The sequence below is a fragment of the Amblyomma americanum genome, chromosome 1 (genome assembly GCF_052857255.1).
Source record: "Amblyomma americanum isolate KBUSLIRL-KWMA chromosome 1, ASM5285725v1, whole genome shotgun sequence".
NCBI classification, from domain to species: Eukaryota; Metazoa; Arthropoda; class Arachnida; order Ixodida; family Ixodidae; genus Amblyomma; species Amblyomma americanum.
In genome coordinates, this window is record NC_135497.1 from 124,614,986 (window position 1) to 124,687,074 (window position 72,089).

At 45.0% G+C, this 72,089-nt stretch overlaps 1 protein-coding gene across 1 annotated transcript; it reads left to right on the plus strand.

Annotated features, from left to right (window-relative positions):
• Positions 1 to 11,600: 11,600 nt before the first annotated feature.
• Positions 11,601 to 43,422, plus strand: LOC144113613 (protein PALS2-like). The gene is made up of 14 exons (XM_077646778.1): positions 11,601 to 11,957; positions 14,930 to 15,051; positions 16,556 to 16,708; positions 18,252 to 18,404; positions 18,490 to 18,565; positions 19,335 to 19,489; positions 19,576 to 19,707; positions 20,655 to 20,763; positions 23,245 to 23,310; positions 28,852 to 29,013; positions 30,998 to 31,200; positions 36,149 to 36,280; positions 37,065 to 37,136; positions 43,099 to 43,422. The coding sequence occupies exons 2-14, from the start codon at positions 15,019 to 15,021 to the stop codon at positions 43,273 to 43,275; spliced, it is 1,623 nt and encodes a 540-aa protein (XP_077502904.1). The 5' UTR covers positions 11,601 to 11,957; positions 14,930 to 15,018; the 3' UTR covers positions 43,276 to 43,422.
• Positions 43,423 to 72,089: the final 28,667 nt, after the last annotated feature.

Consider the following 72,089-nt stretch of genomic DNA (forward strand, 5'->3'; position numbering starts at 1 on the left):
GCCCGTATAAGGTTGTTCGTCGGCTAGGTGAACTGGATTATGAAGTATCCCTGACGCAATGACTGCATCTTAGCGACGCCGCGTAAGACCAGAAGTTGTCCATGTCGTCTGTCTGAAGCCGTATTATGCGCGCTAAAGGACGCTGCATGTCCATAGTACTCTATTTTCGCAAGATCTGCTTTATCTCTTACTAGTCGCATTATTTGTTTTAATGCATCGGGTCGTTGCTTCTTTGAGAGGGGAGTAATGCTACGAATATTTGCAGTTTTTGTTCGTTCTTCAAAACTGCCGCCACACCACTTTATCGCTTTGTTTGCGACGCAAGACGCGACTAGATTTATCTCGATTGATCGCAGCCGGGCAGAGCTGATTCTACGTTGTTCCAGATTGTTCTAGTAACTTTTCACTCTTTATCTCGAAAGTTCGCTATCAGCTTTAAATTGAGCACGGCCGACAGCGGCGGGCATTCTGTTCGACGATCGCCGAGCACGCTTGTCGCTTCGCCGCAGCCGAGTGATTCAGACCATTGTGGGCGCAAGTCAGCCCAATAAACAGTTTTCTGTTAGAAGACCTTCTGTTCGTCTTCATCGCTCCTTCGACTGCCGTCACCACTACGTGACAATATTGTAACGTGAAGATGTGCACACCAAAAGGGAAAAATATATTTACAGGGAAACAGCTTACAGCCACGCAGCCGAACAACCGGGCACGCGAAGCCCAGCAGCAGAAAACGCACTTCGTCCTCTTCGCGTTCCAAGCGCGAGCGCACCAAGCACGAGCGTTCCAAGCACAAGCAGAACCGTAGCATAACTCCCGGCGGCAAAAGCACCGTCCCGGTGCTAAGTGGATGATGTAGCAGGCGTGTGGTACGGTTTGAGACGGACTACATGAACGACGTCAGTCAAAGGGCTAGTGGACGACGTCGGAGCATGAAGAGGTGTAATCTCGTAGGTCACGTCGGTCACCTGACGGAGAACTCGATAAGGGCCACTGTACTGACGTAGAAGTTTCTCAGAGAGACCGATATGGCGAGAAGGAGACCAAAGGAGGACGAGTGAGCCCGGCGGATAGTGTACTGGGCGATGCCGGCGGTCTTAAACTGACTTCTGGTAGGTCTGAGATGCGGTGAGCCGGTCTCGGGCGATTTCACGGGCCATAGTTGCTCGGGAGATGGCGTCACGTGCATACTCTGTGGTCGAGGCAGTAGAACTCGGTAGTAATGTATCCAATGGCAGCGCAGGATGCCGACCAAACAGAAGGTAGAAAGGAGAATAGCCGGTGGTATCATGCCGCGACGAATTATAAGCAAATGTTACATAAGGCAAGGCAACGTCCCAATCGCGGTGGTCGGGCGAGACATACATGGATAGCATATCGGTGAGAGTCCTGTTGAGGCGCTCGGTAAGCCCGTTCGTCTGGGGATGGTAAGCTGTAGTGAGCTTATGCTGCGTGCCACAGGACCGGAGGATATCGTCAACTACTCGGGACAAAAAGTAGCGGCCGCGGTCCGTCAGCAATTGGTGTGGAGCGCCGTGGTGAAGGATTACGTTCTGCAATAGGAAGTCGGCGACATCGGTTGCGCAACTTGTTGGTAACGCACGCGTGATAGCGTACCGGGTCGCATAGTCGGTCGCGACAGCAATCCAACGGTTGCCGGAGCAGGACGTCGGGAAAGGTCCGAGTTCTTGCCCTTGGTGACGTTGGGCTAGCACGGCGCCAATCCCATAACCGCAGGCGTCTGTGCGAACTTCAGTCGGAGCCGACGGATCAAAATGGGCCAGAATAGGTGGGGAGGTGAGTAAGTCGACTAGCGAAGAAAAGGCCTCCTCTTGGGCAGGGCCCCAGGTAAAAGGGGTGTCTTTCTTTAGAAGGTCGGTCAGGGGGCGAGCGGTGCCGGCAAAATTTTTGATGAAACGGCGGAAGTACGAGCAGAGGCCGACGAACCTGCGCACATCCGTAGACGACTGGGGAATAGGGAAGTCCTTGACGGCTTTAACTTTAACAGGATCCGGGCGGACACCAGAAGCGTCGACTAGATGTCCGAGAATGGTGAGTTGGCGGCGACCGAATTGACATTTCGACGAATTGAGCTGTAGCCCGGCTCGACGGAAGACAGAAAGAATGCTCGCCAGTCTTTCGAGGTGCGTGGTAAACGTGTGCGAAAAAACCACAACATCGTCGAGGTAACATAGACATGTGGACCATTTAAAGCCGCGAAGCAAGGAGTCCATCATTCTTTCGAAGGTAGCTGGCGCATTACAGAGACCGAATGGCATAACTTTAAACTGATATAAGCCGTCCGGTGTGACGAATGCCGTCTTTTCGCGGTCATTGTCATCAACAGAGATTTGCCAATACCCGGACCGAAGGTCAATTGAAGAGAAAAATTTGGCTCCGTGAAGGCAGTCCAAAGCATCGTCTATTCTTGGGAGTGGATAGACGTCTTTTTTGTTATGTTGTTTAGGTGCCGGTAATCAACGCAAAAGCGCCAGCTGCCGTCCTTCTTTTTAACCAGCACAACTGGTGAGGCCCAAGGGCTCGACGAGGGCTCTATGATGTCTTTACTGAGCATCTTGTCCACCTCTTGCTGTATGATGGTGCGTTCTGTACTGGACACTCTGTAGGGTCGTCTGTGAATAGGAGCTGCGTCACCGGTGTTGATGCGATGCGTGACCACAGATGTTCGAGCCAAAGGGCGGTCATCGAAGTCAAAGATGTCGCGAAAAGACGACAGAAGATACCGAAGGTCGTGAGCTTGCCCTGGTAAGAGGTCAGCAGCAATCATTTTTGCATATTCATCAGGTGGTGGGACGTCAGAGTCGCGGCAGTTCGACGAGGGTGGGACGCTTCTCACCGCCGATACGACGCATTCGGCAGCAGGGCACAGCGTGGCGAGCGACATACCTTGTGGGAGCGGCTGAACGTAAGAGGCAAAGTTGAGAACCGGAAGGGACGCTTGATTTGCCGACATGGTGACAACTGTATGCGCAAGGGCAACACTGCGTGTAAAGGGCACATCAGGAACCGGAGTAATGATGTAGTCACCATCGGGAACTGGCGGGACCGAGGAGAAACGGACATAAGTGGCGGCATCGGGGTCCAGGCGGACAAAGTCGGCGGTGCACAGTCGGTGAACAATTGGATCCGGTGGCTCTGAAGGAACAGGTAGAGCGAGTTGAACGATGCTTGTGGCGCAATCTATAAGGGCGGAATGGTCGGTGAGAAAGTCAAGGCCGAGAATGATGTCATGAGGGCAGTGTTCGAGGACAGTGAAGAGCACAGAAGTATGGCGGCCGGCTATTGAAACACGAGCAGTACACATTCCGACGACAATAGACATACCGCCATCTGCAACACGGACCACAGTTGAGGGGGCAGGAGTGAGCACTTTCCTTAGGCGACGGCGAAGACGAGCATTCATGACTGAGACGTGCGCTCCAGTGTCGATCAGAGCGGTAACAGGGACCCCGTCCACGTCGACGTTAAGGATGTTCCGATGAGCATGAAGAGTTAAAGGAGGGTTTTCTGGTCGGGTCGTCAGAGCAGCATCACCCCCAGACGCTGCAGCCATCAGTTTTCCGACCGGGAGCGGGCATATGGGGCCGGCGACGAAGGGCGGCGAGGTAGGGGCGATGGAGATCGACGGCGCTGAGGTGACGACGAACGGTTGGTAAGCGGGGTCTGAGCGTTGTGGCCAGAAGAGGTCGTTTCCGAGGGCGAGGGAGAGCGGCGGGAATATGCAGAACCCGGCGGGTAGCGGCTGTAGGTCGAGGACGGACGGCTTCGGCAGTGTCGAGATATGTGGCCAACTCGGGAGCAGTTAAAGCAGATGGGCCTGTCATCAGGTGTTCTCCATTCATCTGGATTGCGGCTGCGTCGAGGGTAGTATGCACGTTCAGAACCGAGCTCCGGGGACATGCGGCGAGCATATGGGGCACTAACTGAGCAAACAGGTTGAATCCCAAGATTGGCAAATTCTTTGCGAACGACAGCCTGTATAAGGGATACTGCTGGAGTACTGTCTGTTGCGGGTGGATGAAACGCAACGGGGAACATTGCCTCTACTTCTTGGCGCACAAGTCGTGTCAGGCTCTCAGATGTCGGCAGACGGCTCGGTGGAGTCGAGTCTACACAGGACGACGTCGCAGTCGTATTCGGCAACCGCGTGAACTGCGGAGAAATTCGGCGGCTCTTCGCTTGTTCGAACCGGCGGCATTCCTTGATGATTGCGTCAACCGTTCCGCAGTCCTTGTATACAAGAAGGTTAAAGGCGTCATCTGCGATGCCTTTGAGCACGTGACCTACTTTGTCGCACTCTGACATAGTGGCGTCGACTTTCATGCAGAGAGCTAATATGTCCTGAATGTATGATACATAGGACTCTGTGGACGTTTGTGCACGGCATGCGAGCTCCTTCTTCGCAGCGAGCTGACGCCCGAATGGCTTACCAAACAGGTCACAAAGCTTGCGCTTGCAGAGATCCCAGCTGGTGAGTTCATCCTCGTGGGTCTCGAACCATACCCTGGCAGTGCCCGTCAGGTAGAAGATGACGTTGGCCAACTTTAGGGTCGGGTCCCACCTGTTGTGTGTGCTCACGCGCTCGTACATTGCGAGCCAGTCCTCCACGTCGACGCCGTCCGTTCCGTTGAAGGTCCCAGGATCTCTCGGATGGGCAATGATGAACGCCGGGTTGGCGGACGCCGACGGAGCGGCCCCTTCGCTGGTCATGGTTGAAGAGCCGGCGAGCTGACGACCGCTGCGAAGTTCCGTGCTTGCTGTGGCTGCACCCAGCACCTCCACCAGTAATGTAACGTGAAGATGTGCACACCAAAAGGGAAAAATATATTTACAGGGAAACAGCTTACAGCCACGCAGCCGAACAACCGGGCACGCGAAGCCCAGCAGCAGAAAACGCACTTCGTCCTCTTCGCGTTCCAAGCGCGAGCGCACCAAGCACGAGCGTTCCAAGCACAAGCACAACCGTAGCAATATGAAAGCACTGTCGGCCACAAAAGTTTACCGGGATGTGGGTGTGCGAGAAAAAAAAATCCAAGCAGCTACGCGCGCCAATCGCCCAAATGTCTGCAGGTGTGCGGGAACGAGCTTGCTCCGTCAGTTCGCTACATTACCAGGCAGCTGGATCGCGAGGCTGCGCAACATTGTTATTTTTAAGAGCGTGAGCTCTTACTCTTCACGTATCGAGATTTCGTAGGGTCTGCTACCACCCTTGATCACAGCGCCATCTGTGGCAGCAACTACTCATCGCGTTTCGAGATTTCATGAGGTCTCCTACCACCCTGAGATCAAAGCGCCATCTTTAGCTGCAACTAGAAAACAGCGCACCTCGCATTGAGACTTGTAGCGACATCTACAACATTGTAGAAACAACCACCTGCAGCGTGCCAATATGACTTCACGGTCCAATATGGTGGATAGAGGTCGAACTATGGGAGTATGACGTCAGGGGCCGAAATGGCGGCATAGTTTCGGCATATAGTTTCTTACTATTAACTACAGGGAAAGCTGGCGGCACTGCACCTGAACCTCCATGGGCGCGCAAAGCATCATGGGGCGATGAGGTACTTGGTGCGGGACCGTAGTTTTTTTTTTTCAGGAACACGGAGGGGCGTTACGGAGATGTCCCATTCCGTATCCACAGCGCACTCCACGCGCAGACTTCGGCGTGAAAGTAGTGCGCGAAAGCCATAGTAGCGAAAACGCAACAGCACACGATGCCAATAAAAGGTTTTTCTTTTCCGAAATGCTGTGGAAAAACCTTTTAAAATGTTGACGCGACATTTTTTTTTCAAAAATATATCTATTTTTAAAAGTGCGCCTGTTAAGCACGAAATATTGGCTTTTGTGGTCTGCAATGCTTGGCCAATAGGAGAGCAAGCCATCGCTTATTTTGAGCAAAATTTGCATTTACATGCTTTTCTGCTCGTTTGTTGCGATTTATAGACAGGATATTGAATGATAGGACAATCTTGATTATCGAACAATGTGTGTTTTTTTCCTTATTTTTGTCCAAAAGTTGTAGTTCTGCAGTCGGTAGCTCTCCGCCTTATGATGCTTAGAGCGCCCCTGGTGGTACAGGTGGTATCGAGGAAGCTCCTTGCAAACTCGCATAGGCGGGGCGCCAGCTTTCCCTCTAGTTAATAGTAAGAAACTCTACTTGTTTCGGTTTCTCTAATCCAAGATGGCGGCCATTAAAATTGGTTGTGCCCTCTTATTGTGAACTTTTTCTTATGTGAACTTTTTCTTCTTGCGTGGCCATGTTTTTCTGACGAGAGTGAGAAACTCTTGGCCAACGAGAGGAAAATGGACGTTCCGTTTGACGACGCCTCTCGCATCGTGTACCTTGAGGGCTCCCGAACTAAGCGGCGGTCGAAAGAATTCTTGGAAGTTTTTAGAGGACACTGGCCTTATGGAAAAGTGATAGAGACACAATCATTCAAATCTGTGATTCAGACGGAGCAACTGCTGACAGGCCACTGTAAGGCTAATCCCACTCGTAAATTAACACCACCGCCTCCTGCATAACATCGAGCTTAGATTTTGTTAAGTTTTCTTGCATTTTCGCCTGCATCCATAAGCATAAAAACAGAAGCCGGGTTTCGCGTTTCTTTGTTTTGTTATGGTTCGCGATGAATCCGAGCGATTAAAAAAGAAAATAAAAAAGGGGGGCGACTGCTCTCGTGGTAACATCAATGATCAGCGCTGGCTGTCAGCGTTCGGTGGTTTTGCATTTGCTTTTGCGTTGCGCTGTAGCTTGTTTTGTGAATGCGTAATGTGCTACTAAGGCGGTTCTGCAACCACCCTCGGCTCGCTGCCGTTCCCTCGCCCTTGTCTCTCGCTTACGCGCCGCGCCAGAAGGATTAGCTTCCACACGCCGTTGTGGCGCTTCATCCATAGCACTGTTGTGAAGAAGGAAGCGCAAAAAAAAAAAAACGGACGAGGTACGGAGTAGGGGACACAAAAACACGTTCATGAGCGCTCGTGAACGTGTTTTTTGTGTCCCCTGCTCCGGCCCTCGTCCTTTTTTTTGCGCTTCCTTCTTCACAACATGCATCACCAACTAGACCGGCAGCTTACTCTCCATAGCATTGGTGTTAGCGCGACGCACCTATGACGTCGACAGTCCGGGACTGTCTGCTACGCCAGCACGCAGGTATTTTTTTCTGTTTAACGGCGCCCTGTGCGTGTGGCGGTGCCCTATATTTGAGCTACTGCGCATGCGTCGCTCGACGCTCCGGCGCCTACCCTGTAGCATAAGTCTTCCTTTCCCCCTCCTCCTCCTTTACCTCCTCTCCTGATTTTCTTTCTTTTAGTACGAAAACATTATTAGCCTCCTACCTGTCCAAATCGGTCTGTTTGCGTGAAGCCTCTGAGAGAGTCGCGAATGGAAACGAAAAGCACCCCCCCCCCCCCCCCCCCCGGGTTACTGGGCAACTCATTCGCGCTTTGAGCTACATGGCGGGGGTGACAGCCCCAAAATGGATTGGTATAATGGATGAACTTGCAAACTTGAAACATATTTAATGAACGCTCTACCCAATGGGGGAGGACGCATTTTATTTTTCAAAAAAAAGTGGTGGTGGTGACAGAGAAATGTGCGCTGCATGCGCCGGCGTTAACAACGTTGTGGCAGAAACGCGGCACTTGAGCAATAGGCCGCCGGCGTTCATTGGGTTCATTAGCTGTGGCGTTGACATCTTTGTAGACTCAGTAGATTTTGAGGAAAGAAAAGGCCCATAACTGGCTCCCTGGGTCAGTGGACCCCTCGCTTTCAGGTGTACGTGGCGGTGGTGTCCACCTGCAAAAACCCATGCTTTGCACAATATTTCGGGCTCAGAAATGCTAAACCTCCAGCACGGAGCAAGACTATATAGGAGGTCAAACTCCCGTCAGCGCGAGCGAGCGCAGGCGACCAGATAAAAGTCACAATTGTATGCGCCGACGGGGTCGCACGGAGTGGCGGCGGCATGCGGCGCCTCGCAGAAGCCGCAGCGAAAAAAAAAAATGCAGCGCCCGGGCAGGCGGCTCCGGCGGCGCGCGCTCAAAGCAGACGACAAGCAGACGACACGGGTGTTTGCTTCAGCGGGCACGCCGTGACGTTGTGTTTCAGTAGTTTCTTTCCAGGCCGCCAGCATGTTAGTGGCGCCGCGGGCTTGTGACCTTTTCTGGTCGCCGCAGACAGCGGAGTTTCCACTCCTATATAGTCTTCCTCCGTGACCGCCAGCCAATTTTTTTTTACTTTAGGTCGAGCCCATGCTGCCTCGACTGAAATACGTTTCATGTTGTTGTTCTTCCACCAACACCTGTTCCTCCTTCCGGGGCACGAGGACACATGAAGGTGACGATGCGTTCAGCGTTCGATGTGAATTCGGGCGAACCTATCTATAACAGGCAGCGCTGTGTCAAAAGATAGGCATCGTTACGCGCCGGTTTGAGTACACGAAGCGGATAGATAGACTGAATGGAGATTGGCATGTCGTGCAGATCACTACCAGCGGTCTCGTTCGCAGCCATATCGACAACAGCACAAGGGAGCCTGTATGCCGTAGGAGCCCGGCGACGACGCAGTAAATCGTTGTTTGTTGGGCACCCGGACCGCTCGCAAAAATTCCGCTCGTCCATCATACAGGCAACAAGCGCCGTACGCTGGGCCGCGCGCTGCTGCCGTGGACCACTTGCCACAGTCCGTGACCGGCGAACGGTCCTTGCGAAGGCCAGCTCTCTTTCTCTCCCTCTTTTTGGGCTGCCTTGAACTTTTCGGTTCTCTTTCTTCTTCCCCTCCCTCCTTTATCCCTTCCTTTACGGCGCGGTTCGGGTGTCCACCGAGATATCTGAGACGGTTACTCTGCCATTTCCTTTCCTCAAAAACCAAACAAAACAAATAAGCCGACGGCGTTCACAGAGTTCGTTGGGGTGGACAGCATTGCAAAGGCCGTTCATTTTCACGAAAGGAAAGGTGCACAACCGGCTCCGTGAGTCAGTGGAGACCTCAATAGAGAGTTTTAGTTTCACGTACGTAGAGGCTTCACGTACGTAGAGCTCTTACGGGTGACCAGTGCGCATGCGCAGAACGCAAAGGGTATGAGCGAGTCTCACGTACGTACGTGAGATTCGGATTTTTACGTTGCGGTCTTAGCGTTGCTTGCGTGCGTAGCGTTGACAAACATGGCGGCACCCTGCCCGCCGTTTCACGGCGATAACAGCTTCGTCGCTAATCCCTCGAGGCGATATGGTGTTCTAAACTGCTGTATTCGCCTTCGATTTGCCCATTCTTACCCTCGCACAAGGTTTAAAGCGACAAATAGCTTTTGTTTTTCAGACAGAAGGGCGATTTTTCAGCTGCTAAGCCTGACGAAGTAGCGTTGGTCGTCGTCATAGTAACGGTCTCGCTATGAATGGCTTCGCTTAATGACTTGTCTTGGATGATTTTGGCTACAACCAGTGTCTGTGTTTTTTAGTAGATGGCGCTAGGCGTAATGCGCGGCGTGTTTCGCGTACGTGTAACTATAAGGGTTTCAACCCACCTGCGTGCAGGCTACGTAGACTTCTCACGTTTGCGTGCGTGAAGCCTCTACGTACGTGAAACTAAAACTCTCTAATCTCGCTTTCATGTACATGGCGTTGGTGTCCAACTGCAAAAGCTTGCTTTGATTGCGTTCCGCACACTGGATAGGCAGCGTGCCCTCCCTGCCACCCTAGGGGGTGAAATGCAGTTAATGGTGGATCGCGAGAGATTGATCACCCAATGAACGCGGCGGCCTAGCTATTGCTGCAGTGCCGCATCTCAGCCACAACGCTGTCAGCGCTAATGCATTCAGGCCACATCTCTCTCTATCTCTAACCACCGCCACATGTATCAAAGCACGAATGAGGCGTCCGCATGTCCAGGAAGCCAGTTATGCGCCCTCCCTTTGCTCAAGGCCACCGCCGTCTAGAGCATTGTCAATGCCAACGCCAATGAACACAGTGAACGCCAACATTTTTCGCTTTGTATATCCTGGATTAGTTGAGCTAATCCAGATAATTTTTTCAGGAACGGAACGGTGTTTGTGCCCCGCCGCGGTGGCTCAGTGGTTAGGGCGCTCGACTACTGATCCGGAGTTCCCGGGTTCGAACCCGACCGCGGCGGCTGCGTTTTTATGGAGGAAAAACGCTAAGGCGCCCGTGTGCTGTGCGATGTCAGTGCACGTTAAAGATCCCCAGGTGGTCGAAATTATTCCGGAGCCCTCCACTACGGCACCTCTCTCTTCCTTTCTTCTTTCACTCCCTCCCTTATCCCTTCCCTTACGGCGCGGTTCAGGTGTCCAACGATATATGAGACAGATACTGCGCCATTTCCTTTCCCCCAAAAAACCAATTATTATTATTTCAGTAGCTGCAGCCTAGCGCGTGGCACGCGTTCCTTAGCGCTCTCTGCCCTCGCCTCGCAGCTTTGGCTGTGCTTCGGTGCGGACAGCGCACGCATTTTCCAACGTTGTATGCAGATCTCCTAAAAGCTAGTTTTAAAATCCCATGCTCCCAGGTGGATAGCCGTGACACTATGCGTAACTAGCAAAATTATTGGGAAGATATAGCGAACAGTACGAACTAGCTTTTAACCATACCTGCTGCATCAATGCACGTCGGGGGCCATAGCATGTTAGTGTAACTGCCACTGATACAACTGAATTTCTTATAACATTCTGCGGATGCCATCGTAGCATAACCCGTTTCTGAATTTGGTGGCAATGTGACGTAACTCCAATAATGAAGGAATAAAAAAAGAACCGTCTAGCACACTCTCAGGCTGCGGACAGCCGCACGAAATGCTTTGGATGAAATGGCGAGGACCGCCGCTCACTGCATATCCCGATGGAAGCTAATGGCCGGCCGCATTTGTTTACACTGAAAGCGTTTACTGATTTGTGGACACTTTGTTGTCTACTCTATGGTATAGCCCAGTTCCCGTTTTATTTACGTTTTCACCTATTTCGATAAAGCGCCTGACTCTTATCAGTTGCTTTCATTCTGCTCTATGAGTGGTGGCGCAAAAAAGTTGGTAAGATTCAGGCTGAAGCCCCGTTCTCCGCAGAGCAGTAGGAAGCGAGCCGGAGAGTAAATGGACGCCGGCTGCTTGGCTATCGTAAGGAAAAAGTTGCCGGCGAAAATATTCGCTCCGCTGTTGAGTGCGTCGATGTGGGCAGGGCTTGGCGAGGCGTTACGCGTTTTATCAGCCCCGTGTCGTTCACTAATGAATCACGGGTGCAATGCTGCTGCGCGACACTTCCGCGGTGGAGGCGGCGATCTGAAGGGGACAGTATATACCGTGCTGGGTACCTCGGCCGCTTTCGCGACAATAACGACGTCGACTCTCCCCAGGCTTCCGGCAGTGCACGCGTGGCCATCGTCGAATTCAAAGAGAAAACTTTTCTTACATCCTCCGCCGAAAACCGGCGCCTGGATGTGCGCCCTCTACCGGTCGTGCACTGCAACTTTGTGTGCGCCGCGGCGCCGCTCGGCAAAAGCTCCGTCGTCGAGCTGGGAGCAATGGAACAGCAGCAGCAATACAGCAACGACCAATGTTCTTCTGTTTCTTGGTGCAGATGCTATCTTGGAGCGGACTTAGTCATGACTCGAGCGACCGGCAGCACGTTCCCTACCTGACATCGACTGAGCGCCCCGTATCGCATCTTCGGCTGCCTGTACAGTTCAAGCCCGGCTCGCTACGAATGAGCGAATGTTGCCCGACGCCACCGGAAGAAGCCATCGCCTTCAAGTGGTCTGCACCTTTGGCCGCGCAAGCCCCATCGTCACAGTCATCAAGTGTATCGCGCCAAGTTTTAATATAACCTCCTTGATCGCGCCCATTTAAGCACTGGCAATCACCGAGCGCCTTCAGTGGGCATGGAACAGCAGCAGCAATGCAGCAACGACCAATGTTCTTCTGTTTCTTGGTGCAGGTCAGTTCATGTCCTTCTTTGCACTGTAAACGCACAAGTAATGTCAACCTGCTGCTTGTGCCATGCCCAAGCGTATTCATGTGCATTGTCTGCGAATGTGTATATGTGCTGAAATTATTGCTCCTAGGTGGCGACATTGAACAGAACCCAGGGCCCCCTAAAAAAGATTCTAGCCAGTCCAATGATGACGTAGTCACTCTGTTAAAATCTTTAAACGAAAAAATTGACAAGAACCATAGCGAAATACTCTCCCAGCTCAATGAAGTTCGGCAAACACAAACAAAGCTTGAGCGTCAGATGGCCAGAATGAACGATAGGCTTGTTGCCGTCGAAGAAAAAGTAGCTGCCTCGCAAGCCTCCAGCGCCTTTGACATTACCCAGGAAGTGTCTGAGGCTGTACAGAATGAAGCAGAGGCGTTTCATAAACGACTCGACGACCTCGAAGGCAGGTCACGACGCCATAATCTATTTTTTCACGGCCTCCCTGACACGCAAAACGAAACATGGGATGAATCTGAAAAGCTCGTGCGTGAAAAGCTTCTTTCTGAAATGGACCTTGAGCTACCCAGCGAGGCCATAGCACGCGCGCATCGGCTGGGTAAATTTTCGAATGACAAATGCCGTCCTGTCATAGTCAAGTTTACGAATTTTAAGATCCGAGAAGCCGTGTTTACTGACCGAAGCAAAATGAAAAATGCTGGGATAAAGGTTACGGAAGATTTCTGCTTATCAACTCGCAACGCACGTAAACTTTTTGACTTTGGACAAGCAAGTGGAGAGAAGTGCGCTATTCGTCAGAACAAATTGTTCATAAAGAATAAGTGTTACATCTACATTTCGGCATCAGATAGCATCTGTGAATATCATATCAATAACCAAGCATCCCCACTCAGCCCTGATAGTAGTGCCTTGCCTGCCGATCTTTCTACCGCGTAGCTACCTGCTCGTGGTCATGAGCTTCCAAATGACATATGTGTTTTGTTCTCTAATATTCGTAGTGTTGTTAACAAGCGTGATGATCGACACGTGCGATGCAGACATTCTGGTCCTCACCGAAACCTGGCTGAATTCAAAGATTTGTAATGAAATACTAAACTGCGAAAAGGATTTCATTACTTATCGATGTGACCGTGGAGACAGAATAGGAGGCGGTGTTCTGATAGCGGTCGCTGATCATCTGCATTCTTCACACGTGTCACTTGTTTCTTCACTAGAAATTGTATGCGCCTCTATACGCATTAATCATCGAGACGTAATCTTCTGCGCATGCTATCGCCCTCCAAATGCTCCATCGTCTTTCTGTAGTGAACTTCATGATGTGCTCAATCGCATTTTAGTTAGGTTTCCTTCTTCGCCAATCTTTTTACTTGGCGATTTCAACATGCCAAAAATAATTTGGTCTGGCGCGTTCCCTTCCACTCTGGATTCGTCACCTGACTCGATTGGCTTCATAAATCTGTGCACTGACTTCAATTTTTCTCAGCTCATTACCCAGCCAACCCGTATCACCACTACTAGCGCTAACATTCTTGATCTTGTTCTAACTACGCTTCCTGAGCTAGTTCATTCATTGGCATTTCTACCAGGCCTCAGTGACCACTCCTTCATCCAGTTTGACCTTAAAGATACTAGCACACGTGTGCGACCGAATCCCAAATATATCAGAGTTTATACAATGGCAAATTTTCCGTCGATTAACGCTGAACTCGAAATCTTCTTAGGAGAGTGCATGCCAAACTTTTATAACCGTACTGTGGAAATGAACTGGCGCCTTTTTAAAGAAAAAGTTCATTTTCTCGTCCAAAAACACATACTTTTACGCGTCATATCAGGCAAGCAACGTTCCCCATGGTTCACTGCCGCATTAAAACGCCTTTTAAGTAAAAAAAACGAGTTTATCGTAGAGCGAAAACCACCGGTTGCCCTGATCACTGGGATGTGTATCGTGCCATAACATCTGAGTATCGAAAAGCCTTAAGAAGCGCCAAGCAGGCTTTCTTCCAGAGTACGCTTCCGTTTTTGTTGATTGATAATGCCAAAAAATTTTGGAACATCATTTCTGGTCCCAAGCATAAAGCAGTAGCTCTGAACGATAGAAGCGGCGCAGCCATTCCTTCATCAGAATGCCCTCAAGTGCTAAACGACGCCTTCTCAAATACTTTTTTACAGCAATCATCTGTTTCTCTGCCCTCTTTTCAGCCTGTGCAGAATCCATTAATGGACCCGATTGTGTTTGACAGTCTTGGTATAGAAAGTCTAATTAATAATCTCAAAATTTCTTCGTCTTCGGGAATCGACGACATAAATTCTAAATTTTTAAAGAATACAAGTGTTTATTCTTCCATTTACTTGTGTGCACTGTTTTCGCAATCTTTGAATTCAGGAAAGCTACCCGGGGACTGTAAGGTGGTACCAATATTCAAGTCTGGTGATGCTCATTGTGCTCTTAATTACAGACCCATATCATTAACGAGTGTCCCGTGTAAACTGTTTGAACATGTCATTTATTCTAATCTGGTTAAATCGGATCATCTGCATTTTGCCTTCTGACGAAATAAATGTTTTGCAATCCAATCCTAGGCTGGATATATATTCATTTTATGAATATAGCAATCTGTTATGTGGTGGTGGTCAGGTGCAAAAGTGCATATGGCATGTGAATGTAGTGCACATTATGGCAGCTAGATACATTAAAGGCAATCTATGGCGCTTCCATTATTTAAAATGTATGCGACTTAAGCATTCAATGAATTAAGAAAAATTTAGGATGACAACCACAAATGAAAAAGAAATGATCTAAGCTTCATATCTTCTTCATTTTTGGTGTAAAATCTGTCTTTTGCTATAATTATCACATAGTTTTGTGATAATTGCCTTGGTAACCATTTGTAACCACTGCTGAAAACTTAACAAATTTTCCTGTTCTCGAGTTGCTAAAGCAGTCATTCAGTCTTTTTTACTTTATTCTTCAGCTGCCTTTCAGCATGTCAGGGAAAACATCGAGGACCTCAATGGACGTGTGGGTGTTCGGGACACTGACCTCATTTTTCTCAAAGGTCTCATGGAATCGCCTGTCATGAGCTGCTTAGTGCAGGTATGGCACTTTCATAAATTTTTGTCACATCTTGTCGTTTATCATCATAAGGGCATTCAACATTTTATTACTACTTTCGAGCTTTTGTTTAACTTGGAATAGTGATCAGCGAAATTCGAGGAAGTTGAAAAAAGCTACGTTCTGCAACTTCATAGGCTGGCATTGTGCATGTTAATAGCAACGTCCCTTGCAGCTGGGCATCTATGCATGTTGTACAAGGCATTGGAGTCACTGCCCTCTCTCTGTCAGAAAGCTAAAAGAGTGTAATTGGCATGGCATTTATTATCATGGTCATATTGTCTACATCATCGCTGTGGTTGTTATTAGTGAGCAATTTTGGTACATTGTGCTAATTCATTTATTTTTACTGATCTTTGCTAAGTCCAGTTAGTTGCATAGAATGGAGGCATTCTGAATGCATTTCAGCATTGTAATAAGGTTTTTGATGCGGCACAAATTACATTGTTTCCATCCTGTGCTTGCTAGCTCAACGTGCTGTCATCATTGTACTCAAGCAGGAAAGTTGCTTGGACCAGTTTTTTAAGATCCATAATATCAAGTGTTTGCAGCACAAAAGTATGAAGGCAAAAGACGTGTGTGTTCCTCTTGCTTTTTTCTTTCATTTTATGCTGTGAAGACTTTATATTGCGCACTTGAGTATTTTTTTATGTAGTGCTGTGCTAATCATGTGTTACTGTTCTGGAGTTGTGCAGAAGAATAAGACATCAGTGAACAGCAGGTAGAAAAATATTTTGCATTCATTTTCTTTTCTGCTATTTTTTACCCTTTTGCTGATATGTTGCCTTCTGTGTTTGAGATGAGGTTGAAGTTACTTGTTGAAATCATTTACATGATGTTACATTCATAGATATGGAGAGTCTTTCACCAGACAGTAGTCATGAGAAAATTAATTTTAGAGTGGGGCCAGTGCCTCAGAAATAGCATCAATGTAATTTCTGAGGCACTGTTAAGAGTTTCTGATTCGGAAAAGGTCTAGAAATGTCAGAAACACATTGGCGTACTGGTATTCGCAGTTTGGCATAAGAGCCAGTACCATGGTATATTTATTTTTGCATAGTTTTTCAGTGTAATGAGAACTGGTCGACTTTTAATATTAAAAAGTTTATGGAGGAGGTCGATGTCAACAAAATGTGCACTGATCAATGTGATACCTTGTATGCTGACTGAGGATATGTATAGCATTTGAAGTGCTAATGGTATTCAGGTGAGTGGTTAGCCAAAATGAGTTGAGGAGGTAACCCCAGCGTGTTATTTAAAATGAAAGTTCCAGCTGTAACCTTACATGAAGAAGTTCCTGGTGTATCACGGTACAAAAACAAAGCACAATTACTTGGCATCGTTTTGATCTTTAGCATCAATATTTGGTTATTAGGTGTTACGGTGACATCCATTATGAGCCGTAAATAAAGTTGGTCGGTTCTGTTGCTGTGAAATACATGTAAAGTTGATAAATTCAGTTAAATTTTCTTTCTTTGTCTACCAGGTCCAAGATCATCTTGAAGAGAAAACTACCACTTTCAAGCCTGTCTCCACAAACAATGTAGAACTTTTGAGGGATGTCTGCCAGGCTTGCCGTAGAGTCAGTGGTCGTGACGCCCAAGAGCTCGCCAACATTCTTAGTGGTCCTCACTTCTCAGTATGGCTCTTTCTTGAAATTATTCTTTAGTGTCTGGCCTTATTGACAACAGTGAAAAATATATATTGCATGTCTTACCCCTGGTGTAGTTTCACACTCTTTTGTCAAGCCTAGTGGGCTGTGTGTTTGAGGTTGGTGTTGTCCTCTGTGGCCTGGCATTGCATTTGGATAGCTGTTGTGAAACTGCACATGGGCGTTTCTTAACTTTTGTTGCAATAGTGTAAATAGACCAACTGAATTGATTCATGGCAGTTGTTCATGGCCAAGGTAAGCAAGAAGTGAATCTTTGTTTCTTTTGATAAGCAGGTTTTCTAATGAAGCTTAAAAAGATTTTTGAAAGGGTCTTGTTTTTTTTTTTCTTCTATAAAAATTAAGTGTAAAACTGGCTTTAAAGGCTGGTGCTAGCACAAAGTCACAGACTACAACGGCAGTCAATAGACTTTTCACCTGCACCCGCAAGCTTAACCAGAAACGTGAGCCACCAGTAATGTGGCCGAGCGCAGTGTTCTAAATGAGGCCAGTGTTGGGGAAAAACTTGCGAAAGTTCCGCCATTTCTTCCACGCTTGTATGCTACATGTAGTGTTGTGCCTGCTTTTGAGTGTGAGCTCTGCCACTTTTGCAGCGATGCTGAATATGTGTGAGAAGTCTTCCTTGCGGAAATTTTTTATATTTGCTTTTTTTTTATTTGAAAAATGGAGAACCTTAGAGAATATTGGAACAATGCAGTCTCCATGACTGCTTAGCCCTTCATATTTGATAAACTGCACTTTGTTACCTTTGGAGTGCACAGGAACTAATTTGGGGCTCTTACTTGTCTGTCCAATATGAAAAATGTTTGGTATGTTCAGTTATTGCTAGGGGCTATAATTGAATCTGCTGTATCACCATGAATAGTTATAACCTGTTGGTTGGGTACCCTTGTATTTATTATGAATTTTAATTCATTAGACGGTCACTTCGGGTGCATCTTGGGGTGTTTGGCATTGTTTTTTGAGTATGCCCATGAGTGATAAAAATGTATTGCCTCCTCAGCTTCAAACTTCAGTAGTGACCCAGTTGGTGTTATCTGTTGACGTTCTTTGTTTATTACTCATTTTTGTCATTCAGTAATGCCCTAAGTGAAAGAGATGTAATTAATATAACAGATTTGTCACTTCAGGGATAAAATTTTGTTCAAAGCAGAGAAGGGGGTTTTTACCTTTGCTTATAGGTTCACATAATAAATCTACCTGCAAGGTTTCTTTTGTTTCACATCTTTTAAATAACAGAGTGTTGACAATTCTCTGCAATAAGTGTTGCATTAGCCGTAGAATTTGTAAAAAAAGCTACTGGAAAATCGTGCCATATGTGTCTTCAAGGTTTATTGAGATCAAAATTGTCAAACACTTTACCTTGCTTATAAATTTACCATTCTTAATATATGCACCAAGAAAAACAGTGAAAGCTAGAGGGATAAAAATTACTACCAAATGAGCATTTGGAGTTAGACTGCAGTGAGTTCTTGTATTTTGTTTTTGATGGTTCTCCTTTTGTTCATGGTAGGCCTTGCTCAACGCCCATGATGCTGTAGCTACAAAGAGCTATGAACCTGCTAAACCACTAGCACTTGAGAAGGAGGCACCAGCAATGGCACCTGAGACCCTGAATGACACTATCAGGATGGTGGGAATCAGAAAGAATGATGATGAACCCTTGGTGAGTGGCTGTTTCATTTCCAGCTTGCTGCTTTTGTGATTCTGCACACATGTGGTATAGAGGTGCTTTTGCTTAATGTTTTCAGGGGATAACGGTACGAGTTGAGGATGACAATTTGATGATAGCTCGCATCCTTGCTGGTGGAATCATTGATAGGCAAGGTGAGTTTGAGTGCAAGCTTTCTTTTTCACTAGATGCTAGGATTTGAAGTAGATTTCTTGACTGACTGATTGTGATGCTTATGGCAGTATCAGACTTCCCGACCTTCCTTGTGCAATATGGTTTCATGTGATTTGAGGATTCTTTTCTACTTGTTACTAGCTCTAATCTTTTCCTTTTGTGGAACAATAATGAATACCAGAATGGTAGTATTTGCTGTCTGTTAGTCCCTAAAGAACTAAAGTAATATCATAGCTACTTTTCTGATTTGGATATGTGTTTTATGCCTTTTAGTGGTATTCATGATAATGTATTTTGCCTTTTTAAGTTCTTGTGACTTTTTTTTTTTCAAGGGGTTACTTATGTTGAAATAATAAATAAATTGGTTTTTGAGGAAAGGAAAGGTATAGGAATGGTCTCATGTCTTACTGGACATCTGAACCCTGCTGTGAGGAAAGAGATGAACAAGCTTACCAAAAAAATTTGCCGTCACTGCATTTTCTGTTTTCAATTTTAATATAGGTTGAGGTGTGAAGGTCAAAGCATGCTTAACTGTAAAGTGTGGTAAAGGCATGCTAAGTATAAACCTCATGTCATGACATACACTGAATGTTCAACAGAGGAAGGCATGTCTGTACTAGTTATTTCATTTAGAACATTCAGTTTGTGTTTCCTCATGGTTACTTTTAAAAGGAACTTTCAGAACATGTACATTTTGTTGTGTTAAAGGGAATGCAACTTAGTATTGTGGACACCTTGCTTATATTTCAGGGTTGTTACATGTTGGTGATACAATCTTGGAGGTCAATGGAGTGCCAGTTCACACGCCTGAGCAGCTGCAGCTGCAGCTGCAACTGAAAAAGGCCCAAGGCAGTGTTGCATTCAAAATCCTCCCCTCATATCACGACAACCTGCCAACATTTCAGGTATGTGTCTGTGACATCAACTGACATATTACAAATGTGAGGCTTTTTTTTGTGTGTGTGTGCTTGAATGGTACTTTATTTTGCAGTGTTTTGTGAAAGCACTGTACACATATGAGCCATCTAAAGATACCCTTCTACCATGTAAAGAAATTGGGTTGCCATTCAAGCAGGGTGACATCCTGCAAGTGCTCAATCAGGAGGATCCAAACTGGTGGCAGGTAGGTACAAAATTATAGTCTGAAGTATTCATGCACCTCTCTTTCAGCACATCTACTGGTCACAAGTGAGCCAGCAATCAATTTTTTTGCTTGGTTTAATCTTCCTTTTTTTTTATTGCGTAATCAATGATGAATCGGGCAAAATAAAAAAGGCTGCTTCCTGGCAAACAGTTTTTTTACCCTTTGCTATACACGCAGAGCTGTAATCTGCCCACAAGAGTGCTGAAACTGCTGCTGCTTTGATTGCCTCCAGAGTTTTTTGAGCATTTATGCTTCACAATGCGACGACTCTGCTAGACACCAGCATGCCAGTGATGCATGTCTCGTCAGATGTCAGGCATCAGGTGGTGATACGTACGAGCTCATTTAAATCTGCAGTTTCTTTTATTCTTGCTAGATTGTTGTAGTTTGCTAAAATTCCACATAATATTTCAGAAAAGCAGCAGCACTACAGAAGTGAGTGCTTTATAGGGAACGTGCTGAAGTGAGCATTTTGGTTTATTCACAACACTCACAACTCATATGTGCACAACAGTTTTTTTTTTTGGCCACAATGACTCTAGAATAGGTGACATGTCTGAACTACTGAGGCTAAGCTTTCACTTTTTTTTTTTGTCTCTGCAGTGCATCATGAATCAGTTCATTAGCTGGGCTCTAAAGTCTTAATAAACAAAGTGCACATGTCAAAGATCAGGCAGACTGGCATGAGGTTTCGTGGTGCCAGATTAAGCGGATCTTAATTGCATTTGAATTGATAAGTGTCATCAGGTTGAATCTACTACTTTATTAAAGTATCTCTGTTAAAACAATTATGCTATCAGCTTGTTGGCTTAGATTTGAATTGTATTTTCATTATTTTTGTAGTTGTTTTTATTGTGACTAATTTTAATATATTTGTTTGATTACAAAGCCTGAAGGTTTTCATGTGTCATTCTTTGCTTACACAGGCAAGAAGAGTATCTGCTTCAGGTCCGGCAGGCCTTATCCCATCTCAGGAACTTGAGGAACGAAGACGAGCTTTTGTGCGGCCAGAGTATGACTATGCAACAAAGACAAGTATGCATTAATTGCTGCTTTTCATGAGACAGATATGTCACAGGTGTTGAGGACTGCAATGAAAGTATTTTTGCATTTTAATTTCACATGTGCATAGTACCTGTTTTAAGTAGTATTGTCAACTTGTTGCTCGCACGAGCCTGTTCGCAGTCAAGATTTTGCATTTAGATTTAAATTCATTTTGCTGGACTGCATACTGTTGTCATGCAGTACTTTATTTTGACATGAGCAGGCTTTAACCATTATAGGCAGGTACTAGTGTGTTTTGCATAACTGCAATGTTTCCCAGTTTCCCTCCTGTAATGTAAGGATTTTTGTGATTTTAAATAGGTGTAGAATTAACACTCAAGTTCCCCAAACTAGAGGGGAATCCATTATTGTTGTGTAGCTAAAGCTGCATGACAATGAAAGCTTCATTGCTAGGTTTCAGCCAGCTGCCAGTGTTTTACAATGGTGTGTCACCACTGCACTTCAGTGGTTTGGAGCTCTGCCGTTTCTGGTTGACAGCTATTGGATCTCAAGTGTGCAGACCACCTTACAACTAGTTCGAGCTTGGCTGACAGGTGCTCTGAGCAAGCATGATGGCAAAGTTTGTTTCACGCTTTTTCTTTATAAAAGGAGTGTGCAGTGTTAAACTTGCCTCAACTGTGGCCACATTGGTTTGGTTTTTATATCATTTTATGTTTGCATTTACCTTTCTGTTGGGTCAAGCATCGCAAACAAATGGTGAAATGAAAATATTTGTCTAAATGTGCTTGAAGCAATACATGGCGAAACTTTGTAGTATTTTATTGTTTTGGAAAGCTAAGGATACTGCATTGCACAGTTTATTTGTGGTACAAATGTTTTGTTCACTACAATCTAAGCACCTGAAGGTTGTAAATTCAATGGGGATGTATGCACAGATTTGAAGGATGTTTTGAAATGTTAAATTTAATCGCTATAACATGGGCAGTGCTTTAGTCAGAGGCAAAACTCGGCATTGCGCGTCCCTCATAGCCCGAGTCGCTTTGGGACGTTAAATCCCCATAAACCAAACCAAAGCTCGGCATTGCAGTATTATGTAGTTAAAAACATGTGCTTGCAGCATGAGCAGTCATTGACGCCATTCCTCTTTAGATTGATTCATGTTGTTGCTTGAGCTGCTGCTCTCAGTGACCGCTGTTTCATCACAGTGGTTTGTGATTCATTGTCCTAAATGCCATCGTGGAAGGGGTGCTCATACTTGAGCACTAGCAACTTTATGGTTGCTATGGAAAACGTTGAGAAAATTTGGACAGACTCTATAGTGAGAGTTAGAGAACAAAAGTTTTTTCTTGGGGGGGGGGGGTACCAGATGCCATATGATGTTTGTACTGAATTTAAACAGCAGTGTTTATGTGTGGTACTGAGGGCCCGTCCATTTATGCAATGAACAAGACTTGTGTCGGCATCTGCATATATCATTGGTGAGGTTTTGGGCAGTTTTATAATATTTGTTTTGTATTTTTGCTTTTTTGTTCTCACTTGTGACTTGTGCGGGGATGAGGTAGAGAAATGTAGTAAACATAAAAAGTTAAAAAAGATACTAATAAATTCAAGATACATTTGCAGGGAATATTTTGACAGTGATGAGTTATACCATTTGTAAAAACATGAATGTTGTATGAAATAGGTTGCAGTTAACTTTCCTTGCTCCTAGTTATGCTTTTCTTTTGCAAGTTTCCTACTTTCATTTCAGCATGAAATTGCTAATTTCCTGTAGACAGAACTTATTCTGGTAGATAATTTCTGGTGGAGTACATTCTCATCATATACTTACAGCTGTTAATATTGAAATTATAGAATTCTAGTGCATCGTACCGCTATTAAATGTTTGCATTATTTACTTTGGTTTCAGTGTGTTGGCTTGCTGTGTATGATGTGTGTGTGGGATATGAGGAAAAGGAGGTGCTGCTCCTTGGCGATCTAAATATGAAATTTGGAACATCCTAAGGAGCTGCTGCAGATATTTTTTGTCATTTTTTTATTTTTACAGTGTACAAATGTTATGAACATCAAAGCAGTGAAAAACTAAAAATGTATGAGTTTTGTGCAGCAAACAGCTCAATTTTGATGTTGGTCATTACAAATCAAACTTTTGGGGCATGATACTGTAAGCGTATGCCTTGCGGTTTCTTGTTAATGTACACTGTGTCTTTGAAAGCACTCTACCACAGGCCTTGATTAGTTTTGTTTTCAGTGCATTTTATACACACTCATGTCACCAGCAGACTTGCAGTATTATTTAAGCTTATTTCTTGTCTCTATGTGATAGTGCAACATATTTTGGGCCATTTCCTACAGAAGTGTTGGTTTATAACATGTTAGTTGTGTGACCAGTAGTAGTCTGTGAAGTAAAGCTTGCTTAATTTTATCGTTGTTCTAATGCAAAAATAGTTTCTGTAGCCAGGTAGTAAATGTGTGCTTGACATAATATTATCTGTATCCATCTCTTTCCAGAAATGTGTGGTACAAAGGTTACTAAAAAGAAGAGAAAAACAATGTATGAGAGCAAGGCATCAGCAGGTATGTTTGCATTTCTGCTTGTGTTTGTTTTTAATTTATACTCACAGGCACGAGAGTTGAGTTAGATGTGCACAGCGGAACCTTAATATGATTCAGTCACACCGCCCCTCGAAAAGGCCACCAAAATGGCGATTTAGAGTCAAGATTTTTGTTTTTTGGCAATGCAGGTATTTTTTTGTGGTTGAAAGCAACACCTTTTGGCTTACAGGATGTAAATGGCCCTATGTGTATAAATGCATGGGAGAATAATTTGGGTGTGTTCTTTTTGTTTTTTTTTTTGCCGGTACAAATATAACGATAATCGGTTATAACGATCAGATTTTCTAGTTTTGTCAGTATTGTTTACTCACGTACTCATCATAACAGTCGGCTCAGCTGGCTGATGTGCTGGAACCATTATAGTGAAAGTGCCACATTCCTATTGCTCATATATATATGCTTTGAGATACTGCGCAACAAGAATGCACTGTGAATTTCTGGAGCACTTGCAAGTGCCTGTGAACACATAGCTGTTGTCTGGTGGTACACTCATTGTAGCCTGACTATTACCATCTGCCATTTCCATCTGCAAGCAATGCTAACATATCTCATTCACTGCGCTGTTGTCTGACTATGCTCACTCTTAAGCCAAGAAACTGTGAGTTATGGGTTCAGTCAGAATTCGCTGTCATCGTCGACTCGGAGAAGCTCATTACTGACCCCACTGAGTAGTTTCTAAGCATCCCAACAAGCTCAGAAAGCATGCATCTAGAATATGCCTGTATGTGCCTGTATGTGTATGTAAAGTATTTGCTTGCCTGACCATGCCGCAGTTGTCAGCCGCTTCCTTGTTCTGACTTTTACCTGTGATCGTAAATGCATAGACAGTGAAACATATCTGGCATTGATTTTTTTGTTTTCCTCCATGGCTGTTGGTGCAGAACTGCTTTGCATAGTAAGGGAAAAAACAGTCGTGGCCAAAGCAAACAGAAAAAAAATTCTCACCTTATTTATATTGTCATATCGAGGTTAGTTTTCTGCATAAAAAAAAATTGAGAATTGAAAGTTAAAAATTGGTTTCTTGGGGAAAGGAAATGGCGCAGTATCTGTCTCACACATCACATCGGAGGACACCTGAATGGGCCCCATAAGGGAAGAGATAAAGGAGGGACTGAGAAAAGAAAGGAAGAAAGAGGTGCTGTAGTGGAGGGCTCCAGAATAATGTGCCATGGTGGAGGGCTCCACAATAATTTCGACCACCTGGGGATCTTTGCACACGGGTTCCCCTCCATCGAAATGCAGCCTCTGCTGTCGAGTTCGAACCCCGGATACTCTGGATCAACAGCTGAGCGCCCTAACTACTGAGCCACCATGTGGGGTCTGTATAAAAGCGGCTGATTTAGGTTTATGCACAGTGTGCACATGTGGGGTAAGCCAAGTGGTCTCCCTTTTCTCTATCTGCTACTCTCTTCACACCAAGTTGCAGAAAAAATTAAGGTGCAGTTGTGATGTCCTGGCGTTGTTAGTTGTTTTGAAGGCTCACGGAATGTCTGTACTCGTTTCATGCATTTCCTCTACACGAATGCCCAGGAGGGCTCTGTAGGAACCTGTATAAATAAATAAATAGTTTTTTTTAGTGAGCATGTCATTTGTACTGAAAAAGAGCTTCGCTAATACAAGCACAGCACGTAGCAGTCGTGCAGGATGGCAGAATCAGAGGAAAATGTGTTATATTTGAAAAATGAGAACACGAGTTGTATTGATTATCAACTGAAGGGTCATTTACCATTTACAGATTTTTATTTTAAATTAAAACTGTAAGAGATATGTCAGTGCAGTCTATGCAGGCAAATTGTACAACTAGGTGAACATTATGTACCTGATGTGGATTGATAATTACAAGACTAATTTACTAAAATTAGTTAATAAACTTTTATTTTTTATAATCAGGGGCAAGGTTATATTGCGAAATTGAAGGCTGTCAACATCAGAGGTGAGCCCTGTTTTCAAATTTTCTTAATCGGCAGTGTGGTCCGAAACTTGAACATCAAAAATACACATTTGAAAGCTTGTTGAGTTGGCTTTCCCAAATTGCATAGTTACAAAATGGCGTCACTTCGTGTGGTATCGTCGCTGAAATCAAGTTAACTTCTACAGTATCAAATACACAAACGCATCAAATGGGATCGAAGTAAACATGCATTGATGGAAGGACAACTCAACGATATTGCATGTGCATATTTTTGACATTCGACATTTCTAACCACATTGCCAATTAAGAAAATTTAAAAACAAGACTCACCTTAGATGCTGGCTGTCTCCAGCTTTGTAGTATAACCTTGCCTCCTGAAATCAAATAAAAACAACTAATTATAGTTAATTAGTCATCTATTTATTGATCTATATCAAGTATACCAGGTGTCCCAGCTAACTTGAGTCAAGGGTTAAGAAATAAATTATTAGAGACAGGCGAGTGAGACCATCTGCATATTGGTGACATCCATCTTGAGCACCACAGGCAATTTTTGTTTTGCTTATAATTAATAGTTGGTTTAATTATTTAATTTAAAAAATATTGACTTTAGACAACAAATTGCATTTGAAGAGTTGTAGAGCGCGTTCAAAAACCCTCATTTTATCATTTACGCTAAGAAAACCCTCAATGGTGTCTTTTTTTTCCCAGCTCCAAAGAAAGCCCGCGAAATACAAAAATAAACCACGTGACTAACACATTCGCATGCCATGATCGTGCTGCTCTCAAGCGTGGTTTGAGCAATTGAAATCACGTGCAGCTTTGACTCGGCGGCCCTGCAGCAGCGGCAGGCCGATATGTTAGCGGCGGCAACTCGCACCGTCATGTGTGCCAACTGGCTAACGCAGACGAGAAACCACCGCGAACATATCGGCCTGTCGCTGCTGAGGGGCCGCCGGGTCAGAGTTGCAGGTGATTTCGTTTGCTCAAACCACACTTGAGAGCAGCATGATCGTGAACGCACGAATGCGTTAGTCATGTGGTTTATTTTTGTATTTCGTGGGCTTTCTTTGGAGTTGGGAAAAAAAGACATGCGTGTGGGGGTTTCCTTATCGTAAGTGATGGAGTGAGGGTTTCTGAACGTGCTGTACAACTCTTCAAATGCAGTTTGTTATCTAAAGTCAATATTTTTAAATTAGATAATTAAACTTAGTTAAACTATTAATTAATTGTGGGAAAATTTGCCTGTGGTGCGCAAGATGGCTGTTGCCAATATGCAACTGGTTTCGCTCGCCTGGCTCTATTAATTTATTTTTTAACCCTTGGCTGAAGTTAGCTGGGACACCCGGTATAATGTCCTCCTTGCTGTACAATCCACTTGCACAAACAGCACTGACGTATCTCACACAGTCTTAAAAATAAAAATCTGCAAATGTTAAAAGAAATCAGTGAGCCAGAGTACCCGTGGTCGAACCCAGCTGCAGTGGCTGTGTTTTTGATGGAGGCAAAACGCAAAAGGCACCTGTGTGCTGTGCGATGTTTAAAGATCCACCTAAATTATTCGGGAGCCCTCCACTACAGCACTTCTTTCTCTCTTCCTTCTTTCACTCCCACCTTCCTTCCTTCCCTTACAGTGGGGTTCAGGTGTCCACAGAGATGTGAGACAATTGCTACGCCATTTTCCTTTCCTCAGAAATCAATTTTTCAAAATATCACCCTCTATATATTCACAAGGGGCAGGGGTGGAAAGCGAAAGCATGTTAGAACATGTGCAGACTGGAAGAAAGCAAAGTTCCAGCAGCGTACAAGGCATGAAGGTCAACAACGTTGATGGTGGTGTAAGCAAGGTACTTTTAGTGCGCAAGCACTGAGTACTAAGCAGCGTACAAGGCATGAAGGTCAACAACGCTGATGGTGGTGTAGGCAAGGTACTTTTAGTGCGCAAGCACTAAGTACTAAGCACTCACCGATTTCGCTGATCTTTGTTTGAAACCTTCTTGACCTGAAATAAAATGAACTAAAATAAAACAGTTTATGGCCACGAGTGGCTTTCGAATCTGCAGCAATGCAAACAGATCAGCAACTCTGGCCACTGCATTAGAGCACTACGCCATAGCCGCTGCTGAACATCCCGCACGTTTAAACTGCTAGTCTCTCACGCCATGCTTTGGATGTCATCTTCTTCATCAACTTCCATCCATGCCCAATGGATCCAGAACACACTGCTATCGCATTGCCCTCTTTAGGTGCATTAAGCGGCCCCATAATTTTTTAGCCACTCACTGATTTCGCCAAATCTTTGTCTGAAGCCTGCTTGACATTGAAAACCATGCCTCGAACCAAAACTGACACTGAAGTGAAAACCAAGCGCTAGTGCACCTAATTTGCATTTGGCCCAACCATGCTAAATCATCTATTATTTTTTTCATCTGCCAGCCACCACCAAATTCTGACTGAACATTGCTTTCTGTTCTTTGGCTGTGGGGTAAGCCTCAAGGATCAATTGCGCGCATTGGTTTTGGTGATTGTGTAAGAATCTCAGCTTCATGAAACATGGGATGGCATGAGTAGCTGCAGTAAAACTTTGCGAAGTGTGCATATTTTTGTCATCTTTAGTGGCGCTGAATGCTAATAATTCGACCTTAACGTACAGTCACGAGTAAAAAAAGATCAGCACAATGACATCACCACAGCGGTGAAAATCAGTGTGTGGACGGCGCGGCACTGTGCTTTGCTGACACACCTGGCACTTTTGTTACCGGCATGTTCGTAACTGCAGTGCCGAGTGTTGCTATCCACTGCTTTGGGGGCACGTCACTAGTTGTAATATTTCGTGACTATACCTTCCTGGCTGACCCTCTGCAAGATGAGAGCCACATTTTGAGAACTGGTGAAAAATTTTCCTGTGATATTACTTGTATTGCATCTTTTGCTGGCATCATCTTTGCACAGTCAGCTTGCATAGCAATTGTAGGACATGTGCTTGCTAGCTTCCGAGACTTTTAAAAGACATCAATACCATATCAGGTTCCTACTTTCATCACTCTGAAAAATATGGTGCGTGTTGGGATGAAATCACCAGGGATACTGATTTTTAACTCCTGAGAGCAATTGTGAGAGGGCTGAAATGTACTGCATGTGGGACCTATTTGTGTGGCAAGTATTAGACCCCTTTTGCATGATCCTTTGGGTAATTCAAATTCTGGTGAACAAAATTCTCTGGCTGCAGCAAGTTTCAATTAATGCAAGCTGCCAGCAGATCTACATATTTCTGGGTTTACAATGCTGTGTCGTCAGTATTGTGCACAGCATACTACACTGCAGACAGCATCCCTTCAATTACAACTTGTCAATGCTTCTTAACGTACCACTTCACCTTTACAAGGTGCTGTGTTTGCTGCAATGACATGTTGCATCATGGCATTAGGCTGTCTTCGAAGTCTCAAGTCTCACAGGTATTAGAGGAATATGTTAAAAAATTACTTAGTTCACACTTAAGATATTGATTTCTACTTCTAACTACAGCTATAGTCTCTAACTCTTGTGTGATGTCCTTGTGTTTATTTCTTTCTGCTCTTTTGCCCATTTAGAGTTTGAAAAAGCTGAGCTGCTGTTGTATGAAGAGGTTGCCCGGATGCCGCCTTTTGAGCGGAAGACAGTAGTTCTCGTTGGAGCACGGGGTGTTGGCAGACGTTCACTGAAGAACAAGCTTATTAGCTACGATCCAGCACGCTTTGGGACACCACTTCCTCGTAAGTTGCTTTCTGTTTATGTGCTCTGCTATGTCAGGGCACAGGAACACTTGAGGACAGCTGCATCAAAATTTTGTTTTCAGTGAAATTCTTTTCTGTGGCTATTTCTGGCTATAAAGGTGCATTTATTACTGAGAAAATTAGATTGAAAATATTCCCGCCATTCAATTTAAACTCACGACGCCCTACACGGAAAAGGACTCCCTGATCACTATATTGAATTACACGATAGAGTAGCCTATACCTCATCTCACAAGCTGTTTGCATCACTGTGAAAGGTAGAGTGCTCTCATCCAGTCAGGGCCAAGGAAGACAACAAATAGTTCCTCGGATATTTGAGTAGTGTTGGGACTATTTCTCAAACAGTTATTTCAGTAATTGAAAAGACAGTTCAGAATGGTGTTTTGAAAGTGCAGCAAGTATTTCATTCCCTGCATAAATTAGCAGAGAAAGTCCACACGAACGCAGCATTGCGGAGGCCTGCTGCGAAGTGGTCTGCCACCATTCGTGAACGTGGCATCCGCTGTGTCGGTGCTCTGGTGCTCTTTCCTTCCTAGGGATGGAGCCACCAGTTGCGGGGTTAGGGGCACGGAGGAACACGTTTTGCAGCACACGCTGTTCTGATTGACTCAGATCACCGCAGCTTTCACGGTGCTGTAAACGGCTTGTGAGATGGAGTATAGCGTCTGGAATTTGGGGAAAAAAAGGCTGTTTGCCTGGGAAAGAAGCCGCTGGTGGTGACACCTCTATTTCGTTTCTTGGTCTTTTCTAATTTATAAAAGATTTGTTTTCTGGACGAGTGGTCTCTGTGACTAGCATTTGATAATGCATCAGTACTGGCTGACTTCTATTTCTACTCATCTACTCAGTGTCCCTTTAAAGAAAGAACCCTAAGTGGTCTAAATTAATCAAGAGTGCTCCACTACAGTGTCCCTCACAGCCCATGTGTCACTTCGGGATGTTAAACCCCACAGTTTGTAATTTACAATTTGTTTACGAGTACAGCCACTTTTATGTTCTGCGGTTGGAGATTTTGAAACAAATGGATTCAAAGATTTTTACAGGTAAGAAGGCTGCATGTTATCCATGTTCCACTAGTGCCTGGCAGAATGTTGGATGTGAAACTGCATGAACTTTTTTTTGTGTGTGTACAGTATGCAGCTGTAAAGGAGCTTAACAGGCTGTAGAAGCTGTGGCTAGAACGTGTCTTTCATCAAGTAGTTGTAATGCATTCAGGCTTGTGTTCATAGGAAACGTACCACCCTTACATGGGCAATAGCATTATTTTTCAGTAAGTTGTTATTGTTGTTATGTTACAGTGTGTCGTATTAAATCATTGTGTCTTTATTTAAATAAAATGAAAGGAGCTTGTTAAGCTCATTGTAAATTGGGAGGGGGAGCAAGAGTCTAAGGGTAAAAAGAATTGTTATTCCACGTAATGCCTCTGATGGGTTGGTATGTGGAACTATCGACTAGCTGAATGAATTACAAGGATACATATGAAGCAAGCAGAACTAAATAAGGATATGAGAAGGCACACGTAAGATAGGATGCAATGAACCAACTAGCCAAACCAAAATTTTGACCTAAATTAAAAAGAATTAACGAAGGTATCTACACACATTATATGTCTATCTTCATAACAGCAGGCAGTTTCTAAGGCTCTTTATGGCCATGAGAAACATGTTCAATTCAGTTTTGAAGTGAAACAGTAGTAACAATAGCTAGTAATTTTGTTAAGAGCTTTTATTAAGCATTTTTGTTTTTTACATGGTCACTAGCAGTGCCTGAAATGGTTGTGCTAATGTTAACTACCTTCCACTGTCAAGTATAATTCAGTATCGAGTGTGATTGTGATGATACATGGTTTTTATGTTTCACATACAAGGTACTCTATGTAAACTTGGCTACCCACTCACTTTCATGGCAGTTTGACTTTTTTTACCAGGTTTTAACAAAACTGTTTTGTTATGTGGCGATGCAGATACATCTCGCCCAATCCGGGAGACAGAAACGGATGGCAAAGTGTACTACTTTGTGTCACGTGAGGTAATGGAGGCAGACATAGCTGACAACAAGTACCTTGAGTGGGGTGAGCATAGTGGTCATCTGTATGGCACCAAACTGGACACCCTGCGTGCAGTCATTCGCTCCGGAAAGATGTGCGTGGTGGACTGCAGCCCCCAGGTATGCCCCTTATGCTGCACTTGAGAGTAACTTAAGGTTGTATTTACTGTTGTGCTGTCATACATAGTTTCTATGTCTCCAAGGCCTTTGACACTTTTGCTGGACTACCTTTTGAATTGGAGCATAATATGCCGATTATGACTAAGCTGAAGTAATCTGGCTATTCATGAAGCATTAGAACAATTTTTTAGCCCGCAGCTTACAGGTATCCAAGGAAGGGGCATGTGGAAAGTACCTTTAGTTCAAATATATGGCTTGTATTTCTTCGACCTGCTTTGCAGATGTTTTAATGCTTTCTTTGTTCTCTGCAGTATGTAAAGATTACTGTGAGACTTCTTGTGGCACCTTCTGATAGACGAAGATGTTTTGCTACTGCTGAGGCCACTATATTCATTCCAAATGGGCTCATGATGCTCTTGTAATTTGCAGAAATTGAATATTGGCCACTTACCTTGTATCACACTTGCACATAGCTAGCAACAATGGCTTTGAAGTGCATTTAATGAAACTGTGGTATGTGCACTACAGTGATTTTACCTTTTGAATTGATTGCTCACTATGGCCCCTCATTTGTCAGGGCCTTCATGTGTATACAGCAGCCTATACTTGTGTAGCGACATTAACTAAATCAATGCGTACAGCACTTCACTGCGTATTGTGGAGTGCATTGTGGATGCAAATGCTGGCGAGCATTTCCACAAATCGCGTGAAGGTACACATAAACAGAATACAGTGAAAGCTCGTTAATTCACAACTCGTTAATTCGAAATTTTGGATAATTCGAAATAGTCATCGTGGTCCGGTCCGCAGTGCATAGAAATCTATGCGCATAACAGCTCGTTAATTCACTCAAAAATTGATGCCGCCACCCATAATTCGAACTGCGCGCCGCCAAGCGCCGCTGTTGAAAACCATCGTTGGAAGCTTTCACGGCAGAACGATAGATGGCACAACCATCGGGGCGCCGCTAGGGTGCTAGAACAAGTACTAACCAGTCTTTCCTGCCGCGACTGCTTCAAGGAACGACGTTTTAGTGTTTTAGCCCTCGTTTTGCACGCCGCTTGCTATGAGCTTGTGTCCGCGAGGTGTGTTCGCGTGGGAAATACTGCGCCAAGACGGTGAAGGAGAAAGTGGCAATTTTACTTGAGGTGGACGAACGGAAGGCCAGCAAAGTGGAAATCGCGAAGAAGCACGGGATTCCACCAAGCACGTTGTCGACCTACGTCCGAAATAGGAAGGCCATCGAGGATGCCTACGAAGCCGAAGATTTCGCCAGCAACAGAAAAAGGCTCCGATTAGCCAAGTATCCGGAAATTGAGACCGCTGTGATCACGTGGGTGAAGGAAATGAGAAGCGCAGACATTCCACTGAGCGGCTCAATTATCATGGCGAAGGCGGTCGATTTCGCCCTGCGCATGAATGGAAGATTTTGTCGCCTCCGAAGGATGGTTTCACCGCTTTCGAGACAGACATAATCTTGTCTTCCGGGTGTTGTCCGGAGAAGCCAAAGAAGTGAACGCAGAAACTTGTGCCACGTGGCGAAGTGGTGCTCTGCAGCAGTACTTAGAAAGCTACTCGGCACAAGATATATTCAATGCTGATAAGACGGCTTTGTTTTATAAGCTCCAGCCCGACAGAACAGTAACATTTAAAGGGGACTCCCTGCGTCGCATTCGCGTGCTAGAAGACCGAGTGACTACGGTAGCCCTCAGAGAGAAGAAGCAGAAGATGATAACAGATTGTTTTGCTAAATAAATGTTTTTCGTGCCCTCCGGGCATCAAACACGTCCATTTTTGCTCACTTTCATTAGTTCGAATTTTGGTTAGATCGAACTGGCCTGGCGGCCCCGTGGAATTTGAATTAACGAGCTTTTACTGTACAGTCAAGCCCACTTATAATAGCATCCACAGATATAACGAACGCTTGCTTATTACGAAGGAGTGCAGTGCTACCGTCAAAATATGCATTAGGGCTATGGCAATTCGTCTCAGATACAACGAACAACTCTGGTGACACCACTGAGCTACAGCAAATGAGGAGACACCATAAACTTGCCCCGAAGTTGAAAAACTGGCTCTTCCAGCGAGTGGGGAACACCGGAGGGCACCTCTAAGCTCCCATGACACGCTACAAAAAGAACATGTCGATCCAAAAAAGGCCCAAAAAAAATGACTGAAGAGGCGGCATTGAAACTCATGCACAGGTCGATCATTGCCTGCACGTGCGACAACGGGGCAAAACATCCTAAGTGGAAGCAAAAGGGTGATGGGTGCAAGACGGTGGCAGTGTCAAAACTGAAGCTACTGTGCATTGTCGTGGATCAGCTAACTGCAGTGATCTGAGAAATTTTAATGCCTTGCTGGCCATGCTGGTGACGTGGTATGCATCGCCTGCCAAGTCAGCTCCACCTTTTGTTCTGCTACTACATGCACACAGTGCCAGACAACAGACAGTGCAGCTGGTTCTGTAGGCATGTGCTCTGTGTTCTACTTTTGCAGGTGCAAGGGCCCAGAAACGATAGCTGACATTGTAGAAAACTCTTTTGATCAGATGCACGTAGACTTGTGGCAATGCGTCATTGATGCAAAGCTGGTTGGATGTTGCCTCCGATGACAACGTTCACTTGAACGACATTGCAGAGCCATACTATGAGGAAGCCCTTGTGCACAAAGTGTGAGAGCATTCTCCTACCGCTAGAAATCTGATAAAGGTGTTCAACCTGCAATCAGCTGCCTAGCACACTTCAGCCACGATCAGTTGTACCTAGGGCCTTTGGTTTTCAGGTTTTATTTTTTCCGTAATTTGGGGGGTAAACATCAGGCAATATTTTTCGAGCTCAAATATTGGGGAAAATCGGGTTATTCAGGAAAAATTTTCGTAGTTCGCGGTTTTTGGCGTCTTTTTTCCGTCATAGGAAAGTTTAATAGAACGGTTTGTTTTTCTGCTAGGCATAAAATGCCCTATATTTTGCTTATTATTTCATAAATAAGGAATTCACAGGCTCCACTAAAAAATTGTTCACGAATTAAAGTTTTTTCTTAATCTATTACAAATATTTCATTGCGTACATTATCAATATCCTACGAAGCACTGCCGCATCTGAGCAAGACCAGTCTGCCTTTATGCGTACAGTGTGAGAACAGTATCACAACGATAATTTTAAACACACAAGGTCAAAGGGATTAGGGTGCCGATATTTTTGGTAAAGCTTCATACAGTGACTCCGATAAGTTGCCTTTTCGGCAGCCATGCTTTTTGCCTCTCACTTCTAAATCGCCCTTTTTGGAACTTATCCTATAATTCATCCACTTCATAAAAATGAGCGTTAAAAGAAGTTTATAAGATTCCTAGTTGACCGTAGGCACCCCTCAGGAGTAAACACTAGATATCCACACATTTTATTGTGGTCTCTTGAGCTCTGTGAACTGGAAAACCAACATCATCTTGAAGGCTCATTTTTGGGGAGAAATTTGGTTTACCCCAATTTTTAAGAAATAATTTCGGGATGCAAGAATTGGGTAAAATTGGGTTTTACCCAAAGACTAAGGGCCCTAGTTAGGGTCTGTTATCTTGAAATAGATGCACTTGATATAGTTTTAAAGTAATAAATGCTATTTTTGATGAACTTAGTATCTTTAGCTGTAATATGCAGAGTCCTCTTACTGCGAACACCGGATACAATGAACATAGTCCATATTTCTGTCGGGTTCGTTATAAGTGGGATTGACTCTAGTAGGTGAAAAACATTGAACAACGTGATGAACAAAATCGAGTACATTGTTGTACGAATTGGATCTTTTGGAAAGAAGGTATAGAGGTGACTGAATGGGGCGGTGCCTCCAGTCTGCACTAGGCTTTGGAATGAAATAGTTGCAATCCAAATCAGTCCAGGAGCTGGGTCCTGTGCAAATCAGTCGGGAAATTTTGAACTGGTGGTCGCTTCGGAATGAGATGTGTGGTGGTGGCAAGAATCATTTTTGACATCGCCACACCACACATGCCTGCACAAGATGGGTACTTTGTGAATTAGGCACAGATAGATCTTTCAACAAAGGAAAAAAATCAAGCAAGTTGAGGTTTGTCCTGCAGGGAAAGGTGAATCTAAGTCGGAACTCTTTTTCTTACTCCCCATTCATGCCATGCTGGGTGCACACCCGCACCCGTTGCATGGAGGCTGCACATCACGATTCCTGATTAGCGTAGCACGGTGCTAAAGCGTGATTATCAAAGCAGCAGAGCTAGACATCCCAGTAATGTATAAGCAGTGGTTTTCATAAGTTGGTTTACGTACGTTATATACACTATTGCAGAGGACTTCAGCCGGTGCGCGATAATGCTGTGACACTAAAAGAAACAAGTGACCAAGGCAAACAACAATGCAGCAGTACCTTGGAATGGGCTGCCTTACTACTCTATTTACTCGCATAATTTGTGCACCCCCAACTTTTTATCTGGATTTTTGGAAAAAAAAAAAAACTTTTACTCCCTAATTTTGTGCTGTCTGCTGTGCCACACCGCCAGCATGTACATGGGTGCGCGTGGAACTCTGAAATACAGTGCTCCTCTTAGATTAGGTGCAAGTGCAGGACATAAAAATTTCATGAATAAAAAAGTAAGAAATGGTGCCATCAACAGACATGTGCAAGTATGTCATTTTATGGTTGTCCATGAACTAGACTAAGGAGTAGCTGCAGTGTGCCCCCCAGGAGCTGGTAAAAACTGCCATACAAGTAGGCCAAGTGCATTTCTGTTCAGCAGGAATATGTTGGGAAGGTTGATGCTGCAACCATGCTCTAAGTGAGGAGTGTCAGCAGCAGGAATAGAGTGCTAGTCATTTAGTAGTGCGCCTTATGTGTGCTATGACCCATCTTTTGTCATTTAAAAAAAAAGTAGCTCAGCTGCACCACGAGTCGTTAGGAACTCATAGTTGGCAATGTCTTCTTCCAGTATCTGAAAATCCTGAACACACCAGAGTTCATGCCTTACGTGGTCTTCATTGCTGCACCTCAGCTGGAGCACTTCCGACAGATGCATGAATATGGGCGTCATCATGGATATGGAAGCAGCCGCAATCTCACGGTAGGATGTGTATCGCATAATGATAGTGCTAATGTGGGAAACTATTTAAAACTAAAGAGTAAATTGCATACACCCTAACACCTACTCGAGAGGTTTGCCTGTCCTGTTAAATGAGCCACATTCAGGGCTGCTGGTTTGCCTGGCCTGTTAAATGAGCCACATACAGGGCTGCTTGTCTACACCAGCAGCCCTGAATGTGGCTCATTTAACAGGCCAGGCAAACCTCTCGAGTAGGTGTTAGAGTGTATGCAATTTACTCCCAAGTAGACCAGCAGCCCTGAATCCAAGTTTGGTTACGAATTCATTCAAGTTCATATATGTTTAAAGTTAAATATATGTGCTTATATATACAAAGGGTGTGTACATTTAGATGAATTTCTCTTACTGTAAGCTACAGTGCTGCTGTTATCTTGGGCCAACGCCTTTTTGTTTTTGCAAGCAGCAAAGTTTGGTCCAAGTGATGCAGAAGACCATGGATTAGTTATCTTTTAATTTATGCCGTTTATTCCTTGGTATGATTTCTTTCTTTGCTGCAATATTAAAAAGCTTTCTTGTGATTTATTCACCATGGTTAAACTTCTCATTTAATTACTGTCATGTAGTTAATATTAGTCAGCTGGGACCAAGCAGTGCAGCTTAAGAGTGATTAAATTTAACCATATAGTAAGGCAGTTTTTATGCTTCATCTTTCTTGCTCCTTCACAGTTTAATTCTTTGCTCTTGACTATTGCTGCTCTTTGCTTGGAGTGAAACTTGGATTATTTTTTTTTCTTCATAAATTTAGTTTGATAGAGCCATGAGTCGACATGGTTCACGACGGGCAAGGACTCTTGAAAGCTTGGCATCTCTTCAGGAGGTAACGTACTGTTTTATATATATAATTTTCTTTAGTCTAAGTAGATTTATGCTTCAACATTGCCATAAGCTATACCACTTAGAATTGTGGTTATCAATGAAGTTTGCTGTCATGAGGCAACAGTTAGGCTGTGAGAGCCGTTGTAGTGCAGAGTTAGAGCTAACTTTGAAGGGTATAGAACCAAAATACAGTATGGAAAATTAGGGATTGGCTCTTGCTTTGGCTGTTTTTGCTACAATTTATCAATGACGTTTGTGATGGCGAGCACAATGCAAATCTATTTTTATATACCAGGTGTTTCTGCAAAGCCTGCCACTAATTTTTTAAAATAGTCTGAAAGACAGCTTTTGCATCATAGTAATGCCAGTGGTGGCAGATGTTAAGGGGGCTGGTCAATCATGTGAATTGTAAGCTGGTTAACTAAATTCTAATAGATAAATTTTTAACTATGTATTACACTTAGGCACCTGGTTGCAATGAGAGATTTGTAGTTCGCTGTAGTAATGGTCATATCAGTTTTTAGAATTTAAAAAATGTGATTCAAAAGCAGCACGGCTGTGGAGCGTACACAGGGAGGCCTACCAGTACATATCATCAGTGACATCGTGGAAAAAACAACGCAGAAAGACAATGGACGTAGAAAGAGCAGACACCACAAGCGCTGACTCTGAACTGATTGTATACTCACAGAACAACAAAAGAGAAGATATGGATGAGGTGCATTTAGATACCATATTTACTTGCATAATCTGCGTACTCTGTTTTCCTAGAATTAAGGCTTCAAAATGGGGGTGTGTAAATTATGCGGAGATTTCGCGAACACGTCCTAAAAACTTTAAAAAGGTTATAACGCAGAATTTATATGGCATACTGCCACGTTTAAGTCGACTCTGCAACTCGCGCCCCACGCTGGTCAAAAAAAAGTTGACTCCAAACATAACTCGACGCATAACCCCCTGCGCTCGGCCCGTTCCACGTTATGTAGTTCCTTGCAGGATGGCATGACGGCACGTGTGCAGCTCAAAGCAAGAAACCCGGAACGATACAATTGCAAAGTCAGCAGTCCGAGGCAAATGGAGACAAAAGGCGATAAAACGGCGCCCTCATATGCGGCCCAGCTGAGTAGTGGCAAACAGAATAGCCAATGGTTTGGTAGTTATGGATTATGATGCAACTCACGCTTCGTAGGTTACCAGAAGTTTACACTCGCAGCCTATCGTACAGGAAATTGACCACTGGTGTGAACGAGCCAGGTAAACGGTGCACAGCTTACTTTTTCTTACTAGAAGCAATTTACAAATAGATTACCGACTGTTTTTGACGCCACGCACTCGCTTTTCGCAACTGCGCGTGTGACACAGCCGCACCTATGTTCCCAAGCCTGCTGGTGTGCTTGCGTAGCAGGGAGTGAAAATATATGGGTAAAAGTATTTGTTTTTTTTTCTTCAAAGATCCGGGTAATAAGTTGGGGGTGTGCAAATTATGCGAGTAAGTACGGTACAACTCCATTTCATGCAGGACAACTAATGGGTCACTAACACATGTGTGCTTGTTCTTTACAGATATGGTAGGCCTCTAACACCTTCCTTGTTAGTTGATTATGATGCCAAAAAAAAATTGTGGTTTGGTAAAAAAAAGGTTCACACCCACGACATTCACTACAATGCTTCACTACTTTGAAGAAGGCAGTTTCTTCAGAGATAGGTTATGCTCCTGCAGTCATACATTTAAGCAGCGGCCAATTTGTCCAATGTACGTACTACCACAGGAGAGCGGAATTTTATAGACCACCGCTTTTTCACAAGTGGCGTGCTGGTTTGCAAGGTTTACTGCACATCCCCTAGCCCTGCCATGCCCTTCACTACCAGAGTGTGTTCCGACCATAGCGCAGATTCTGCCACGTTTTTTGGGGGCCAAAAATAGCACAATGATACTGTACTTATTACCGTCAATTTTTTATTTGAGTGAAATGTTAAACACATGGAAGAACCGTTACTTTTTTCTTTTTCTTTCCCACTTCAGCAACCGTGGGTGATAACCTCTTGGTATCTTTAACTTTCATAAGCACCTTATTGAAGCGAGGGACAAGACATCCTCAGGAAACCCAGCCAGCCTTAATCTGCCAACTTGTTCACAGAAATTGTCATTCATTGAATTAGTACCTGACTTGTGCAAAGATGATCCCAGGCAAGCCGCAGCAGTGCCACATTTCACAATTTTATAATTTCCTGGCTGAAAATTTAAAAGCGGCTTCACTGACCTTGGGGAATACTTCCAGCACACATGATCCTGCTGAAAACGGAGTTTAATGTCTAGGAATACCAAATGGTCATCAGTGGGCCTGTCGAAGGTGAACGCACGTAGAAATGCTCACATCAGAAAGTCGCTGTACTATTTGTACATAAATGGTTTTATGCTGAAAGAAGAGATTAGAATCAAATTATTTGAAGTGGGATTTCCTAAGTTCTCATGTTTCTAAAAATTGCCAAAAACGCACTGAATTGAAATTTTCAAAAATATATTTTTTTGGCCTAGTCTGTGATCTTGTCATGAGAAAAAAAAAACATGTCACATTGCTGTAAATTGCACCTGTTAGAATGTTTAGAGGAAACGAGATTGGCATCTTCAATTATATTGTGGTAAACTACGACGTTGGGTGTTATTTGCAAACATGGAGGAAGAAAACCTCAGGAGAGGCCCACGCTATTTGAGCTGCATGTGAAAGGGGGTGCTGGAAGTCATGCACTTTCACAAGGACTACTGGGAGTCATTGGCCATCGGCATAGCAGTAGTAACATTGGGCCCAGCTGCATTGTCTGCTGTGCATGCGCGAGCACGCTGAGATGGCAGCCAAGAAGGGGGGGGGGGGGGGGGGGCAGAGCAGAGCAGGAGGGAGCCTTCACGTGCGGCTTCAAAAACTTAGGCATAACCACCTCTCCCGAGTTCTTTCCGTCCTCCATGTTTGAAAATTATTTTTTATAGGTGACTGCACAGCATAGAATAAGTTTTAACATGCCAGTTTTGATTATGCTTATGTGCTCTAACAGGTGTAGTTTACAGCATTGTGAGGTCTGTTTTTAAGTTGCAAAGCTATAGAGCCGTAAATGTGAAATTTTAAAAAGTTTTCTTCAAGTTTTGTAACCTTTGGCAACGTATGAGTAAAAATTTAGGCTTAGATTGAAATTATGCTTCCGTTAGTGGCTAGGTACTGAAATAGATATTACAAGTAGTCTTTCTCATTCAATGCGCCGTATTTCATTCAAATTAATTCAGCAGCTGCCTGTGGGAGCAGTTTGGTGGCCCTGATGTCTATGCATAAGAGAACTACCGTATTTACTCGCATAATTTGTGCACTTTTTTTTTTGTCTTTGAATAAGGCTTCAAACAGGGAGTGTGCACATTATGCAAAAATTTTGTGAACACGTCCTAAAAAACTAGAAAGGTATAGCACACAATATATACTGTATTTTGCCGCCTATTCGTCGACACTATAACTCCCCCCTCACTGGCCAAAAAAAAAGTTGAATTCAAATATAAGACACAAAGCTGCACCTGCTCCACCTACCTTATGTAGTTCCCTGCGGGACGGCATGACAGTGCGTGTGCAGCACAGTGCAATAAATTCACAACAATACTATCACAAAGCCAGCAGTCAAAGGCAAGTGGAGATAACAGGCGATAAAACAGCGCCCTCTCATGCAGCCCGGCTGAGTAGTGGCAAACTGAAAAGCAAACGGTTCGGTAGTTTCGGATTCTGGCGCATGCGCACCTGTTCATCCGGGAAAGTGACCGCCGGGTAAGCGTTGCCGAGCCGGGTAAACGGTGTGCAGTTTGTCCCCTCGCCACTTGTACCTTTCGCAGCTGCACATGGCAAAGCGGCCACACCATTCTTCCCAAGCCTGCCTTGTGCGCACCTGCGTCATCTCGTGCATGCTGGGGGTCTGTCACAGCGGAAAACATGGGGAGCATAAAATGTGCGGGTAAAAGTTTTAGCGCGAAAGCGCTACTTCACTAGCAAAGCTGAAAAACCCGAGATGTGTGTGAAGCATCAACCTTTGACGGAGCACCAGTGGTGGAGGTCTTGCTTGCGCAGCTGCACTGTCAACGCATGGAACCATCACCCCCTCCCCACGCGCGGCTGCCAATAATGGCTGACGATAAGACCTTGCATGTGGTTGCCTTTGAGGCGATGTTGTCTCAAGTGCTTTCGCATGTCCTACTCGGCTTTAACTGCGTTAAAACCCTACCATTTTTTTTTTTTATAAATCCAGGCAATAAATTAGGGCGTGCAAAATGCTTGCGGGCGCAAATTATGCAAGTTAATACGGTACTGTTGGGCTCAAATTCAGGCTTGTTACTAAATGCCTGCTCAAGACCAGTCACTATGATCGCTGGTCAGGTTTATGAAGTTTTCATGGCTGTTACGCTATAGCTAATTCAGTGCCCTGAAATTGTGCATCGCTGATTGTAATTGCTTTGGATAGTCTGTAGGAAGGTCATTTGAGTTTATAATTTCAAGCATAGCACTTGGCCATAGTGCTGCTATTACTCTATTAATCTTTCGAGTATATTCTGCTTGCAGCTTATAGATTATGATGTGTTTATTTCACAGTACTAAGCAGAGGAAATTTTTTGGGGCTTCAAGTAGTGCTTCCCTGTCATGGTTGTGTATATTGCAGAAGAGAAGAAATCAAGAATTTTTCTCATAGCGAGCAATATGGTTATTATGCCTCTTCACGTAGTGTGCAAGGTTTACAGATTAAATGCAGCGGTGCTACGCAGAGATGTGTGTTTTTTTGGTCACCATACCGTTATCTCGAAAACAAGTTTTGTTTGCCTTTGGTCCCACTGATAATTTAAAGGATCGCGTATGTCCTGCAGCTTCTAGTGCACTCCAGCCAGGTTGTGTCCAGCTAGGTTGGGTACAGCCAGGTTGTGCGATCTGATTCAGAGAATTTGCGATCTGATTCAGTGCAAAAAGTGTGTATTTGAGCCTATAAAAAGAAGCTTTTGCTGGTACTTTGAAGTGCAATAAAATTAATCTTACTGAATTAGCAAGCTCTTTTTCTGTGCAAGTTCTGTTTATATTTTTTTTATGCCTTCTGCTTTTTGTTTTGAAAGTTGACTGTTTATGGTTGCATGTTACAATTTTTTCTATTTGCAGAGAAAGGGAAAAGTATGTATTCACTGTAGTGTAGAAAGTAGTAGTAGTTTCAGTTTTTTTATTGCATTTATTTCTGTTTTCATTCTTATGTTTTGATGCATGCATTTTTTTTCTCGACAGCAAAAGGGCCGAGTATGTATCATAGCTGTAGACATGCGTAGATATCCTAGTGGGTGCTTTATGTTGGAAAAATTTCCTTTTATTTATAACGTCATTCATGTATTGCAGTGTAGCTGACAGTGCAGTTATTTGGTCTGATTCTTGTGTTGTATTTCTTAACTTCTGTGGAGCCATACCATTCGTGTGGCTGGACATTTGTGCACGTTGTAATGCTTAAAAACATTTGTCTGCCGAAATTAGTTCACTGTGGAGGCATTTGCTTCCTTACAGCCGAAGCTATTGAACCAGAACATGAAAAATCCTTGAGAATTCTTGAAAGAACGTTCTTGTTACAATTGACTTATTAGGGAGAGGGAGAATTGGGAGATGTTGATCTGTGAGGATTGACTGCAGGTGACAAATTATTTTAATTATGAATTTAAATAACTTAATAATACTCCAAGTTGCTAGGCTAAGAATTGATAACAATCCTTGTCGTTTAGTTTAACGTTGCTGTTTAATAAAGACTGCTTTTAATGTCACTGCAAAGTGTAAAAAAGAATAGTTTTCTAAATTTTTGCAGTCACATGTGCGTCTTTAATAGAAGCTGCTATTGCCAGAGGGCATGATAATCACTGAGCTGCGATTATAAGCCATGAATACCATTGTAGCCAGAGTTAAGCCTGCCTTTTTGTACAGGATGAAGATCTCAAGAGGACCATTGAGGAAAGTGCCCAGCTTCAGAGAGCTTATGAACGCTATTTCGACACAATCCTTGTAAACAACAACTTTGAAAAGACCTTTGAACAGCTCAAGGATGTGGTTGATTCACTATCAACAGAACCTCAGTGGGTGCCCATTTCATGGGTGTACTGAAATATTTTTTGCGAGCGTGCTGGCAAGCGACGCCCTCTGAAAACATTATGGCTGAAGCCAAGGGTGTCTTTTAGTTGGCCTGTGCCAACAAATTTTGTCAAAAGCAAAGACAAGGTCTGGAAGTAGTAGGTTTTAAGAACATTCTTTTAGATAACAGGCTGATCCTAATCAGGTACATGCTTAAATACTGCAATTTTCCTGCAGTTTGTGTTCAGAAAAAAAATTGAGATTGTGTGTTGCTTTTACTGCTTAGTTGTGGTTGTGTACTTTGCAGATGCCATAACTCAATACGAATGAGTCTCATTTTGTAACTACGCCCCCCCCCCCCCTTTTTTTTCCTCCTTTTTTTTTTCATGCTACTTGTGTTGGCACGCAAAGAGTGCCTTCCACAGCCATTCTAATTCCGTCCTCTTACTTGATATCTTGCCTTTGAAAGGCTGTACTGGCTGTGACAAGTATGAAAGGAGGTTTTAAGTACTGCATTCAGGCATTTAAGTTGATGACCTTTTGTTGGCCAAATGAAGAATCTCAAAGATAGCTGCCTGAGCAGCATTGTTTTACATCAGATGCTGTTTCGTGTGTTGTGCATTCCATTTTGAAGCTGTTTGTTGATTTTGCCTTTTGATTACACACAGATGTGTGCACTCCTCACATGAAGGGTAGTTGGTAGACTTGTGTTATGTGTGGAGTGAACACAGGTCTCTTGCCACTGTGTATAACCGGTGATGCCACCTGCAATACATAAACATACATATCACTCATAGTACATCATATCAATTGCATCCGGTTCCATGCAGAGCACGATGATGTTTGACTGTTGCACTTTTTATCTGTATAATGTCCCAGTGAGATGACCTAGATACAGTGCGTTGAACCATTGTCTGTGTTGTGTTTGCTAGTGAAAGCACATCTGATTTCTTTACCTGTGCTCTTCTTGCTCTGTTGTTAAAATAAGCAATGGTTTTAAATCTGCGAACATCATTAGTGCTTACTAATGACTGTTCAAATGGCGTGTTATTTGTTAAAATATGTGGGACTTTGTTAGAAGAGGTAATAAATGATCTGATATTATCCTTCATTTTTATGCAAGATATAGGACTTGTGGTGATAACGAGCGAAGATTATCAGAGTAACTCAACTAGATTTGATGTGAAGCAACAAGTTTGGAATACGCATGCCTTTGTCATGGCACACATGTCACAGTAATTGTCTTTTCACTGATGCTGGGGCCACAATTACTGAAGCCAGTGCATAAGGTATGGATTTTTGACTGAGGCAGGCCCAGTGCAGTGCTGTACAACTTGTATGGTCTAATTTACGTAAATGTGGATAGATTTTAAAGGGCAACTCAAAACGTTTCTTGAACGTCTTGAGTTGGTAGGCGCATCACATTCCTTAAGGTCCCCTCTCTCCGTCACAACAAACCATGTTTAAAAACATGAAGTGGAACAGTTTTAAAACAGCTAAAATGAAAAATTGAAACCCAAACTCAATCCATGGCCAGGGATGATGCTCCACGTGAAGCAGTGATGATGCCATAAACATTACTAGAAAAACACTTGTACGCATGTTGTATGGCTGAAATAGTGGCTGGTGACTGAATCCTTTCATAACATGCCTGAGACGACCTAATATGAGCTTTGCAAAACTTTGTTAGTGAAGCAGGGAGCGGGTATTGACATGTGGCACATGTTTGTGACGTTGGAAATTCAGTGTTGCTCATAGAAATCGTCTGAACTGAGGCCACGGAAATGCAAACTTCAAAATCAATTTGTACCAGAATGAAATGTCACATGGCTACCAAACTTGGTGGGAAATCAAAAAATTAGGACAAGAAAAGAATTTGCAGTATAAGGTTCATTAAATTATGGTAGTCTCAAAAAACCTCGCACACGCATGCACACACGCACACAGACATATCACCACGCACCTTTTGTGAAGAGACAAGAAGGCTCTTGTCGCATTAGATCAAATTTTGGTGAGTTACTCTTATGATGTATATGTTTCAGTGCCACAAGTCCACTAGAGTACATTTGACAGAAAAATGAAATTGGGGAGATCATTTGCAGTAGTATTGTACTATAGCCCAGAGGCTTGACCTGCCGCGAAACCTGCCGCGGCAGCGGATTGATCTGCCGCGCAAGAGACCAATGATGAACGCCCGAATTAGTCACGTGGGGAGCGTCAGTGCCGCCACCTCTTAGCTCCTATCAAAGTTGCCTTCCACAGGCTGCAGCGAAGCCACGCGTGTTCCTCCACTAGCAGGGACCTCGACCGGTCTGGCATGAAAGGAGGTTTGTGCGGCCGCGCTTTCCTGCGCACTCCTCGCCACCTGTGCCGCCAGCGGCTTGCCGCACGTTTTTTCCGCCAATGTGTTCGTACCTTAAGACAGCAGATGTGATGGTTTTGGGAAACAGTTGAACCTGTAGCTAGCTTATGTTACTTGTTGACTCAAGCTTCATTTGCAGAACAGAAGTGAAATGATGCTTTTAAGCATGTGGGTAAATAATGTACATGCTTGCTTTATATATGAATGCACGAATAATGAATTGGGTTTGCTCGGTCGCTTGTATGAATGGTGTGCTGCTGAGCTAAGAAGTCCTTTCTGTGCAACTTTGAGCAGTGAGTTAAAGCTCGGCTGAGTGAAATGCGTGGCTTTGGCGCAGGATTATGTTACAGAGGAGAAATTGGTAGAAAGATTATATGCTTAATATCATGGAGTACCTGTGGTTTGGCTTGTCTTAACAATGTGAGTGGTTTTGCTTTTCTGGCAAGAATGATTCAGATGAGACAATGAACGTGATTGGGAGGTCTCGCTTAAGTATAATCTGTACTTGTGTGGTTTTACGAGAGGTACCTTGCAGAATTTTGCATGGGATGTTGCCTGTGAGCAAAGATCAAATACATTCCAGGTTTTGGTGACATGCAACTGTCAGTCTATTTTTATATTCATAGATAAATGCATTTTAACTCTGTAGTGATAACATGTGCAACAGCAACACTTTTGTGTCATTTGACAAGTGCTCAGGTATTAAAATGATTCATGATAGAGGTGCTAGTAATAACCAAGAGTGATATGCTTTGGCATATTCATATTTTTATGAGTAATAAGTTTACTTTATGCAGAGGTCTGTGAATTTTGACACATATTTTGGATATTCATATACTGCTGATTTATATGCAGCCTTGAACAGTCAAGTTTATAAAACCAGAAGCATCTGCCTTGCTTTAGGAAATGTTGCTCATTTGTGTAATTTGTACTTTGTACTTCATGACATCACAGATATGTTTGACTTTACTTTTCTTGTAATAGCATAGTGCATTTTGCATCATCAACTGCTACCAATTGTGTGCCATGCAGAATTTTGATGTAAATTGTGATTACAGGCAGTGCACAGCTCTTAGGAATTTCACCACGATCTTCAAGGTGCTTTCATTTCAAGAAGGAAACGTGCTTTTCCATGCAGTAGGAAATGTGTGCTTTCATTTCTGTCATTAGCATTGAGGGAAAAATATATAATCAATGTGATGCTTATTTAGTGTTTAGGCTTGCAAGTTTGTCATACTAATAGTCTTTACATGTTTTTACTTTGTAGTGGATTGGAAACGGTTGCTGTTCATGTCAGGCGACATGCTCTGCATATGAAAGGTTCACATCTGTTCAAAAATTGGATTCAGTAATAATTGGTAATGTGTTGAATAAATATTGTGCTGCCGGATTTGTTCAACCAAAAAACTTCCAATTTTAGGCAACACTACTGAAGGGAACATTGCAATGCAAGTTATTTTTGCTCTTATGACATTATTGTACGCTGACATATTTTTAGGTATGCACTGTAAAAGTGCAGGTGTAGCTACACTGCATGATTTAAATTTAAGTGCCAGTTATGAACAGATGGGGTGGGGTGGGTGGGAAGTCGGGATTTTTTGATGCCTCGGATGATAAATAGCATTCACACTTCCCTTAATGGTTGCAGCACACAGTTTTGTCCCCTTTAGCTCTTAGTGCTGTGGCTCTTAATGCTGGCTGTCTGTGTTAAATTTGAGGAGCTTCACAGCCATTTTTTTTTTTCTGTGAATAGGGGGCAAAGAAAAATAGCCAAATGACTGTTTGATATCCAGCATGGCTATTGTGAATCATTTATTGCTTTTCATTCAACCTGAGCCTAAATCCCGGTCTGCTGTGGAAGTGTGCACAGCTACACACAATGATAACTGTTTTAAAAGCGAACTTCCAAGCTTAAACTGTCTATACTAATGAAGACTGCGTGCTGTGATGCGCGAATTGTGTGCATTGTTGATCATAGTGTGTTCGTAGTGAGATTTTGCTTCTGGTTACAAAGCTGTATTTCTGCCTTTTTACTAAGTGGTGAAACCTGTTCCCAAGAGTAGTGCACTTTTCAATGGCCTGTGTAATTTTTGTCATTTAGAAATATGGAAGCAACACTTGTGTGTCTTGGACCTCAATTTGGAGCCATTGCATTAGAAACAGATCTCACACTGTTCGAAGACACTGTTGCATTACAGATGAAACAGACTGGCATCATGTTTTCATGGCACTATACAGCCATTTTCTTTTACACCTGTGCTTGAATTTCCATTTGTTAGTTTGTGTGTGCTTCTGTATCTGGCATCTTGCCAACTGAGATTTTTATAGACCTGTTACCTGGTTGCCATTCTGGCATCATCCGTCCAGAGGTGTGCCTTTGACAGCTGCAGAATAAAGTTGGTGTTCTGTTCATTACAGGACACTTCCTAATTTTGCGCATTCCATTGTCTCTGTATCTAGCATGGTGGGCACTGAGTACTACTTGCAGCATGCCACAGTGGCTCTGCAGTATTCAGTTATCACATGCATATACGCCATATTTGCATTGCAAAATGTGTAGTGGTTTTAAGGCATTTTATTTTCAGGACTGGTGCAGATTGGGGGATACCTTTTTGTGCTTTTTGTCTGGTAACACACTTGCAAAAAGCCACACATGTTCTCAGAATTGAATTTCAGTTCAGTGCACTTGATAAGTCATACAGGTCTGGAAGCTTATCATTAGGCACTGTTCTGTTATTTTACACGTCATTTTCTCTGACCACATGTGCCATAAAGCTGACCCTACTTTGAGAGCTTCCCTGGCCATTCATCCTGGGATTTTTCTTTTTTTTTTCTAGAATAAGCTGTCAACACTGAAAAAATTTACTTGTGTCAGGCCATTGTACACTTTTGCATGTTTAGTTATATTTAGTCGTGCTGTGAATGGTGCACTAAGCCATGCCATCACACAGAATGTGCGTTTATTGTGAGACTTGTATAGTTTCAGGTTTCATGCACCTCTAAGCATGTGCTGTGTCGCCACACTAAAGATAATCGACTGGCTGCATTAGGCTGAATGCTGCTTCAAGGTGAGGAATAGTGGTGTTGGTAAATTGTATTCGGTGATTAGCCCCGTTATAGATTCTTCTGGGTCAGTGAAAAAGGGTAGCACAGTAGAATAAAGATGGGATTCACACCAGCACTACCACTAAGTAAGTGTTCACAATTCCACCCCACAGTCCTTGTTTTGTCATGCTACCCTTCACGGTTCTAAAGCACCAACTCATTTTTCAGTTGGACACTTTTATGTTAAACTGATCTTTGTTTTACCTTAAGGGTAAACAAAATGTCTGCACTTTGTAAGAGTTATTGGTCAAAATAATTAGTTTCCTTCATTTCCAATAGTATATACAAAGTGTCCCATGAATTGGAGGCTGCCAAGGGTTTTAAAAAAATATTACAGATTGTGGAAATTAAACACAAGCAGTATTATTGGGGGTTGTTGAGGGCTAACAGCAGCATTTTTCAACGCTGCCTAATGTCGAGCGCCAAAAGAAACCAGGTATGTTGTGGCATTTGCAAGGAAATGTTCTTTGCGCTCTGGTCGAAGTGCCCAATGTGTGGGCTGTGCAACTGGCAGCACTGCCCTGGTGGCTGCCGACATGGCGCGCTCAAGTTTGCCCAGCCACACTGGCTACTGCGGGGCTCCCACACCTTTCTTTCATTTTGGGGTTTCACGCATTTCCTTCAAAAACAAAATAGATCCGGAATAATCCTGCATTTGTAGAAATATAGAGTACGCGGCACTATTTTGCAGTGTCTTGTACTGGCCTGCAACTTACTAATCAGCAGTTTGCACATTTCTCCAGTGGTTTGAAAAATAATCCTTACTAATAAGTTGGTGTGAAATGAAAAAATGCTTCTGCTTGCTTTAGATCGCTGCCCGCTGTATTATCCCAGCTGTATTTCCTTAGTGTGTGCTGGCTTTATTTATTTTTATCCTTTAGTATACGTTGCCTAACTAACTAGGTTCCGTGCATAAAACTGACTTATTTGCCGAATGGATGGTGTGGGAGCTTGGTTATGGTTGTGCAGGGAGTTGGATTACAGGCCACCTGCTGAGGTTGCAGTCCATAATTTGATTACGAGTTTACGCTGCATAAGCGCAGGCATTCAGAAAAATTACAGAGCTCAAGAAAAATAAAATCCATTATTGAAAACTGCGCACACGCGTTGTATCGACTGCCGAATTTCGGGCGATCAATTCAGCAGGCCGATCGGTATAATTTCTTGGATCGTTCAGGGAGCTGGGCATGTGAGAGCTTTGTCCTCCAGTACTGGGCTGCTGCCGCCTGCCTACACGCGGGTCCATTAGTTTTGGAATTACTTATTCAATAGAGCGGAGGACTCGTGCACGCGAGCAACCCTGCCACGGCACCTCGCTCTTTAGTGAGACCTCGCTGCCTGCTACCTATCCCCCTTCATTTGCTATTCCTATTCTTTTCTCCTTCGCACTCTTTGTTGACCACACACTGTAAGAGATTTTGGACATGGCATGCCGTTTTTTTTTCCCTTGTTCACTGAAATTCTTCAGTAGACTTTCTTGATTCACGACCTAGTTCTTTCACATTTCCTTTCGTGGTTTCTGCGCAGTTTCTTGAAGGTCGACTCGCATCGACTCACGCGCTGTGCGTGTCGTTTTCGCTCGATTCTCTTCGATGCCCCATCGCGCCGTAACGCCGCTCCCCGCTCTATTTCCAGGGACTCCAGTGATTCCAAAGGTTTTTTTTTTTTTTCAAAACGTACGCTGTGGTAAAGGTAGGGATTAGCGATTGTTAAGGTGGTGGTACAGTACCGCGGACCATTGGCGCAGCACAAGTGTTCTTCCTTCAGCCTCGTGTCGCTGCAGGTTTAGGTTGTTCGGTATAAACAGGCTGCACTTACTGCGCACAAGCATCTGCGGCGTTGTATTGCCAAAAGACCGTTTACAATATTCCAGCGTGACGCGGCATATACGTGCGGTACCTTGTTTTGGTAAAGTGCGTTTTCTGATGTCAGCGTGTTATACTAAATATATAGCATTCAACACAACCGGAGTGTTCAGTGCCGAGAGCAGATTTCACGCTTGAAGTGGCAATACGTCGAAACGTTTCCGCAGGTGTGTCCGAGCGGCATCGGAAAACTGGGTATTTTCATTAATTTATTTTAATTTTTATATTTCGTTTGTTTTTAATTTATTTCAATTATTTATTTTATTTTATATTTTTTTACTGGGTATTTTTATTTTAGTTTGGTAATATACAAAAAATTGCTTGTTTACTAAATGGACGCTTTCTTCGCCATAGTATGTCCGACGGATGACATCAGAAAACAGTTGGGGCATGTTAAGTTGCAAAATGTGGTGGCTAACATCTTAAATATTAGGCGTCCTGCTGTTAATCAGAATTTTGGAGCTTGCTGTTAGTAATAGCCATAAGGCGCTGCGGCGCAAGGAATTTTTGGCCTCCCGACGCGTAAAACCGAAACCGGTGATTCGAAGCGCGCATTGCCAACACGGCGGCGTATGTCACTTTCTCTGCGACACAGAGCACGTGACACGCACGCGATCAGATGACCTATGCGTGTGGGGTGCGGCAGCGCGCGCGCGGCGCGATACGCCGAACACCGCAGACGGAAGCTTTCGTTGTTACGAAGGCGGCAGATATCCGTTTTTGAGTTTTCTTTTGAAGACGGGGCAAGGTGTCATTTCTGCCCATTCGGGGGTCATGCTTTTATACCCGAAAGGCGACATGCTTTTATACCCGAACCGTTCATTCAGCGGAGATGGTACGAAAATAGCAGGTCGCGGGTTTTGATCGCGGCCGTGCACCGCGAACGAATTTTGAGGGAAGCGAAACGCGAAAACGTTCATGTGCTAATATTTCTGTGCACTTTAGGGTCATTCCATGCCAAACTATCTCCCGATTTATTCCAGAAAATTTACGGCTTTTTATCGCTCTGTCGAAAGTAATTTCCCTCTATAGTTTTGCGGAAATTTTTCCTGTCATGCGGCAGCCCTTTGAACTTTCCAGACGAATGCAAGACTAGAACTCATTAAAAAAATGTACAAGAAATTTTTCTTTTGCGGTTCAAGTTTTTGCGAACAATGCAGAAGCATTGTACTTTAGTATCAGTCAGCAATAAACAGCCAGCAGAAAACCTTGATGTGTTTTCAGTTCATTAATATAGCCCCAAAAGCATCATTTTTATCATTTTTTTTCCTCAAGAACGTAGGCGACATTCATGAACAATATAAACCGCTTTATCAGATTTCTTGGACATATACATGCATTACTCTGTTAAAATGTTTGTACTCGAATAGAACAGAATAAATCTCACGAAAAAAAATTGGAAGTTGCAAATGATGCGATTTGTCGCGTTTTCACCTTAAATTTCACACTGAGTGGTCCAGGTAAAAATACAGACTGTGGTCCCTTTGATAGCTGATGTTATCGTAATTTCGCTCAGCGTTATTTACCGAAGTGTTTGTTGTTTTTGTTTTAGGCGAGAAACGAATATTTGAAGTTCAATGCCCCCAGCAATTGTCCCATATTGCCACTACGCCACATGGCACACTCGTCAGTTCCTAAGAGGCACAGGCCGGCTGTTTTGTGCTCCAGAAAAAAAGTTCGTTCCTTACTGTGCATGTGAAGATTCGAGTTCAATGTCGGTACGGGTGAAATGCGTTTCCGAAGACAATGCAAAGAATTATGGAAAAATCGTCTGCTAGGTAGTTACGATTTCAATTTTTTTTCCACTGCTTGAGTTGGGAAGAGACTGTTTTTTTTTTCAAAATATTAGCAACTCTTAGATTTTGCACCCTGATGATAGAGCATTTCATTAGCTTTCATAAAATATATTACACTTGTGTGTTCGCGATTTCAGAGATGCTTTTTAAATCCTTTTTGTGGTCTCGTCTAGCGGAAAAGTGGAAGTTTTTAGAGGTTTTATTCGCATTTTTCTCACTTCACTTTCTTTGCAATTTTTAGGTTTGGCGGCCTTCTAACGGAGCACGTTATTAGCGTTCAGCAAATATATTACACTTGGCTATTTGCGACTTCGGAAATGCTTTTGGATCTTTTTTCGTGATCGTGTCGAACGGAAAGGTGCGAGTTTTCAGATGTGCTTCATCCGCATTTTTCTCAAAATAGCATTTCTGGAAGTTCGTGTACTCTTTTCTCAGGAACTATTAGGCGTAAGCAAATAAAAATTTTCCCAGATTTTAACCAATGCCTTTTACAATACTAGTACCAGAATCGAAAGAATCGAAGCCCGCGAAATACCAAAAAATCACGTGACAAGCGCATCCGAGCGCCACGACTGTGGTGCTCTCAATCCTGGCTTGAGTGAATGAAATCAGCTGCTGGCATGGCGCGACGACACCATTGCTCCGGCAGACCGATATGTCGACGGTGGTTGCACCGTCACGGCCCCATTGCTCCGGCAGGCCGATATGTCGACGGTGCAATGCTCCGGCAGGCCGATATGTCGACGGTGCAACCACCGTCGACATATCGGCCTGCCGGAGCAATGGGGTCGTGACGGTGCAACCACCGTCGACATATCGGTCTGCCGGAGCAATGGTGTCGTCGCGCCATGCCAGCAGCTGATTTCATTCACTCAAGCCAGGATTGAGAGCACCACAATCGTGGCGCTCGGATGCGCTTGTCACGTGATTTTTTGGTATTTCGCGGGCTTTCTTTTGAGCTCAGAAAAAAGGTACACGTGAGGCTTTCGTTATCGCAAATAAATGGAATGGGGGTTTTCTGAAGGTGCTAACTTTGCTATTCACATCTGCCGTCTAAAGTCAATATTTACGCATTTAGAAAAATGATCTTAATTGCTAATTAATTATTTGCAATACAAAAAATTGCCTATGATGCGCAAGCCGGTTGGTAGGTGTATGTAAGTGGTTTCCCTGACCTAAAATATCTTCTTTTTTAACTCTTGGCTAAAGTTGGCCTAGACACCCTGTATACTTCAGTATCCAAACGTGTAACCTTCATGCACGTTTGTCAGCCTCAGAGATCCGTGCTGTGTTTCGGCTATTTTGCCATCGCGTTTGTACCTTGTGCTTGCGAGATTGGCCTGTGGAGGCGATACGGCGATAGCTGTATGTTAGTTCTTGCCCTTTCCTACCTTACGAGAGCTTTGTTTTCAGCAAGAGTGGTCTTTTTGTGTTCAGGAGCTGGCATTCTATTGACGCAAGCCAACTTCAATTTCTCCTTCGCTGCGGCGGCGAATAGGCTGTTTCCTCCGTTGCGTGAGTGGTTCGCCGGTACACTGGTACGTTGTTGTCAGGGTATTGCTGCAAAAATATATCTTAGGAGCCCTGCTATACGTGGATGTCCGCATGATGTCACTGCTTGTCAGCAATGCAGAGAGTATGGGGACAGGAAGTTTGCACAATGTGCAGTGGAGCGCTTACAGCACCATACGACAGAGCAGTTGTCGTCAGCTACTATTTCTAAAGACGACTTGCGTGGACCTATGTAAATACGAGGCGCTGTTTGTAAACAGCCATCGCTGCGCGCACGCAACCAAGGGAAGCGCGAGGTGTTTTATGCATGAATGTCCGTGTAATGGAAGGCCTTATTGCGGCGTGCGTGTATGAGGATTTGTTATTTCCGTAGAGAGAAAGGGGAAGGGGATGATATATTGATTCTTTTTGTAATTCTTTTTGTATTTCGTTATTGGCTCATGCATTCGCTGTGACTGGAAGCAAGCACTCGGACGGGTGGATGGTAAGAACCTAATATAGTCGTACGAAAAGATTGTACCAGAGTGACCTTATCAATTACGTGCCTTGCATCCACTGCTTATGAACAAATAGAGAGCGCAAGGCGTGGTTGTTCCGAGATAAATAGTGCGCGGGGAAGGCGATCATATTGTTCTCGCTTTCCACAGTAGACGTGATTAAAAATATGTATTCATATCTAAAGTATCACGTTGTCATTGAAATTTATGAGCACGAAAAAACGCGAAGCAGAGGAAGTTTTAGCAGTTAAAACTTATGCGACAATGGGAATGTCTCTGCCTTATTTTCTGCGCAAGCCGCATGGCAGTAGCTCAGTACGTCTTGCTTACCAGAAGTGCTAGAGGCAAAAAATAAAAATAAAATACGCTTCTAGTTTTGTCATTCACCCATTGTACAAGTCTCCAATGACGATGTTATTTATTTTAAATTTCTTCCAAAGTGCGCGTCCAAGTCCATGGCTCCGCAATCACGCCTGCCGTTTTTACGTGCCAGGCGGCGATTTCGTCTTCATCTCTGTTGAGTCGTTTTGCACCGTCGTCGCGAGTAACGGAGGACTGGCTCACAGGAGGTCGCCAACATTAACAAAAAAGCGCGAGGTTGTGACGTTTGAAAACAAGCAAGATTCTACCTATAGGCTGCTCCCAGAAGTAGTGGTAGCTCCGCTACTTTGGATATAGAGGTGGCGTGTTTGCGCGTTTATATAACAAACCTAGTTGCGTCTTTCTGCCTCTGTAACTTACGGCTAGAAGTTTACTTTTCTGGGCGCCACATCCCATGGCAAGTGCACGCAGCAATTGCTGAACAGAGAGGAAAAGTTCGCGGGTTCTGTTCCGGCAATCAAACGTGCGGGCCAGCGGAAAAAAAATAAAAATCAGGCGTGACTCACGGCGCATCGGTTTATCGCATCAACTGAGTAAACATGACGCAGTAAAGAGGAGTAAGCGTATTGGAGCCAAAACTGCGCGGGCCAAGCGCGAGTTGTGCCCCTGAAGCGGCCCTCTGATAATGGCAGCAATGTGGCTGTCATACGCTGCGTACTTTGACCATCGAAGAAGATTGGTCGGTATGATTTGGGAGTGTCAGCATTAACCGGCCGTTTCGCTACTTTCGTGCACATCTTTAGCTGTCGACTCGTATGTTGTTTCAAAAAGTGGGCTTTAAATTTATTATTTCATGAAATGAAAGACTCGCAATAAATTTCCGGACGATCATCCAACGACCGTTTGTTCGGCGCATGATATTCTTCATATTTGCTGGGGCGACTTTATTACTTCACTACGACCGAACTAGTGGCATTGAGGAAATTTTATTAGTTGCAACTTAACTATAGCACAACATGCCTCAGCAGCAAACTGCCTTATTTTATATTTGGGATAAGAGCTGGACTGCGTCTGCTCTGCTATAGGCGAACAACTGCTGTTGCGTATTATGGGAGCCCGACGAAATATGTCGGCTCCGGACGATCGAGGAGGGAGTGAGCAAGCGAAAGCAGAGCGGAGCGGAGGCCAGACGCGCTGCGCCAGATGCCGAGTCACTTGACGCCAGGCGCGCATACCACTGCTCGTGTAAACAGCACGTGAGGAGCGCCGGTGCCTGCTGCGATCAGAGCGTGGGAACAGGAACGCCCGAACGACGACACGGCACACCGTGAGTGCGCGGCAGATTAGGATTTCGAGCAGTGCCATTGCTTTATTGTGCAGTGAGGTGGCGTTCAAATCAATTTTTTTCCTGCCTAAAACAAGGACCACCGCAATAACAATCGCTGATGGAAACTGAAATGATATTACTGTGAAATTAGGTGCAATTTGCGCCTCGTTTCGCCTCAGTGGCACCTCAGCGCCACCTCAGTGGCACCTCAGCATAGATTTTCGGGCTGAGTATGCGGCAAAACGCGCTTTGTTGCAAATTCAGAATTTTTTCTGAAATTTCTTTTGGTCTATTCGAGTTGGAACATTATAAAAGAATATTGCATCAACCTTACAGCCGAAGAAGCGGTTTATGTTGCGCACAAATGTCGCCTACTTTTTGAAAAAAAAATCTAAAAATGGTAATTTTTGTGCTAAAATAATGAACAAAACGTACCTAAAAAATTTTCTTCTGGCAGTTTATTGCTAGCTGATACTGAGGTACAATGTTTATACATCGTTCGGGAAAATTTTGAGCTGTGAAAGAAAAATAACTATTTTGTTAATTTTTTAATGTTACCTAGTTTTGCCTTTATCCGTAAAATTCAAAGGGCTGTCACGTGACCGAAATTTTTTTCCGCAAAAATATTCACTTTCGACAGTGCAATAAAGAGCCATAAATTTTCTGGAAGAAATCGGTGAGGGTAGAGCACGAACTCTGGCCCGTCTGGCGTGGAATGACCCTTTAAAGAAATTTAAGGGACGAAATTATACCGGTGACCAAGAGTGTTGTCTTGGCATGTAAAAACCAATCAGCCGTAATAAAGTACGCGCCTGCTCTAGTTTCAACCATCGTATTGACTTCCTCGCAGTTAAATGCGATGAAGCAGACCTGACGCTATAGCTGCCAGCGACTTCTTGAGTAAGAAATAAACCCTTGCTGACCCTTGCCAGCACCGCGTGCGTAACCTCGTCCTGTTGTCAAGAGCACATCACGTGATCACGCACTTGTGAATAAACTGTGCTTATGTATAGAGGGAGAAAAGGTAGCGGTGTTCTTGCTGCTGCAAACGAAAGCCAGTTGTCCGCATTTTTGAGTGTTGCAGGCAAATTTCTTCATTGCAAGACTCAATGTGCGAAAGCATATGAAGATTTTTTTTTTTCCAAATGAGCCAGATCCACCTATACGAAAACCGAGAAAGGGACGAGATTTGGTTATCTGCACAAACAGTAGCGCTAACCAAGATGTTATATGGTATGGTTTACATGTTACAGAAGCTCTACACAACGATGTATTGAAATATATGCAAATAATATAGTCAATATGAGCATGTAAACTTTGGATTTGACTCTTTGCAATGTGGAACTCTGCGCTTGACACAGTGTTGTCCAGAAGACGTTTTATACGGCCGTTTACAAGCGCTGTTTATGAAAACAGTGCCTAAAAATTATTATGATGCGAATACAGCAGAGAAACAGTTAAAACATTCATTGTGTGCAATCAGGGGCAGTGCTTTGCTTCAACAGAAGCAAGCAAATACGAACAGCAGGCTTCTGTCGCAAGCGCTTACGCGACAACCTTCTTTTCCAATGTCCACACTTCGGCAGCGGCAAAGTAAGCTACCTAGAATATATGGGATCTATATATTTTACTTCACTGCAGAATTCTAAATCAATGAGTAGCAGCGAACTGGTAGGCGCGTTCAGGAGGCAAAACGTCAGGACAGTGGCTATTGTTGTCGTTTTCTGTCTGTATCTACTATTACGCTTGTAATAATGAATTGAGAAAGCCACTTGAATTGAGAAAGAAGTCGCCCAACTGAGTGCTTTAACGTGCACTATTGCAGAGGCGCATCCTTGCTTCATCGGCGACAGCCCTTGCAAAAATATATTGAGTTTAAGTTGACGCTTAATTCAATTTTCTCATTAGAACCCTTTGATAATAAATTGACTAGGTTTTGAATTTTTCTATTGACTTACGATAGCAAATTGGCCACCGCGTTAAAACTGAAACAAAATGCAGAGTGGCAATTAGACTCTAACATGTGTTGCAGCGCGAACCACAAGAAGGGACGACGACAGACAGAGTGAAAAGAGCGCTGACTTCCAACTATTTATTTTCCTGATAGGCCACGCATTTATACACATTTGAACCTTCAGCAGGAAAGGGCAGGCAAAGCAATCAGCATGAAAGGCATAGGAGATTAGGACAATCACCATCGATCCAGAAACTTCAGCTCTTTCTTGGTTAGAACAACTGATGGCATGCTTACACACCTTCTTCAAGTTGTGGGAAGTCTGGTGGATATACGGAATGACTGCCACTTTTTTGCGTGCATCCGGGCCTGTCACGGCATTCTTTTCAGATTGCCGGACGTTTTTCATTTTCTGGAGCAAGCCCTCGGCCACAGAAACCACAAGGGCCTCCGGGTACCCTGCGTCAGACAGGCGTCTATTTTGCAGGGCTAGACAGAAAATGAAAAACGTCCGGCAATCTGAAAAGAATGCAGTGACAGGCCCGGATGCCCGGATGCACTCAAACTATCAGTTCTGTGCAAGAAGACTAACCCGTGCTACAGCAAAAAGGAAAAATCGTGCATGATTAGACACCAGAATCAGTTTGTCACTTGCGACGATGGTGTCGTATATCGCGTTCCGTTGTCCTGCGGACGCGAATACATTGGACTAACCGGCAGGTGCATAAATACCAGATTGAAAGAACACAACAAGAATGTAAATGATGGTGACCAGGGCCATCTTAGCACGCACTGTCGTAATTGTGGCAATGAGTCTGCACGTCGCAGCAGAAAACCTTGCGCGCCTGCGTTCCAAAAAAGCACAATCGTTGCTCGACACAATGATCAGTGTGTTAGGGAGATAATCGAGGCGGCAAGTATTGCTCGTGCAGAGGACAGGTGTGTAAGCATGCCATCAGTTGTTCTAACCAAGAAAGAGCTGAAGTTTCTGGATCGATGGTGATTGTCCTAATCTCCTATGCCTTTCATGCTGATTGCTTTGCCTGCCCTTTCCTGCTGAAGGTTCAAATGTGTATAAATGCGTGGCCTATCAGGAAAATAAATAGTTGGAAGTCAGCGCTCTTTTCACTCTGTCTGTCGTCGTCCCTTCTTGTGGTTCGCGCTGCAACACATGTTAGATATGAACCAACTAGCCCGCCAAGCAACCAATTAGACTCAACTGAGCTCATTCGTTCTTTCGAACGAAAATTTAATGTCTATCCAGTACCTTAACTCACTGACCTTGAATGGTAGCAGCCTACAGCTTGGTGCTGAAACGTTACCGGAATGCTATAAAATTATTTATTTTGGTACAAATTCATAATATATGCCGTCCGTCATATTCCTGATCTCGCTGAAACATAATTCACGCTCTCTATGATGCGTTTTTAAGCTTTGAATAACATTTTATAACCGGGATCGCCAAAGTTTACAGCAAATACCCTCTGCCAGCATTGCGAAAGCAGCAAGTAACAGGCACTTGGAGACCGCACTACTACACAGCATAAACATGTTACAGCCATACAATCACCTGCCCTAAACCTACATGCTCCTGCTTGTATACTCGATATGAAGAGTGTTTCAGCTAGTATAAGTTGCGAGTTGTTAATAACCGCAGATTTCAAAAAGGATTTAAACGCCATTGCCGCATTCTGTGGATGGAAATGTTTCATTTCCATTCATTTATTTTTTCCCTTAAAGACCCGAAGGCATTACATAAGGGGGGAGCAAAATCAAGGTCAAAAGAGAAAGAATAAATTGACAAAAGAGAACAATAACAAAACAAAAAAGGGTATGTAACAGTTAAATGATCTTGTCACGCGTATACAATGCAAAGTAAAATTCACGGGTTTGAAACAATATATATATATATATATATATATATATATATATATATATATATATATATATATATATATATATATATATATATATATATTGTAGTGTGGTAATCTTCATCGATATAACCACTGACATGCGTCGCGTGCTGCCGCTCTCAAGGACGAAGAAGTTGTTCGCTGCCTTGCTCTTTCGCCACGCCTGACGCTTCGCTGCGAGTCTCCCCTGAGCGGCTGGAATCATCTGGGTTCACCGAATAAACACACCCCTACAATTGGTGCAGGTGCTGCTGGGTACGTTCCCGTCCACCCTGGAACTAAGAAGCCGCACGTTACCCTCTGCTTCCAGCATGCCGGATGACACTGCCACGACATCGTCGCCCCTCCCAACCACCGTGCTGTGTTCTGGAGCTCTACGGCAGCGTGATCCGTGCTTCTTCAGTGGCACAGCCGACCAGGACGTCGACGATTGGTTGGCGGCATATGAGCGCGTCAGTAGCTACAACAGATGGGACGACGCTATCAAGCTAAGCAATGTAATCTTTTATCTGACTGACGTGGCGAACCTCTGGTTTCGCAACCATGAGGCAGACCTGCCATCTTGGTCTGCATTTAAAAAGAATTTTGCAGAAGTGTTCGGCCGCCCTGCAGTTCGCAAGCTCCGGGCAGAACAACGCTTGCGTGAGCGCACTCAGCAAGTCGATGAGTCGTTCACTAGTTATATAGAGGACATCGTGGACCTATGCAAGCGTGTCGATCCGCTAATGACTGAAGCGGATAAGATCGAGAACATCATGAAAGGCATCTCTGACGACGCGTGCCAAATGCTCTGGGTAAAAAATCCTGCCACGGTGAGTGACGTGATCAAGCTTTGCCAGAGCTACGACGTGCTTCGTAAGAAGCGCGCTTCTACCCGGCGGTCCGGTGTTAGAGACGACGCCATCTCTACACTTGCGCTGGGCGGTTCTACCCCATCAGAGGACAGCCCTTTACTTCAGCAAATCAAAGCCTTCGTTCGAGAAGAGGTCGCCCGCCAGCTATCGCTGGTCCCTCAGTTACAGGATAGTGGCCGCCTTGTTCCTGACATGGCTCCGTCTTTGGCCCCTACCATACGGCGTGCCGTTCAAGATCACATCGCTGACGTTCTTCCTCCCAGCTCCATGCTCCCGCCCAGCCCTGTGCTGCCGCCCAGCCCCGTGCCAGCGCAAGTAACGGCACCACTGACTTACGCCCAAGTTGCGGCCAGGCCGCTCATGCCATCAGCATCTCTTTCCTACCAGGCCGCTCCTTCCAACCTTCCTTCGCCTTTGCCTGGGTCTGCATTCCATGTCCCTATTCCAAGGGTACGCCAACGCCCTACGAACCCTTGGCGTACCGCGGACAACCGACCAATCTGCTACTCTTGCGGGCTGCCGGGCCATGTCGCACGCCTTTGCCGCCAACGCCTTCCACCTTCTCGACCTGAACTATGGAACTACTCCTACAATACAGACCAGCCCTCGCCGAGAAATCCGCCCAGTTCCGAATTTGTATCTCGTGACAATCAAACGTACACAGCTCGCCGATCACCTTCCCCTCGTCGCCGTTCCCCGTCCCCACTCCGACGTTCTACCGGCACCGTTGAGGGAAACTAACAGTCGCAGTTCCCGGGGCAAGAACTGCGCTTGGTTCGAACTCTTCAAGTCCTCGGTGTTCTCCCACTAACGTAATTCAAGTGTTTGTCGACGGCGTCGCAGTACTCGCTCTAGTCGACACGGGCGCTGCCGTATCAGTCATCAGTGAAGCTCTTTGCCGTCGTCTTCGTAAGGTGACCACCGCACTTCCCGACTTTTCGCTTCGCACCGCCTCATCACAGCGCATTCATCCCTCAGCGGCGTGCACGGCCCGTGTTCTCATCGAAGACGTCTTATACACCATCGAGTTTATTGTACTGTCTCGCTGCTCACACGACATCATCCTGGGCTACGATTTCCTTTCCACTCATCATGCCGTTATTGACTGCGCCCGCGCGGAAGTTTCCTTTTTACCTCTTTGTGATACCGTCTTGTGTGACGTCCCTACCCGGCCTGCAAAACTCCTCGTCGCCAGTGACACAGACATTCCTCCATTTTCTGCTGCCCTCGTTCCACTCTCCTGTGAAAGCGTTATTAGTTCGACTGTCTTCTTCACACCTTCCGACGCCGCTTCACGCCATCCCTGCCTCCTGCTTCCATTTGCGGTCCTCAAGATCGAAGATGGCCTTAGTGCAATGTACGTCTCAAATCCATTTTCGTGCCCGTCCGTCCTGCTACGCGGCGAGTGTCTCGGTCGTATTGAAGAACTTGATCCCGCGCTTGTAAATACTCTTCCTGCAACGCCTACTTCATTAGACGTTAATGTGCTCAGCTCTTGCGATACAGCGACCGCTTCGACACCACCCGATGTTCTTCAACAAGCTATTGACGCAGATCTCCCACCCGCACAACGCGATCAACTCGCTGCTCTTCTACAGAACTTCACTTCTGCCTTCGACCTTCCTCACACTGCTCTGGGTCGCACGTCTGTCGTTACGCACGCAATCGACACTGGTACAAACGCACCTTTACGACAGCGTCCTTATCGCGTGTCGGCCTCTGAGCGCCAAGTCATTGCTGACAACGTGGACGACATGCTTCGCCGGGGCGTCATACAGCCATCTAACAGTCCATGGGCTTCTCCGGTTGTTTTGGTCACCAAGAAAGATGGTTCCATCCGGTTTTGCGTCGATTACCGTAGGCTTAACAAAATCACGCGCAAAGATGTCTATCCTTTGCCGCGAATCGACGACGCCTTGGACTGTTTACAGGGAGCCGAGTATTTCTCCTCTTTGGATTTGCGCTCCGGCTACTGGCAGGTACCGATGGCTGATAATGACCGCTCGAAAACTGCCTTTATAACACCGGATGGATTATACGAGTTCAACGTTATGCCCTTTGGCCTCTGCAATGCCCCGGCTACTTTCGAGCGCCTGATGGACACTGTTCTTCGTGGACTCAAGTGGCAGACCTGTCTTTGTTATCTGGACGACATCGTAGTTTTTTCTGCCGACTTTTCTTCTCACCTTCTCCGCCTAAAGGATGTCCTCACGTGTCTCGCCGGCGCTGGGCTTCAGTTGAATTTGAAGAAGTGCCACTTTGCCGCTCGAAAACTCACAATTTTAGGCCACGTAGTTTCTAAGGACGGCATTCTTCCCGACCCCACCAAACTTCGCGCAGTTGCAGAGTTCCCGAAGCCAACCTCCCTGAAGCAGCTTCGGAGCTTTATCGGCCTCTGCTCCTACTTTCGACGTTTCATCTTGAACTTCGCCTCTATCATCGCTCCTCTGACCCAGCTCCTTGCCGGCAGCTCCGACCTTTCCGCCTGGACTCCAGCCTGCGATAAAGCCTTTGACACTTTACGCCGCCTTTTGGTTTCGCCGCCCATTCTACGCCACTTTGATCCGGCTGCGCCTACGGAGATCCACACTGATGCCAGCGGTATTGGGCTTGGTGCCGTCCTTACCCAACGTAAGCCTGGTTACAGCGAGTATGTTGTGGCATACGCCAGCCGAACATTGACAAAGGCAGAATCTAATTATTCAGTCACAGAAAGGGAATGTTTGGCCATTATTTGGGCTATCGGAAAATTTCGTCCTTATGTGTATGGTCGACCGTTTTACGTTGTGACCGATCACCACGCTTTGTGCTGGCTTGCCTCTCTGAAAGACCCATCCGGTCGCCTTGCTCGCTGGGCTCTTCGTCTCCAGGAGTTTGACATTCATGTCATTTATCGATCAGGGCTGAAGCATACGGACGCGGATGCTCTTTCCCGCTCGCCATTGCCTAGAGATAATTCGTCTGACCACGTCTGTGCCTACGATATGTCGACTCTTACAACTATCGACATGGCTACCGAGCAGCGGAATGACCCCTGGATCAATGCACTTTTGAATTTTCTCTCAAGTCCTACTCCCGGTCATTCCTCCAAAGCGCTCGTCCGCCAAGCACACCACTTCTCCATTCGTGACGGTCTTCTCTATCGCCGCAATTATTTGCTTGATGGACGGAAGTGGCTTCTAGTCATCCCGCGTCATCTCCGCGCCGACATTTGTGCTGCGTACCATGGTGACCCACAATGTGCTCACGGTGGCGTATTGAAAACCTACACACGCCTACGTCTGCGATTTTACTGGCGTGGAATGTACCGCTTCGTAAGACATTTCGTGCGCGCTTGCGAATCTTGTCAACGCCGAAAAACTCCTCAGAAGTCCTCTGTTTCGTTGCAGCCGTTACCCTGCCCTGCTCGTCCGTTTGACCGCGTTGGCATAGATCTCTATGGCCCTCTTCCGACTACTCCTGCTGGAAACCGGTGGATTATTGTGGCAGTAGACCATCTGACTCGCTACACTGAAACATCACCGTTACCCTCTGCCTCTGCAAGAGCCGTTGCTTTGTTCATTCTCAACAACTTGATTCTTCGCCACGGGACTCCGAAGGAACTGCTCAGTGACCGCGGACGCGTTTTCTTGAGCGACGCTCTCGAGGCCCTACCGAAAGAATGTCGCATCATTCATCGCACCGCTACTTCTTACCACCCTCAGACGAATGGCCTGACAGAACGCTTCAACCGTACTCTGAGTGACATGCTGGCCATGTACGTCAACGACGCTCATTCCAACTGGGACCACGTTCTTCCCTTCGTAACCTACGCGTACAACACTGCGATACAGACCACCACTGGATTCTCTCCCTTTTTTCTTCTTTACGGGCGCGAGCCAACCTGCACAATGGACGCGCTTTTTCCCTACCGCCCTGATGTTTCTGAATCGACGCCACTCTCGGACGCCGCCCAGTATGCAGAAGAATGCCGTCAGCTCGCTCGTTCGCTCACAAAGGAAAATCAATGGCAACAAAAACACCATCGTGACACTGGTGAGGCGCCTTCATATACGCCCAACTCCCTGGTGTGGCTCTGGGTTCCTGCCACAACCGCCGGCCTGTCAAAGAAGCTTCTTGCTCGGTATCACGGTCCATACCGAGTGCTTCAAAAAACATCTCCTGTGAACTACGTAGTTGAGCCCGTTACGCCATCTGCGGACTTGCGTCGCCGTGGACGCGAAATAGTTCATGTGGACCGAATCAAGCCCTACTACGATCCGTCTGTCCTTTCGGCACCATGAGTCGCCAGGATGGCTCCTTCTCTGCCCGGGGGGGAAACTGTAGTGTGGTAATCTTCATCGATATAACCACTGACATGCGTCGCGTGCTGCCGCTCTCAAGGACGAAGAAGTTGTTCGCTGCCTTGCTCTTTCGCCACGCCTGACGCTTCGCTGCGAGTCTCCCCTGAGCGGCTGGAATCATCTGGGTTCACCGAATAAACACACCCCTACAATATATATATATATATATATATATATATATATATATATATATATATATATATATATCAAATAACATCCTGTATATCTTTTGTCCCTCGACACCGGAAGAGGTGACGTACAGCCGCAGCACTCTTAGATGTCTGCACACCAAGAAAAACACGCTTTATGCACGTGTTATAGAATTCTTTTAAAGTTGAAAGGAACAGCTCAGATATTCACGCAACATTGTTTCGCAAATGAACATCCGTTGATGTCACCTGGTGGGGCTGAATGAAGATCAAGTAGAATTATTCAAAGCTTGCCTTTGCGCGGACATTTCTAAATTTATTAGGCATCTGTACTTTCGCGCCTAAATTCAATGCACAGGCCAGGTGTTAAAAAAGTGCTATGCAATTTCTAATTTTCCAAGCTTTTGGATAAGTGCCTATCGCTAGAAGTCCTCACGGGCCGATCAAACACATCAAAGAGAACACGTCAACGACATTTGCGAATCTGCACCTCCGATTCCAATCCACGTGTCAATAATGGATCCTTTGCAAAACTCTGGATGTCAGTTTCCCTGCACAGCGAGAACCCCTTCAACATGGCAACCCGGCCTCTTTTTTTCGGACAGAAATTAGGTGCAGCTCTAGCAACTTCTGGTCACAAAATATTTCCGCGGGTCTCTCGGGCACACTTCTGCAGTGTGCTGTATTCGCAGTAAAGGGGTTATGCGCTCTTTTGGCAAGTCACTGCTTGGCAGGTGCAACCCACCTGCCGCGTGTTGCACTCGCGACGGGGGGAAGAGCAACTGTGTCAAGCTGCTGCTCGCCAGGTGCGTGCACGGCATAAGTCTTTCTGTTTGTCTCCAGCCCTGCACCCAACTTCTGCCCTTGCTTGGGACAAGCCGCGCCGCCATGGTAAAGGAGGTGTTCATGTTGAGGGAGGCTAACTTTCGCAGATTTTCAAATGATCGGCGAGGCTTTTCTGGACGTGATCGCATCACTTTACATCACGCGAGGTTTCTATCGTCAGACAGCGCTCGGAAGCGAGTAAATACCGTTCCATAGCTACTCCACAATGATTTATTAGGCGGTGCACTCTCCTGCTCACTGTCGGAGCAGATGTTGTCAATACTTATCGGCAGAAATAAACTCAGCGGAGCAAAAAGCAAAAAAAAAAGTTAGAAGGCCAGGACGTATACCCTGGCCCTAAAATTTCAAGCACATATTTGAAAAAGAAGTCTGGCTATAGAAGGGGAACATATGATCGATGAACGAAAAAAGAACGTAGTATTAGTTTGCCGATGACAAAGTCCAAGTTCATTGGTGAGGGTGAGTGGAGGCAAGGATATGACATAAGACTACAATGTTTTTCGAAAATAACACAACATGCGGCCACTCCTCACGTTCGTCTTCCCGTCACTCTGCGTTGGCTAGTCTCTGCGAGGAAGACGGGGCACCGGCTGCAACTCAACGTCATGATGCAGCCGTTGCGCCATGCCTCCAACGTCCCGCTGGCCATGAATGAAGGCGACCGTGGCGCGCGTCTTCTTGTTGTTCTTGTTGTTGTTAGCATATCAGAGAATGGCGCATAACCACACTGGGGGATCGGCCAAGAATCGGGTGACTATTCGCCTGTATTCAGGTAATTAAAATGAAAAGCACGCTGGAAAGCAACACTGGAGGATTCTTCCTCATGAACAGAAAAGGGATTAAAGTTTTGATTTCAAAATTAGTAATAATAATAATAATAATAATAATAATAATAATAAAGACAGGGACTGGAAAGAGTTATTGAGTCAAAATTTACTAATTGAGAGGAAAGAAAATTTTGTAACCCTTAGCATGGAACTCGGTAAGATTCTAGCAGGAAATTTATAACAGCGGTACAAACAGATCTGTGGATGAACCCAAATAAGGTGGCGCCAAATGATAGCAAGAGCGGGCTGCTTAAACTAAGACCAAGGGGCCGCAAGGGCTCCTCCGGCAACCTTCTTCTCAATCAGGTGTATCGGCTACAATAGAGCAAAAAATGCTCAATGGATTCAAGCTCATGGCAAAATGCACAAAGTGGAGAGAGCGCCAAACCCAACCTGTGCAAATAGAAATTTAGAGGAGGTATACGGCACCGCAGCCTGTCAGAGATACTTCAAGCTGCCGAGATCGACAAACTTGCCTGTTCCAAGAATATCTGAGGTGCTGATAATCCGCCGATGTTATAAGTTTTGTGTCTTGCGTGCTTAAAAACGCACGTCGCCGAAACCTAGATGCTGTCATATAGGCTGTAGCCGGGATGATAGGCAACACGGGGCCGCTTAGGGAAGCCTTCGCGAGAGTATCAGCGATCTCATGAACTGTCATACTGCTGTGACCGGGAACCCATACTAAATGAACAAGACTCAAATTCGGAGGAAGCAGGGACAAGAATGTGTTGAAAATGGAACCGTCAACATGCGCAGCGAGGGACGAACACAGAGATAAAGAATCGGTAATTACTGCCACTGCGGTAATAGAGGGGTCTAGCTTGCGTAGAGCAAGTACTACTGCCAGAAACTATGCTTGAAAAATAGGGGTGAAATCTGGAAGCCGCCGTGAAAAAGACCAGTCTAAATGCGAACAGAATATTCCCACACTTGCCTTTTCATTGCACTGCGTCGGTTGCTATTGCAATTTTTGTAGGTAGGGTCCTTAGATGATCGTTCAGTAGACCATTTGGAATACAGGGTGGCAAAAGTTTTGCATTTTGGGGGTAAATATCGTCGAAAACAATGTGGACAGCGGGCACTTTGTATAGCGCAGGAAGGATGTCATAAATCTTCACATCTAAAGGCTCAAGTGATCTTTGCACAAACACTACCTGTGGGGTATGAAAACGAGACCAGAGGGCACTAAAAAAGGAGGTCGGCTGGCAACAGAAAATGCTTTGTGAACGGTGGAAATGAGATTCGTGGATTCTTAGGTAAGTCTGCACAGTTAAAAATTGAAGTCGAGATAAGAGAGAGGGAATGCGGGCTTCAAGGTACAGCACATTGGTAGCCACAAATTTTGGGAGGCCGAGGCACATCCTAAGTGCTTCCCTCTCCAAAAGGACGAGAGGACGAAGTTGTATGTAGCCGAGCCTGAAAACAACACAGATCTAAAATCCAAAATTGACATACATTTTGTAGATCTTTAATAGCGCATCTCTTCGCATGCCGTACCGGTGACTACACAATCTACGCAACATGCCCACGGCCCGAGGCCCCTTCACCGCGACATGGTCAATGTTGGGTCGCCCGGTGAGTTTCTCGTCATAAATGACCCTTAGGTATTTTAGGGATTGAACCTGCAGTATTGGTTGTAAGTGGCAAGTGAGAGAGACCACTACAGGATTCTGTAGAGGGAAAACAAGGATGGCACACTTGCTAGCATTAAAATTCAGGTGTCAGCTGCTCAGCCAGCGCTCAAGTGTACTCAGATATGACTGCAACAGACCATGCAGGGAATGTATATCCGGCGCAGCCGCAAAAAACGCAATGCCGTCCGCATAGAAGTAAGTGCGTACATGTTGATGGAGAGGAATTGAGCTCAACAGAATATTAAAGAGCACAGGAGAAAGAACAGCTCCTTGCGGTACACCTCTCGTTTGTTTCTACCTCTCTGGATGGACACCATTATGGACGCAAAAGAATTCCCTATTATAAAGAAATGCAGATATCCAAGCAACTATATAATCTGGAAACTGGAGAGACTGTAGCCTATGCATTAGGATGGAGTGTTCTACACTGTCGTAAGCTTTGGCGACGTCTAACGCAACCAAAGCCGTGACCTGGCGTTGACGACGAGCAAGGAGAATTCTGCTCTCAAGATCAGCATGTGCATTCCATATCGAACACCGTGGCCGGAATCCCAGTTGACACGGGCTGAGTACATTTTTGCTGTCCACGAAGGCAGACACCCCAATTAGTAACACCCTTTCTATTAATTTTACCACGTTTTCTGTTAAAGAAATTGGCCTAATATTATCCAATTCATAGCCTCCCCCCTGATTTTTATGTAAAGGGATCACCTTGGCCAGCTTCCACTCAGGAGGCATCCAAGCGTGTTTGATAGAGTAGTTTATGAGGTGCAATAAGGAGTCAGGGGACTCCTCTTAGAATCTTGAGCATCTTTGTAGTGACACCATCAGGGCCAGGAGCAGCCGCTAGTAATCTCTGTACAACTTGGGAAAGCTGCGATAGATGAACTTGTGAGGCATTATTATTTGGCACCACTGACGCAAACAATATTGGTCGCAAAGGCAGTAGAGACGAAAGCCGCGTTTGCAGGCCCGTGGAAATTAATTCAACCGCCTGGATAGCTTCTTTAGGTGACATAACTAACGACTGTAAATAACTAGAGGACGTGAGCAGTTTTCTAGACCGTAGAAAGCCGAATAGTGCACGTCGGTTGCCTGACTTCGAAAGATAATCGAAATGTTCTGAGTCATATTTTTCCTTCGCACGAGAAACTGTGCGTTTAAAGGTGGCTGCAAAAAATTTATAATCACTAGTTATTTGGGCATTGGTTATGAAGAAACTTTTCCATGCTGCCTTCCTCCGCCTGTAATCTCTTGTACAGTCCGCATTCCACCAGTTAGAAGAATTCCCTTTTGTTGGCCGCACCAGAAACTCCGTCTTTTTACGTCAATCTTCTATAGCCAGACATATGCTTGTTGACTGGTGGGCCTCGGCGATGCTAGACACTGACGCAAGGGCAGAGCGCAACGCCGTCCGAAATCTGTCATTATTTATATGTGGCCGCAACTTAGAAGACGCAGGAGTTACACGACATACGATATCAAAATGAATAGGTATATGATCACTTGAGGTGCCGCAATCAACAGTCGACCAATCCGTCACACCAAATCCAGGACTAGTGAACGTGAGATCTAAAACGAATTGAGTCCGTGCGCGAAGATAAGTGGCCGATCTTGAATTTAAGCACATCAGGTTGTGATCAGAAACCCAGTCCCAAAGGCGCTTGCCGCATGAATTAGTCCTGAAACCCCAAGACACATGGTGAGAATTGAAGTCCCCAGCCACGAGAACTGGGTTTTTACAGTTTACGAGTAAAAAATCCAGAGGTCTAACATCCTGGACTCCATTGGGGAAATAACAATTTGCTATGGAAAACGGAGAGCACCCAGGAAGTACCAAGTCTAGTGCCAAAATCTCACAGTCAGGAGACATTTGTTGAAAAGATACCTTAGCCCTGTGGCAAAATTTTGAAGAGACTTAAGTTAGTAAACCAGCTCTTGACCGGCGATCTATGCGAAATGAACGGTAATTTTTAAAATGAAAATGGTTGTCGGTTGAAAGCCAGGTTCCTTGCAAAATTATGACATCCGGATTAAGCTGGGTAGAAATGCAGAGTAAATCTGTGGAATCTGAAATAGAGCGACCGTTCTACTGTAGAACTCGCAACGACGCTATGGTTGCGAAAGCCTAGCAGCAGCAACTGCCTGTCCCAAAATGGTATCCTTGGGCTTGGTGTCGAGCTGTTGCTTCTTTGGTTTGGGCTGGGCACGTGGAGACGACGAATGAGATATGGGGGACCCGCTGCGCTTGAGAACCCGCCAATCAGGCTCCATCATCTGGGAATCATAGATGATGCCATCATCACTCGAAGTACCCGAGGTAAGTGCCGCGGAAGGGGCTGTAGTACGTTCATGGGGCTGAGGTGCTTCAGGAATTGTAGACCGGGTAAGAGTAGAGGGAATTGCTGTAGAGAGAGGGGGCAAACCGGCCTGCACGGCATGTGTAAGCTGAGTCGCTAGAACGTTTGTAAAGCACTCCGATACACTTGCGACAATCCTTTCTACCATTTTAGACATGGAAGCCTCCACAGCAGCCGCAATTGCCTGGGACAGCGTCGAGTCTAACATGGCTCCTTGACGAGCGGTCACACCTGCATAACCGTGGGCACGTTCTTTCAACTGTGTAATCGGGTCACGGCGCGAACACCGTTTTCTGTCAATTATCTCTATAATTTGGATTTCCTGCGCTCGGGAGGGACAATTTGAGTAGTTTGCCGAGAGGGCCCCACCGCAAAGGCAACACTTCTCGTTCTGCTCAGTGCAGGTGCTCGTTGCATGACCATCCCCACAGTTGCAACACCGCAAGTTGGATTTGCAACCACCGGCGCTATGGCCATAGCGCCAGCAGTTGTTGCACTGCAGAGGCCTAGATGACAAAGGGTCTACCCGAAAAATTAGAGGCCATTCCTTGATTTCAGAGGGGCAGAAAGTTCCGACAAAGGTGGCAATCACAGATTCGGTAGGCACCCGCATGTTGTTTTCATCCCGGCTACAGCGGTGCACAGCAACAACACCTGCAACAGACAAGCTCAGAGGTCTCTGCTGGAGACAGGGAAGAGTCCATAGCCGAGGTCTGGCGATCTACACAGAATCCCGCCGCGTCCAAACTGGCGCACCTCTGAGATTGACTCATAATGAGAAGTGGCTGACTGGACAGCAGCCCGAACAGCTGCAGGGTTGGTCATCTTGATTGCACCGCCATCCTGAGGCACCGGCGCAACAGGGATACTGCCGACGCCGCTGCGCAAAAAAAGCTTCCAAAGGCAGGAGATCAGGGGATAGAGAAGCCGACCAGGGGGAGCTCCCCTGGCCGGGAGACTGGGTAGACATTGCCCGGGCTTACCGCCTTACCACGTGCTTAAAGCGCACAAAACGAGAAGCCACCCGAAACTTAGCTGATCGTTCCCAGCAGAGCAGAGCAGGTCAGAATCGAACACGTCCAGAACAGAACCACCGCCGTGGCGCGTCTTCTCTGGGTGGTGCACAAGTTCTTCCTTGTATTCTATAGCACCACGGAGGCCAGGTGGCAAGAGCGC

Coding starts and splice junctions, on each gene's coding strand:
- LOC144113613 (XM_077646778.1), top strand. CDS start 15,019: ATGGAATCGCCTGTCATGAGCTGCTTAGTGCAG. Junction 18,405..18,489: donor AGAATGATGATGAACCCTTG/GTGAGTGGCTGT, acceptor TAATGTTTTCAG/GGGATAACGGTACGAGTTGA. Junction 19,490..19,575: donor ACAACCTGCCAACATTTCAG/GTATGTGTCTGT, acceptor TTTATTTTGCAG/TGTTTTGTGAAAGCACTGTA.